We start from the raw sequence: 72089 nt of genomic DNA, 5'->3' as shown, positions 1-72089 counted from the left end.
TAAATCTTATGTTTTCTGCTTAACTCAGTGATATTAAAAATGCGGTTGATTTGATGCCTTGATTTGAGCTATTTTCATAGCGCTGGATTTAACACTTGTTGTATTATTATTATTATTACATTTACCCGGTACACTGCAAGTAGCACACCTTCCAATCGGTAAACAAAACGACTGTACACTCACTTTTACATGGTAATTTCCGTCTTACTCAGTGCACATTATTACAGTGACAAGGTCTGACAGGTAAAGTCGTGGTTTCCTCTAGTTCACCTCTCTTTTTATAAGCCCTCAGTTCTTTTCACCCCTTTGAAACGTCAAGTTGGAGGCGTTTTCAGGAAATGCTGCACTTTAGAGCCGGAGGGTTGTTGGTAAGGTGCAGTCTTGAGGTGCAATCTTGAGTTACAGTTCTGCTTGCAATTTAGTGTCAGTTTCTCTTTTTTGCAAATTTATGTATAGTTAATTTTGCTTGTAGCTGTAATGCTCAGATTAAAGGAAAGTTGTGCACGATTGCAATACCCTCGTTACCAATATTAAACTACCTCAATTGTTAATGACCGGGAGTGACGGGACAATATCTCTCTCTATTTGTCACATGACTGCTTAGTTAGACATATTGTTTGTCAGCAGGCTGGATATCTGTCCCATTGTCACTCCAAAACAAGGCAGGCACTGTCTCTTTAACCTCACTTTTCACTGCCGCCTCTTCCGCCCTCTGTCTACCAGGGTGAGAAATATCTCTGCTTGAGGGAGTCTCTTTTGTTGTAGATCTCTCTTTAACTTGTGTTAATGATCGTAATTGAACTTTGCCCGAGATTTGTTACTATTTAATATAAATATTTTATTATTGTCTTATTTTAATTTAAACTTTTCGTCACATTTGCATTATACGAAGCTTTCTTTGACTGTCTTGTTACTAGTGACTGTAATTATTATTTGAAAGTGTCCATACCCGACATCCGATCCCATGTGGCGAATGAAATTGGAAGTACAGTGTGCATCATCTAATTTAGATTCCATGAGGGCAATTAATCAGAGTAACAATCATGAGTTTGTATCTGTATTAGTCTAATTTACTTGATTACTTGATGCGAATACTAATATATTCATTATTCATCGTATTAAAAGATTAATGTACGCATCTTTTGATTACACTGAGCTATATGTTCTTCGATAATATTTATTTCTTGTATCCACCCCTTCCTGATTATTTTGTAATTATGAATATTGAAGGTGGCAGACCATGCAACATATTCCCACTCTTGAACTCTGAAATAGCTGCAATAATATGCCTAATTTGACCTCAATTACTTGGTCTGACATGTTTCCAAATTGCCAACTTTATTGCTAGACTTTTATCTTCATTTCTTTGCTCTTGCTCTCTTTGACTGTTGTTGTATCTTTGTGTGTGGCAGCTTTCATGCACTCAAATGACTGCTTTTAATGCTCTCAAATCGTTTGAAGTGGCGCCTAATGTCGGGCCACAATTTTAAAGTTGTCACAATTTGATGATTTCTACTTTTGATCAATCTGATAATTCTATGTTCGATACTTTGATGCTAAGTCAGTAAGTCTAGACAGAAATTGGTTATCACGTGGTTCGCAATATTTAACTTTCAGTGAAATTTCACACTTCTATAATCACGTGACACAACAACAAGTTGCCAAGACCACGTGATATTTCCAAACGTTACTTAGCAACCCAGCGTTGTCAAGGTAACAGCTGGGTGCACACCAACATAGTTGTTGACAAAGTGGAGGTTGTCACGTGACACTTTGTACCCAATCATAGCACAGAATATCCGCTCTCCAAACCAGTGTGAATTGCGGAGGAAATTTGCTGGGTAAATTAAAGGACTGTTCCTGATATAACCGCAGTTGTGAATCGACACCAGTAACAGCCGAGCGGAAATGGTTGAAATTCTCTTCAATTAACAGAACAAAGTCGCACTATAGTACCCCTTTCGTCACATGACCCACTCCCGTGATATCACTGGTCGAGTCCGGTCACGTGAGGAATCAATATCCTCTGATTGGACAAATAGTTGTTAAAAGACTGAGGTGATTGGGTGGGTGCAGATAATTTGAGAAAATCCCGGATTGTCATAGTAACTACCCGAACTGCCAAATTAACGGTCGATTTCTTTAATTAAAAGCCCGACTTTATCGGTCCTTAGCTCATTAAATTCGTGGTTTTTATGAGTGGTTTAGGTTGATGTTTGGTTATCCTGTCTGGTGTTTTCAGGAATGTCTCTTTAGACTGTAGTATTGGATTGATGATCCCTCTATATATATGTTCAAATATTTGAACTTTCTATTCTGACAAATGACTATTGACAGATGCTTAAGTTTCTAACCCGCGAATATTTCTCTTAACTACAGTTGTCCTTCTAAATTTTCGTAATCAACTGACAACTCATTAATCGTGCCTGTTTCACATTTTGGTTCAGATAATTAGCGTCTGCCGCGAAAGCTTCACGTTCGATTCGCACAGTAATATCGAATGACAGATAATATAGTTCTATTCGTTTTAATTAGACGTGTTCAACTCTAATAAATGCTCTAGTTTTAGGGCAATTCGTACGTTCGCTCACTGCGAGCGTCCTTGCAGACTTATTTCAATTTTAGGATAAGCACCTTAAAAGTCCTGAGTATGCAGTAATCTAAGTGCCTCTGCGATCTGTCGTTATTTGACTTTTGCTTCCACAATTTGACACTGCATTAAAAGCATTCTATTAGCAGCATAAGTATAATTTTTGAAATAATAATCACTAATTAACCACGGCGTAATCACTTGATAAGCGCTTGATTGGCCCTAGTTCGGGTGAAGCTCAATATTTAACAAAAGTTAGACCCAATCAAGAGGCAGGTTATACCCTGTTCAGGTTAATTACTTGTAAGATTTAATATTATTCATGATTATGTGCAGTTATGCACACTTGGCATGCGGTAATCACAGTAATTGAGCTGTTGTTAGCGTAACCACTTAGTAACTACTTACCAACTGATTATTGATTAGGTGACACTTTGATCCTATTCAAGAGTAATCAAATTGTTTAAATAGATTCCTCAACTTTCAAATCTTTGCTTAGCTAGTTTCCTTCATTTGTATGAATTTAGACTTTAGATTTAGACTTTAGATTTAGACTTTAGATCCATCATTTTCACAATTTGCAGCCGTAACCAATTTCGTTGACGCTAAAAGCGTTATTTAAAAAAATCTTGCGTATAATAATGAACACTCCGGAACACCAGCCACCTTAATATAAGCATTGCTCGGTGCTCGCTGGTACTGAATTCTCATAATGTTTACGATTTCACCATATGCTGGTATTATTTTGCTGGGGCACACCTTGCCATAAAACAACTAAACCTTTTAAATTATTCTATAATAGGAATGCTCTCTTAATACGATCGTTTGATCCTCCTCACCTTTTACCACAGCTCGCGTTCTAGTATATTAGTATAGGGCCATTGGAGCAAGCTGTCAATTAGTATTATAACATTCTCCATACTCCCGTGTTTATTAGCACATTCCTGCCCACATATTAGTTCCCAGCTATATTAGGGATGTCCTCCCTTCAGGCTTTCTAACTGATTGCTGCCAACCTTTTACTTAGGAGTTTTTCTTGTACTTAAGTTTTTACAAATCTCACTTAATATGTTTTGATTTGCTGTTAGCATGCTAAATATTAATTATAGAGAGAAGATCCAGAGGTTGGTAAATAGGGACAATATTTAGTTTTCGCTTTCAGATTTAGTTTTTATTGCCGGAATCATTCAGATAGTGGGATCTACCTACGTAGCAGTACAAAATGTTATGATATAGATTTTGTAGTGCTAGCTACTACTGCAGTTTATATTTTAAAGATCTAGTCTGATATTAAAATTTACTGGTATTAAAACTATTTTATACTTCCGAAATCCGAAACCAGGCAATATCTAGATCAATCTGCAGTTGCTTGTATAGTTTATACCAGGCGTATCCAACTTAATTCCTCGGCTTCTAGCCTAATTCCTCCTACTTAACCCGCAACTTCTACCCTCATCCCGCCCGAACCCTGCCACAAAGTTACCAAACCCTCTCTCCAACCTCCCAAATACCACCAGACATTTGACAGAGGACACTCCCGGAATAGGACTCTAGATTTAGTGTACTTAATTTCACGGGGACGCTATTTATCGTGCTCATTGTTTGGATTTGTACGAAGCGCCAGGTCTAGCCTGATTTCAGCCACTTTGAACTGGATTAATGTACTCTCTTTCTACAACATGATTATCATCTGTATCAGAAAGCTACGGTTGGAGGCTGGTCAGACCTCAGGGTAAGACCAGTGATCTTTGGTTTAGTGTCGTTACTGGTTTGAGCGAATTGCCCCCCCCCCCCCCCCGGCCCACCTCTCCTGTCTTGGATTACCAAATGATTAGTCGCATCTCGATATCCGAGGTGCTGGCGACGTGTTGGAATGGTTTAGTCATGGTCGGATAATTATTAATTATGCATCCAGTTATTAATTATGCATACAGTTGGCTGTTGATGATAAGCCCCTTATTTCCCACCTGGATCGTTTAGATTGTTTGTGGACCGACTATATTCATTATACTAGTGCTAATGCTCTGATATTCTGTACTGCATATTAGAATTCTTCTGATAACTATAACTACACGCTCAGTAAGTCAGTAGATCTCCTGGGTCCAGACAACAGGGCTTGTTTTGATTATAACTAGATCCTGATTTGTTGGTTGCAACTTGCCAGTTGGTCGGTCATGTTCCTCACCACCTGACCTAGTGTGACGATGTAGACTGATCGGTCACATGAGCCGTAACCCCCATTAATGAGGTTGTAATGAGTTTTCTCAGAAGGTGGCTTCGGTAATTATGAATATAATACCCTGCATTCTTCTGTTGATTAGTTGGTTTGACCCTGCCAGAGGTGTAGCCCCCCCCCCACCCCCCCGCTTCCTACACCTCTGAACCCTGCAGTGTTTGGTCAGCATTGAGACACGCCCAAAGGGTCGACCATGCTACAAGCTCCCAGTCCCCCTGTTTACTGTTTACACACTGTTGCACCAAAGGAGGCTTTATCAATTATAGATCCCACGCGATGGTACAAGATCTCCTTTCTCTGTGTACCTCTCCTTGTGTAAAAGTGTAAACGCCCCTCTACGAATAACATGGTTTTTAATGCGAGCTTTTAATCGATTCCAATCTTAAGACAGACCCTCAACTAAACGCTGTGCAAGGCAAACCAAGATACGTCTCAGATAAATTGACCGCAACAATGGAGCGCAACCAGCGTGTAATTACAAGCGACTGATACTATCAATAATGTTCTGCCCTGAGAACATCTCTGAACAACATTGAGTCTAGGCAACATGCCCTGAAATGCAGCCGAACTTTAATAACTACCCCATAATACCAAACACTCGCTATCTCATTACCTGCACCCCGCAATGTCTCGCTCTGTTTATGTTGGTTGTGCCCAATGTCTAGTGTGTCTGGTAGTGAGGGTAAATACAGTAACTCCAAACAAACTCTGTTGTTTTAGCAACTCACCGGTCGTGTTGCCTCTTTGATACGCAGTAATAGCTTTCTTTGAGCTTGTTTACTGGATAATCTTCTGATGTGTTACTGTTTGAATCACCATACGTATAGTATGGATTATAGTATAGTAGGGATTATGCGTATTTTTATTGTTCTTAATGTTGGATTATCGGAATGTTAGTTTCTTGGTTTAGCCCTTCTTCTGCAATATTTCCTCAGGACTTTAAACGAAACTGATCGTTATAGATTGGTAACAAGTTCCCTTCATCTAACTAAACGAGCGTCTGTGATTTCTCATACTATTTTTACCACTTGTTACTAACCAGACTATATCAAGCAAGTAAGGGTAATTAAGGAAGCCTGATAAATAACCAATTAGCGGATACAATTACATGTCACCTAAACCCGGTTAATTAGTCCGGAAAATCAGTCAGTAAGTCTAACAAACTGCTAATCGGAGCATCTGAACGGTGCCGTCTGTAAATACATCGAGCCTGCACTTTGTGATTATTATAGGTTTTAGCGTGCTAATTTTATATTGGCATTTTCCTGATTTGTTATCAATGCAATTGTCAGCCGTGGGAACATATGTCCCACCACAACGTCAATTTTATTATATGTCAACGTTATTACCCTGGTTGGTTTTTGTCAATACACGCAAAATATTTCGCCAAAAGTCTTATTTTTATGTTTTATAGCTAGGATGTCCCTCCACTGTTTACAGTCTACATGCTACATGTACATAATATACACATTATCATTGATCATTTACTTTTGTTTCGTTATCTTATCAGTCGAATTATTTTGTATCTCTGCAGCAGTCTTATTTTAATGAATCTGTTTTACATTTGCCAGCGAGAACGTAATATTTTCTGTCTGATTACATTGCATCTACCAATCATTGATTAATCTTTGTGGGATGGAGATGGAGATGGTCGATATTTCGATTAATCAGTCAGTTGTAACAAAATTGTTTTGTTTTTCACCCTGCAGCCGTCATTGCAGTATCATTTTGGCATTCCAGAGGCTGTCCTTTGTTTTTTTTCGAGGTTGTGGGAGACGTTATTCGTGTCTCATATTATGCCGCAAAAGTGCTTAAAGACCACTCAAAAACCAGAGGTTTTTAAGCACTCATTTCGCATTTTTTAACCAATTTCGCCATATAAGGAGATCTTTAAAGGAGGTTTCTGAGGGCCGGCGATCGGTTCTAATGGTTTTTAATGGTTTTCAGGGATGGCTCCTGGCCTAAAAAAGATATTTGGACAAAATAATCTAAATCTCCAAAAATTATTTTAAAGTTTAAGCACATTTTATTTGTCAGAATATGGCAGTATTATACCCCATAGTAAATATTATAGTGGATTAAGTTTACTCTGTATAAGTACATATCACGATTTAATAGTTGCTCATACTATCGAGCATTAAACCTCAACCCTCTAAAATCTTCATTATAAGTCGTAAAATAACCCAAGAAGATTTGATGCGGGCGAGAATATTTTGTAATATATCAGAAATCGTTGCTACATTGCATCTTTTGATTATGAGGTTGAGTTGTCTAGACGCTGTTTTATGAGCCGTTAAATAAGAGATATATTGCGATTACCGAGCTAAATCGTCAGTAATCAACTTCTGAAGGGAAGCACAATCGGGAAATATACAACACTTTTTCGATTTACTTTTATACAGATGATCACTAATAAAAATATTATCTGCGATTTACACTTCCGTTAACTGATGAAATTGAGTGGGTCTAAATTTTTTATTTCACTTGATGTTTACGAAATCTTGAAAGGAGCTGCTTCCTTGTCATTATTATTCAATCATATTAATAATAATATGGTCACAAGTAAGTAGAATATTATTATTCAATCGTATCGTGATATAAATAGGTTTCATGAGACATGATAATACTGATGTAATGAATGGTTATTAAATCTAAGAAGTGATTATGATATCGTCGCGTCGTCTAGTAACTACTTTCAAACTGTTAAGTAGTTGTACTACAGTATGGTTATATCAGAGTAACTCTGTACTCATCACGCGTACTCATCACGCGTTACTTGTTGGACATAATATTATGATTTGTGAAGCTTCTGAAAAACGTTATAACTTTCCGTATGTAATTTTTCATTGACATGGAATTTTTACCCAGGTTAAAAAACATTCTTTACTCTGCGCCCTTGTTTTATTCGAGTTCACTTGTTTAACAGAAAGAAGAAATCTTTAAGGCTCGCTCAGAGGTCCATTACATAGGGCAGTGGTTACTGGATTCTTTATTAGATCGTCACTGATTAAGATTTCCTTGTTACAGCCAGGAAGGGTGGGATGAGTAACGTTACAGTGTTCCTTAATGTCTGATTACCCTAATTGACACGTAGCTTTCTCAGGACTCTAGACACTTATAACGGCTACTACAACACCTGATATTTAAATTAAATTTCCTGTTACTGAGGTAAAATCACGGTGCAGCACTAGGAGGGTTGCTACTGAACTTGTTCAGTTGTTCTAAGGGGGAGGCGCAAACTTTACATTCAAGAGTTAGGAATATACAAAGTGTACTGGAGCTTGTTTTTATAAGATCATCCATTTTATTTATTTGAATCGATTTTAAGACTGAGAAATATGGATCTTTGAAACTTGACGAGAGGATTCCAAATATCTTTATTTGCCGTGAAGAGCGGTTTACGTTATTTTAAACATAATGATGGACATTACAAACAATGATAATTTTGGTAGCCGTTAAAAAGTTTTAAAACCTGTGCAGTTCCAGTTTTATTAACAAAAATCCGATGATCACATCTTTTAAGGAATCTAGGTGATCATTTAGGTGCATACTGAAGTATTCAGATCACGACATACCTAAACTTAATGTCATGAATTAAAAACAATAAATTGATTAAATTAATCAAATAACCTATGAATTGGTTCAGTTTACCAGACAATATCACTGTTATTAACTGTCGCTCAATCTCTAAGGATTAAAAGTTTTATCACAATCCTTTTTAGTCCAACAATTCTTCTGTAATAAAAAGGTTCAACACCTTGTTAAGGTCCCTCTTGGTGGAGTTCTGAGCGCCATCAGACAGCTACATCATGATACTAACCCCACATGTCCTGATTACCTAGTCCCCAATACCTAGTACCTACTCTATACCCCTATTGTCTGTAAGTAAAAAGGAATTGTCCTGCTAATTCGCCCAATTTGGTCGGAATTACCCGGTATAAGTCAGGTCAGACTGCAGTCCTACATTTTATTACCACCCTATCATAGAACCCTACAGAACTCTAATTATTGAAACTGAGTGAAGCTGGTCCCTTATTTGCCTATGTCTTTCGGAGGCGGTTCCACCTTGTTTTGTCACGTGACAGCGATTAGAAAATCAGTTTACACCATCAACCAATCAGATGCAATTATTCATTCAAAGTGCTACCGCCTTCAAGAAACACATGAATGAGGGGCTGACTGACAGCACTCTAATTGGAACGGACGGTCTGTATGTGCAGTTACATAGCTGCACTGATTGTGCAGCTATGTAGTACTCACTTGTGCTGCTCCTAGCCTCCTTAGTTCTGCAGTTTTATCCTCTTCGCTAGCTGGTGTTGCATTCTTCGCATTGTTGGGATTGCTATTATCGGTTATTCTTGTAATCTATAATTGGTATTTTTGGTTGCTAGTATTGCCGTTCTGCCATAGCATCTATATTCTATGCTTTCAACCGATTATCATGTGCGGATGGAGTTGGCTGAGCTGTGTATTTTGAAATTAAAACCTCGTGATTCGCAATTACGGTTCTCACTTCTCATGACCCAATTAAACTCTTAATTCGAACAAGGAAGCTCAAATTCTCATATCTGTCTCAGTTCTGACGATTTTCACGTTCCATTCCGCTAAGTGGAACCGGGAAATCCGCCTAATTGAGCCACATTATCACATGTATCTGGTTTAAGTATTTCGGGGGAGTGGTGAAAATTAGATGATCGGTTCTGGATTGGCAGGTCTGTTCTGATATATTGAAGTCTGATTGTTCGTGTAGTTCTGTAATTCCCTATCCCCGATTTCAGTTTAGACTTTAGTGATCTCACCATAAAAGAGTGGTTGCTTTCTCTTGTTCTGGTGTTTTGTTTAAACTGACTTGGCCGAATCGTTTAAATTTTTGAGCTCGTGGCTATGAATACGATCTCTGTGGGCCTGTTTTAATATAAATGATGTCTTTGACATTTCTAATTTGTATGACGTTTGCTTCTAATAACTAATAGTATTAACCCTTCGAATATTGTGAAAATATTTTAACCTTTTGAACAATATAGTTGGTGACCAGTCTGTTTTGGTGTAAACTTTCCACAACATGACCGTTGTATGGCCCCTAATCCTCTAAGCAGGTTTCCCTGCATGCCTTCCATGGGAATACAACCCTGATCATATGTCCCAGGAGTTTATAATTTCAATCAGCTAAACAATCACAGAGGTAAATGAAATGCTGATATCAATTTAACCAACACGTTAACATCATTAAACATTAATAATTCCATCATTAAGGATCAGTAATAACATCATTAATCATAATTAAAATTACCCTGGAGCTGGTTTATTACCGTTGGGTACTCATGACCATGTCAATTATTCCGTGGATCACATTGTGACGTCCTACACACTGCAATCTGACTGTTACTTAACAGTTAATGGTGTTCCTGTCATATGATTGGGCAGCTGTATTGAAGTGATCAGTCTAGGTTATGCAATCTTTACGAAGCTGTCTTGGTAGTACAGTAGTAGTAGTAGTACTTTACCGACTCTCATTTCGAAGACTTGTAGTTTTCATTTTTATCAGATCAAAGAGTTCGTAATCGAACAGTCTCAGTCACGTTAATTCTAATAATTCTAAGTGTTTTTTTTTTGATTCCCACGATTTATTGCGCAGCTTCTCAGTACCATGGCGACAGAAAATAAACTACAAGCTTTAGTAAGAATCAGTTTCACTAGAAACCAGCTCACAAGAAATGTATCTTACTTCCCCCGATCTCACTCCCCCCGCCCTCACTCCCTCCCTCACTCCACTAGACATATTGTCTCGCTGCTTGTGTTTAGTCAAGCAGTTACCTGGCTATTCCGTTCTCATTATACCACATTGAGAGAGTAACATTTCTTGAGTGATCCTCAAAGGAGGGGGTTTTAAATGAGAACGTTAACACTGTGATTAGTCAGTTGTAACTTTGTAAGCAAGTTGAGATTTACAAGGTTTCTGTTGGAGAATTAGTATCGCATACATGACGCAGCAAATGGACTTTTCCCCGACTAACGATTGACAAAACTTTTCCCCTTTTTAAAAAACTCTGTTCTTCAAAGTTTCGATTAGTTGAGATTGGCCTCAGTAAAGGTTTTTGTTTGTCTTTTTTCGTGAGTGTATCTCGACAGTTTACGTGCACTGGCCTCAGTCAGCGATGAATAGGATCAGTTCAACAATAATTGTAATTTAGCACATATGTCATCTAAGATGCGTCTGATCTAGGTTCAATGATCAGTGGATCAAAAGCATTTATGACCTAGATTTCATGTCATAATAAGTGGTTTTACCCATTTACCGAATAAAGTGCTGCTTTAGCACAGATATCCGATACCAGGACATATTGATGTACTAAAATAACAGATAATGATCGTGGATAATTATTATAATTCCCCAACTAAATATTCTTTGTACTCATCTCTTTAAAATCTCATAAAGATCATAATTTTGTTTGTGAAGTTTGATCCTTTCTTAACTACTTTTACTTCCATTTGCAGACATCAGTTGCTTGTAATTCATTCAATGATAGGTACGATTATATTATCTCGAATATTGAGGTCTGACAAAGTCTGACTCTTTGTTTTATGTTACAATCTTGTCTCAGCTGTTCTCAAACCCACTTTGTCAGTAATTTGCAAGACTAATTTGACAATTGTCACTTCTAAACAGCCCTATATTTACTAGTTAAGTTTAATCTTAAGTTAATTAGTTAAGTTTAATGATCTTACTAACCAACCTCACACCACCAGCCATGTCTGAAACCCACCACTTGTAACGATTCACAATGCTGCTTCTTCTCCTTCTACCCATTATCAGCTCCTCTGTGGACCAGATAGAGTTCAGAGTACAGGAGAACTCTCCTCCCCGCACTCTCGTCGGTAAGTTTTGGGAAAAGTGGGCTAAACTAAACAGTCATTTTAGTCTTCAGAATGAGCCAGTAACTCTTCAGTAACTCGCCAGTATACTAAACCAAACTTACTTAATGTAAAGTTTGGTGTAGTGGAGACATTAATTCTTAAAATCACGTTTCAATCAGGAACACTGCGCCGAGCAGGAGCTGCTATGTTTACCCCAACTTCTAATATCGAAGAGTTTAGTGTGGATAAGAAGTTCGGAGACATTAGGGTCGTCATCAGCCCTGATAGAGAGGTAAACCAAGTTTCTTTTTTCTTTTCTTTTTTCTTCTTGTTTTACCTTTAATATCAAAGTGATACCGCCAATCTATCGGATCAAGAGTCAGAATTAATAAATTATCCATTAATTTATCATCCTCCAACTTACTCCTTTCTTTCCTCCCAGTCACGTGACAGGTACGAGATGACCGTGGTAATAGTGTTCGACAGTTCTGACGAAATCTCCCGGACCCCGCTAGCTCTATCTGTCGTCATCATAATCACTGATCAAAACGATAACTCTCCTCAGTTCCCTAGGAAAATTATACCCATGGTAGGTTGATATATTTTTTTTGAAGGTACCGCTCCCAACGGTCAAGGTGTAAAATTATTATATACAATACAATTTGAAAATATAAACATAATATCAACACATATTACTAGTCCATCCTGGTATGAGGTTGATGTCGCTGTTCGTGTAGGTTGATATATCATATGTAATATAACCATGTAAATTAACAAATTGATTAGCAAAATTATGAGTTGTCTTAGATCATAATGCAAGCAGAGAACGAGTGCCCTGATATCTGTTTTGTAATTTTACTTCTTCCCCATTTCATGACTGTATTTTCTCAGACGATAACAGAGTCGCAGCCAGTAGGGTTCAAAATACCACTAGACCCTGCAGAGGACCCGGACCTTGGCACTAACAGTACCCAAACTTACCAGATTATCAACGAGTAAGTTATCTTATTGCTTATCTTTCGAAATAGCTCAAATTAGATCTTCATTGATTTATTTCACTGTCAATTTCCGTCACGATAAATCGGAAATTGCCGATTTTACAAACGACTTTTTAAACCCTCCAACTTGTGCACTACAGCTGTATCACTCAGTATTAACAACTCAAGTATTAACCATGGCAGTTATAGTACTTATTATGAAGTTATAATTATTATATTAAGTTATTATTATTATATTACTATAAAGTTCCTTTTTTCCTGTCCTAACTTCTATAGTTATAGTACTTATTATGAAGTTATAATTATTATATTAAGTTATTATTATTATATTACTATAAAGTTCCTTTTTTCCTGTCCTAACTTCTATAGTTATAGTACTTATTATGAAGTTATAATTATTATATCAAGTTATTATTATTATATTACTATAAAGTTATAATTATTATATTAAGTTATTATTATTATATTAAGTTATTATTATTATATTAAGTTATTATTATTATATTACTATAAAGTTCCTTTTTTCCTAACTTCTCTCCACCTCAGAGGCTCCCCGTTTCGTCTGGAGCAGCAGAAGCTGGGATTTGACGACCAGTACTCTTGTAACCTGGAACTAGAACGGTCACTGGACAGGGAGTACAAGGACTACTATGTGATCGAGATTGTAGCGAGTGATGGAGGTAATCCTAGGAGATCTGATAAAATGACACTTCAGATTAAGGTAGGGTTACAGCTGTTGTTTGTGTGACTAATGATGACTTAGTTGTGACTTGGTGTTGTTTGTTTTGCCTGCCAGGTTGATCTGCCCAGTTGATCTGTCAGTCCACGTTAACTCGTGACTTTATTTCTTTATTAGGTCACTTTATTTAGAGTTTAAAATTTCTGATAATTCCTTATATGCGACCAAGGGAAACTGCTCTTTTCAGGTTTAGTAAAGGAAACTATTAGATCATTTTATCACGTGACTTAATTTCCTTATTAGGTAACCATATCACGTGACTTAATTTCCTTATTAGGTAACCATATCACGTGACTTAATTTCCTTATTAGGTAACCATATCACGTGACATGACGTCACTTGCCTCCCATCAGGTAGCTGACGTTAACGACAACACGCCCCAGTTCAACCAGTCCATATACCGGCCCTCAATCTTAGAGAACGCTCCTGTTGGAAGTGTGGTGTGTACGGTGCTGGCTTCTGACAATGATAAGGGAGATAACGCTAAGATTACCTATCTTATCGAGCCGAGGTAGGAATTCTTACCTGTACGATTATAATGTTATCAGTAAATAACGGCGCCTATCTTATTGTATTGTAGTAAAATGAGGAAAGGCGTGGACTTAAAAATTACATAATAATAATGTATGTTATCAATGTGTGGACTGTGGATTAATGGTATCTGTTTAATAACCTTATTATATGTATTATATTAGTATATTACTTATAATTAATTAACTTTTATCTCTGTACCAGGTTCAACAAGGACGGTCTCTTCTCAATAGACCCTGACACTGGTATAATATCACTATCCGGTTCCCTTGACAGAGAGACTTCTTCCTCTCATGAGCTGGTTGTACGAGCTACTGATAATGGTACGTTTATTTGTTTAGTTGCATTCGTGTGTTATACTTCACGACATAATAATGAATAATTTGGTCGACCGCAGTCGGGGAGCCGATTTCCCTGTCTAATTGCATTTCGGCCACGGTCCTTTCGGTACAGATTTCCCTGCAGTATAGTCGGGACGCAACCCCAGGCGACATAAACTGAGTGATAAACTCATTCTCAATCTTTACAAACTTATTAGGTACTAATGTTTTGAGGTTATTATTGATTACCAGAAGACAAACAAATAACTTTATCCGAATATCTCATAGGAGAGTTCCCGGAGAGAACAACAGTTCGAGTTTCAGTGACAGTACAAGATGTTAACGATAACACCCCTCAGATAAATCCAACATTCCTTTCACAGGTACCATTTTTTATTTCTCTCGTGATTAAATACTGATACTCTGGAAATCAGGCCTGCAAACCGATAAAATTTGTAGAATAATTTAGTTGTTGACTTTTGACTCTTTAAGTATTGAACTTGAGAATTCTCGGAAGAATTTGGGGCCCTACATGAAAATGCCACCAGTCGTGAATTTATCGCAAGCAAAACGTTACAAAGTCATTTGTGGTAATTTAACATCAATTACATCGCATGAACATGTGGGAAGATTTAAACGTGACCAAGTAATCGTTCTGCTACTCAACCCTCAAAATAACAGCAACAGCATTTGGGGAGGATGATATTGATAAATAGTACCATTAGATAATTGATTAATTAACTAGCTAATTAAATAATTACCTTTACAGGAGGACGAGGTTGGTATGGTGTCTGAGGCTAGTAAAGTAGGGGACTATGTAGCGCACGTTAATGTAGATGACCTGGATACTGGTGACAATGGAAAAGTAGAACTCACGGTTAGTGATAGAACTTAGACAATTACCTTTGAAAGCTTTCTTCAAATCAATTTGAAATTGTATTTAATTTTATAGACTTAAACTTGAAAACATCGTATCCTGATGAATCATGTTGTAAGTAATTGAACATGATTGTCCCCCTCTACTCTCTAGTTACACGGAGAAGGAGCCCCATTTGAGATAGTTAAAGTAGGAGCAGGGTACGCTATACAAGTGTCAGGCCCCCTGGACCGTGAGTCGCGCGACACGTGGCACGTGTGGTTAGAGGCGCGTGACGGTGGTGTCCCCAGCAGGGTCGCTCACAAGAACATAACTATCAAAGTGGTTGATGTGAACGATTGTGAACCTGTTTTTCAAGAGGCAATGTACAGATGTGAGTAACTTTCTAACATTATACCCTCCTTGTTTATCGAAATCCCCTTTTAGTCTTCAGGTTTCGATTTAAGACTTTTTTAGACTTTGAATATCTGGGTTTTCAATTAGTTTATAATATTTTAAAGCTTTATCTGTAACTACCAAGCTGACAATAGTATCATTATTTTAGGTAACGTTAGTGAGATTGCAGAGAAGGGTACTGATATCGTTCAAGTGACTGCCACTGATGAAGACTTAGGTCAGTTTTGTTCATCCACTTATTGCTCCACTTATTGCTTCAAGAAAAAAACTATACATTATATTAACAGATTTTCGAATAGAAAGATGTTTTACTGATGAAATCACAAAAGAGGAATTTCGTACTTAATTAGTGATATCGATATGTCAATACGTAATAATTTAGATACTATCGATATGACATAATATTCTATTTTCTGCTGCTTACATAGACTATCGTAAGTCAAATTGCCAATGACACTCGACTATTATTAATCTAACCGATAAAATTACAACAGTTGTTTAATACGATATTAAAATTACGTATTTTTCCGAATTCCTCGTTTTCCGTCATCTCAACTTCCGGACTTAAACTAATTTTCTGCTATGTTCCAGGAGTCAACGCTGAAATATCCTACAAGATAGTGACAATAACAACCATTGGACAAAATAACGGGGACCTCAATACACCGATCAGGTACGTTGGTTTGGTTATTAATTACGTGACTGGAGATAGGAGATACCTTAATTCCCAAAAATTTGGGCGACAAAAAATTTGAGCGGGCCTCTCGCCCAAATTTTTTGCAGACCAAATAAATTGCATAAATCTTTTCCGTCTGCTAAATTTTTTGCTAACCAAACTTTTGGCATTTAGCCTGTGGCCCTGAGATCTATAGAAAGATGGCTTTTTCTTCATATCCAAGTGAAATAATATTTGAAATTTTAGTTTTCTAATCTGTCATTCATGGCTTAACCAAGTGAAATGACAGATTTCACTAAAAATGAACGATTTTTAGTGGAAAATCGTTCATTTTTCGAAGAATTTGTGCCCAAATTTTTGGTCGCCCAAATGAGTTCAAATTTTCTGCCCAAATTTTTCGGGCTCAAATAAATTGTGCTCAATATAATGGCACACAAATTTTTGGGAACTAAGGTAGTAACGTTTCCATATAATATGGTCGTCATAACTTATGAAGCTTGTTAAGTGCACCATGTTTCTCTTTCTCTTTCTTTAATGTCATATAATTAAAATATTTGGGTGTGCACTGTGCATGACCCAAAACTTCCTTTTAATGACCATATTTTGTTACAATATTTGGTGGAGTGCGCCAATTCCTAGCGGACCTGCGGACTGCGGGACAAGCTGAACGTCCGAACAAGCATATTGCACGGAATATTGTCGTTAATTTGTCTACTTTCCTAAACGATATTCTCCATTCTTTAAACTGCTTAACCTTTTCACGTAAGCAGTGTATTTAAACCTCTTGTCAACGCGCTATTATATTTACACGGCGTGTCAAACCACAGGTTATTATTATCGTGTGCCAGGGAACATTCTTTGTGAAATTCAACATTCACTGTGATAAATCGATTGGGCCTTATATGGCAGTGCATTTTCAATAATCATCAATGGCTATTGGCTATTCACAAAGACCTGTCCTCTTGGAATTGTGACAAAACTCTTCGTAATTACCAATGTTATTGAGACTTTTCGTAAATCGCAATAATTGATAAAGATTTCACACAGTATAATGAATTCAGTGTGATTTCACCGACTATAATTTCAGTTTCTCCATCAACTCAAAGACTGGTGTGATCAGTACAGGCTCTCAGATAGATCGTGAAGCTAGAGAGTCTGTAAAACTCACTGTCGAGGCACAAGATGGAGGCAATCCTACCCTAAGGTCGAGATGTACTGTCATTGTCGATATTATCGATTACAACGACAACGATCCCAGGGTAAGTTTTGGTAGTTGCTTTTTTAAAGTTGCAGTTGAACTTGAATTATTAGTTTTCGAGCGCGATTAAAGTTATCAAAACACGTTCCCACGCCGGGAATCGAACCCGGGTCTTGTGGGTGAAAGCCACAGATGCTAGCCCCTACACCACGTGGGAGATATTGTTGGAGGGTTTAGTTGGAAGAATTTCTAAATTGAAAAGCATCGGATATATGTAGCTTCATCGATGAAATAATGACCATGGACTTGTCAGTTGTCATCTAGGTGTCCGAACTATTATTGGAAAGAGAAAATAACACTTATTTAGCTTCAGATTTTAACATTCACGCGATTAGTTATTACATTCTCTTCAAAATACGTTATCTACACATCAGCTTCAGGGTTACATAACTCCACAGTCCACATTATTCGCTGCTATTAGCTATATGATAAGTATCGAGGATTAAATAATTTATGCTGTACTCTTCTGAAATTGAAAGTCATTATCCACTGATAGATAATTGGTGTCATCAATTGTACATTACATCATTTCTCTGAAAAATCATTGTAAAATAAATTGTGGGATTGGCAAAACACGTTCCCACGCCGGGAATCGAACCCGGGTCTTGTGGGTGAAAGCCACAGATGCTAGCCCCTACACCACGTGGGAGATAACAATATAAAGTTTAGCTGAAAGAATTCATAAACTCAAAATCATCGAAAATAGCTTTAATAATGAAATAACGCGATATGATATCTAGTTGTGCTTAATATTTGACAGATAAAATACCATTACTTTTGGCTCAGATTTATGTATTCACGTGATAATTTATTAAAGTTCTAAACCTACACAGTGCTATGTAGTTTCGGAGCTACATACCTAGTATATAGTAACTACACAGTTTTTGTCACTTTACCCAGAATGCCACCAAAGATTGGTCGATACGTTTATGTATGCTCTCCTCTTTTGAAAGTCATTATCTATTGATATGTATGTATAATTTATTTCATAGATTGTACGTTGTAGTCATTCTCTGAAAAACTTTATGATTTTGAAAATTATCAAAACACGTTCCCACGCCGGGAATCGAACCCGGGTCTTGTGGGTGAAAGCCACAGATGCTAGCCCCTACACCACGTGGGAGATTTGGAGAAAAGGTTTGGCTGGAAGAATTTCTAAAAATCATCGGACAAAGGCTGAAGCTATATCGATGACATAACGCTTTAACGGCTGTAGACTTGTCATCTAGGTGTCCATTGTTACTTAATTTAGGCTTTCCCTTTTGAAGTCATCATCCACTGATATGTAATAAGTGTTCATTCTATTCTTTCTCTGGAAAATCATGTAATTGTAAAATAAATTGTGGGATTGACAAAACACGTTCCCACGCCGGGAATCGAACCCGGGTCTTGTGGGTGAAAGCCACAGATGCTAGCCCCTACACCACGTGGGAGATATAAAGTTCTAGAATAGAGCAAATTTAAATTCAATAGCATTAATTATAACAGATCGATGACATAACCGGCAAGGTTCTCCAAAAGAGTACGACTATTGTGCTTCAGATTACTACACTAATGCTACACCCACTTATGCTATGAAGTGTTTGTTCTCATCGCAATATGTAGCCTCGTTAGTGCAATGCTCTCTCAAAAAGACATCACTAGAAAGTGTTTGTCGCTGTTCTCAGTATGCTACCAATTATTACGCAATACTTGCTCTCTTTTTGAAAACTCATTGGCCACTGTATTTAATGAGAGTCATTAGATTGTAATTGAACTCTCACTCCATAAAGTCAAATATCTATTTGGTCACAAAATAAATTGCAAGAAATATCAAAACACGTTCCCACGCCGGGAATCGAACCCGGGTCTTGTGGGTGAAAGCCACAGATGCTAGCCCCTACACCACGTGGGAGATGATTTCAATGGAAATAGAACAACTATATATATATTGTATTGACACATGGCGGATGTACAAATTAGCGCGCCACCATATGATTATATTTGAAGAAAATGCGACTGTAATGTAGCCGAAATAGCTCAGTTAACAAATTAGCGCGCCACCACATGAATAAATAAAATGCAAGTTTAATGTAGCCGAAATAGCTCAGTTAACAAATTAGCGCGCCACCATATGAATATAATTGAAGAAAATGCGAACATAATGTAGCCGAAATAGCTCAGTTAACAAATTAGCGCGCCACCATATGAATATAATCAAAGAAAATGCAAGTACAATGTAGCCGAAATAGCGCCACCATATGAATATAATCAAAGAAAATGCAAGTACAATGTAGCCGAAATAGCGCCACCATATGAATATAATCAAAGAAAATGCAAGTACAATGTAGCCGAAATAGCTCAGTTAACAAATTAGCGCGCCACCATATGAATATAATTGAAGAAAATGCAAGTACAATGTAGCCGAAATAGCGCCACCATATGAATATAGTTGAAGAAAATGCAATTGTAATGTAGCCGAAATAGCTCAGTTAACAAATTAGCGCGCCACCATATGAATATAATTGAAGAAAATGCAAGTACAATGTAGCCGAAATAGCGCCACCATATGAATATAATTGAAGAAAATGCAAGTACAATGTAGCCGAAATAGCTCAGTTGGGAGAGCGTTAGACTGAAGATCTAAATGTCCCTGGTTCGATCCCGGGTTTCGGCAAGCTTTTATCTCCCACAGTTATATTATGTTAAATTCATTCTAATTTTATTCAACGGTCAATTACTGCTTCCAAGTTAACGCAGCTCTATGATACGTGATCAATGGATCATCGAGCATTCGAAAGGGTCTTACTGCTTAGGTAGTTTAGAGTTTATTGGTAAACCCACAATACAAGAGAATTCAGAATTCCCAACTTTTATTAATCAAATATGGTTTTTTTTGTTACTCTTTCGATTACTCTTTTGTTGCTGGTATCATATATGAGGTACACTAATTACAGCACTGAGCACTACAAATCTATTACATTTATTGAGTATTATGACGTAATGGGATGGAAAAGTTTTAACCAGGTGTACCTAGTCCACACCCTAGCTCTATAATATGAAGAGTTTGTTTCCCTTCTAGATGAAATGAAAAGCTATATTGTACACTTCTGTTGTAAATTGCTTTCTGAAATCGACGTCACGCCGGCCCCTTTTATACCATAGCCGAAATAGCTCAGCTGGGAGAGCGTTAGACTGAAGATCTAAATGTCCCTGGTTCGATCCCGGGTTTCGGCAAGCTTTTGCCCGAAAGTGTTATTGATAAGAGTAAGCAATGTAATGATTATACCGAATTAATTGGATAATTTTTCATTACCAAGTCCACTCGGATGTTGGTACCAGATCAATGGAATCCTACCTTTGTATCGGTGTGTACACTATTAATATTTAATGAGGTTGAAACTTCTTTCTATGTCCACTTGTTTCTGAAATCGACTTCAAGCCGGCCTCATATATCTCGTAGCCGAAATAGCTCAGCTGGGAGAGCGTTAGACTGAAGTTCTAAATGTCCCTGGTTCGATCCCGGGTTTCGGCAGTCTTTTGTCTAAATTATTCATGATATTAATTAGGGATCCCGGGAAATTTGTCGTTATATTCTCCTCTCATTCAATTGATCGGCTACTTCTTATCTCAAAGCTTCTGCGATACTGTTACATATTGTGATCAATGAGATAATGCCTTTTCCTGGGCGCGGTTCATTTTAGAGTCTACAAATTTGTATCTAGAATTCTAGAACACACATATTTTTACTTGACCATTTTCCTTATCAGTTTGCACAGCGACACTACACGACCCTGGTGAGAGAGGACGCTATGATTGGTTCGGAGGTTCTGACAGTTCATGCTACTGACGCTGACGCTGGCGGTCTAGCCCCCCTCACTTACTCCATCAAGGATTACTACAGTGCAGCTAGGAGCGTCTTCGCTATTGATCCGTTAGTTTGAAAATAATTTGTCAAACATTTTTAGTCTCTTCCTCAATACTGATGAGTATTTACCGGTGCATTGCCCGATACCCTAATCTAGCTAATTTTGATACTTTAAATTTTAAAACGACCTCTAAACAGTGTTAATGTTTCAGGAGTACGGGTGTTATTACAACCTCAGCTGATCTGGATTACGAGCAGCAGAAGAGTTATAACCTGGTGGTTGAGGCTCACGACCATGGTGGACGACGGGGCGTTACTTCTGTCGAGGTCAGCTTCACTCTTGTGTGACCCGATTATTCCGATTAGCTGTTCAAAACACTATGAAGATATTCAATTTTCATTGTAACTCCAACTTTCAAGTAGTTTATTTTCGGTTCTACCCTCTAATCTGACCCCAGGTATTGATAAGAGATCTGAACGACAACAGTCCCCAGTTCTCTCAAGCCACCTATAGAGCTAGTCTCCTCCACACTGTCCTCCCCGGCACCCTCGTCACTAGGTCAGTCTAATCATATTTTCTGCTTCTTTCACTTTTACTTTCTAGTTTCTCTCTCTTAATCTTATTTTATTCCCGCTTTACAATTACCTTCTTGTTATAGTGTTATTAACCCCCGTATTTTTATCAGAGTATCAGCGTTTGATGTAGATGCCGGTCTAAACGGAGTGGTTTCCTACAGTATTCTCCAGGGAGCCGAGATGTTTGCCATTGAGCCCAAAACTGGTTTTATCAGAACTGCTGTGTCACTACGAGGTAATTATCTACTAATTGTATTGGAATCTATTAATTAATACGAAAAGTATCACTGAATGAGCTTGAAAAGAGTTTGTATTGTGATTTTGATCTCCTGTCGAACACAGTACTTGATGACAATATCAAGGTACAGTGAGACTAAGTGGTATTTTCAGGTCAAAGCTGGCACCCCCAACTTTATATCTCAGAGGGTACATCATTGAGCAAATTTTGCACAAAATCTAAAAATCTCGCATGAATTTTAACGGTACCACTACCAGATCGTCAAAAAATTACATTTCAGGACAACTTATTTTGACTGTTAGAGCAACTTTCAAATGCAACCAAGCCTATGTTGGATGCTCGTTATACCTATTCTAACAGACAATTTATAACTCTTATGTACTTCTAAATGTACTCTGATGTACTCTCAAGTGTACTCCTAGATGTTGCTCGAACCTCTATTAGTAATGACAGTCGGATATTTAAACAAAAGTATGTTGCCCCCAATATATATTAGAAATGTTACTGTACCCGCTCTGACTCTAACCCTCTCTACAGGTCTTACAAACGTAACAGAGCGGCTAATAGTACAAGCAGTAGACGGAGGCAGTCCTCAACAGAGCAGTGTCTGCAATATACTGGTGCTTATCGGCAGTCTCAGCACTATCGACCTCAAACCTATATTTACCAGCCAGGTTTGTAAGAGATTAATTTGGAATTTTAGGAATGTTGAAACTTCAAGAATCTTGAGCATCGGACGAGCTTTTGAGCTGTTTATTAAATAATAATCCTACTGAGGATTGACGTTGTTTAATGTTACGAGAAGTAAAACCCTTTGTTCCTCCAGGAGTACAGTATAGATGTAGCTGAGTCTCTAGAAGTTGGACACGTGATAACCACCGTATTCGCCAGATCTCCTGATCCCGACTACTCAGGTACGACTCCTCTTGATTTTAAACAACATTTAAACAACATTGTCCGTACACCCGGGGATCTGCCTTAAACGATGTTACCTGATACCCTCAAATACACCCGAACTAAAAGTGATAATCTCAATGTCTACTCAGGTTCAATAAAGTACACGATCAGTAAGTTAACACAGCAAGTACACGACAGCTTTACTATCGGCGAGGACTCTGGCCGAATTACCAGCAAGTCTACTCTGGACAGAGAAACTGAGGATTTCTACAACTTTGTGGTGGAAGCTACTGATGAGTTGGGGAGACAGGGGATGGCTGCTATTCAGGTTAGTTCCGCAGAGGATATGAAAATTATTTTTTGTTTTATTCATGTGGCACCAAATTTTCAGATTTATATAACTAATGAAACTAAAACAAACTCAAACTTCATGGTGTTCATTCTGCAGGTTACAGTAACTGATGTTAACGACAATAAGGCCCAGTTTTCTGCTACTAGCTACCATTTCTCTGTCAACGAGAATCTTGATGAAGGAGTAGTTGTGGCGCAGATCACTGCTAGTGATCTCGATTACGGAATAAATGGTACGTTTAGAAAAATTCTCCTGATGAAACTTGAAATATATTTCGACGTGAAGAATACAAATTTCGAATTTAAGGAAGAACACAAGGAAGAACACAACGTGACCTTACATTTATGTTATATTCAGTTATTTATTTATTTAAGCGAGTCACTAAATAAACCTCCTCCTCCCTAGGTTTAGTACAGTACCTGATAGTACACGGAGAATCAGACCTGCCCTTCAACCTGGACTCCTACACAGGGACCATATATCTAACGGAAGAATTAGATTTCGAGACAAGAACCAGTTACCAGTTCACTGTCCGAGCGTTCAATAAAGTGACTCCTAACTTCTATCAGGAGACTCCTGTTAGAATCAGTGTTTTGGATGTTAATGATAATTCACCACTCTTTGTCCAGTCTCACTTCCACTTCAACCTTCTAGACTCTTCTCTTGATAATGCAGCTGTGGGGGTTGCCATGGCTACTGATGCAGACAGCGGGAGAAATGGAGATGTTTACTACACATTACAACCCACAGTCAACAGCCATCTGTTCGAGTAAGACAACTTTTAGTGCAATTGAGAAACTGATTGAATTCGACAGTATTTTGAGCTAAATTAGGGAGCTAAATTTGAGCCAAATTTAAAATATATTGTGTGATATTTTGTGATAATATGAAATTATCATGTGATAATATGAAATTATTACAGGGTGGACTTGAAGACAGGAGAGATCAGAACTGCTGTGGTGTTTGCAAACAGAGCAGATCTTCAGGAGCAGTATAATCTTAAGGTATACACTCGCCCTTCAGCTAGTCCTACAGCCAATAATCAATTACACTGGCATGAATAACAACTGTATTAGATAACAACTGTGGCCTGTAGTAACCATATAAGTTAACAATCGTCCCCAATAACAACTATGGTTAGCTAACAACTCCTGTTCTTCAGGTGCTGTGTCGAGACCGCGGTGTGCCCTCACTAAACTCCTCTGCTCTTGTTACTGTCGAGGTTTTGAGTACTGGTCAGGTGGTCGACATTCTTCAGCAGGTAACTCTTCACTTTTATTCATTATTTATTTATCTGCAGATCCTTGATATACTACGGTTGAAAAGTGTGTAAACGTTGGTTCTAATAACTGAACTAATAACTTGTAAATATGGGTGATAGTTATGAGTTAGTTATCCATGTTCATATTCAGGTTTTATCGAATGATGCCATCTCCCGCAAAGCCAAGTATCTGATCGTATTCTTCGCTGCTGCTTTCCTCTTCTCAACAGTTGTCCTAGTGTGTTTCATCAAATACCACAGAGACAGGAAATCTAAGTACAGGAATTTAACGCAAATAGACAGGTTAGCTTAATCTCTACGTTTGTAACTATCTACTTCAATTATCAAAACTTAAGACTATTCATCAAAACAAAATTACAGACTGCACGAATTTGTCACATACACCATTACTGTTACATACAATGTATAGTGTATACAATGTACACAATGTACACACAATGTATGTCCACTAATGGAATGTCCCTCCCCAGGAAGTACGACCCACCACCCGCACCCGGTCCTGCTCCCATGAAATCCTCTGAGAACCTAATGAGTCTAGGGGGAGGTGAAATGATGGGACTCTCCTCCGATACGCTCCTCTCCAGACCCCCCAAATCCACGTGCAGCAACAACTACAAATATGTGGAATGCGGCAGTTACTGTCCTTCTATACCTGAACGAGAGTACAGCCAAGAAATCATATCTACCAGTTTCTTTGCTGATAACAACCATAAGACGAAGTTGTCCAGGGAGTCCCTCCCTCCGCCTCCTCCCCCAAACATTCCCACCTTCAGCTCCAAAGAGTGTTTGAATTTTAATCCTTCCATCAGTTCTAGAATACCCGAGACTTTGCTACCTGATTCACAGCAAGTCACTTCTCGGTCAGATTTGGGGAGTAGTTATGATTTGTCGCCCGCTTGTTCCAATAAACAATGTCACGATAACCGTTGCCATAGCAACGAGTCGGGTGTAGCTAGTGGACTTGGTTCCACGCCGCCCACCAGTGAAATTAACTTTCTTAAAAAAGAGCTGGAACTGAGAAAGGACTCTTGGATGTCGAGCGACGATAGCTTGTTTAAAGTTAAAAACCCTGCTAGCTCCTTACAGAGTCTTCCAGGACAAAAAGTAAATTTAAATGATAAAAGACAAGTTCGGTTCCAGAAACTCAATGATAGCTATGTGTAGTCTGGTATTTTTAGATTTTGTTTTTTTGGTACAATTTTAGGTTATGGCTCACTTTAAAATGAGGTCCTATGACTGATACTGGTATATAGTGTTGTTTTAGGTTATTTAACAGTATGTATACAACTTTTATTACCAAGCACTGCTTTGAATCAATTGTATCTACCATTTGAATTGGGCAAAGTTAGTGAATTGGAAACTGTTCTGAAAACAGGTAGATATGAGTCAAAGCATCTTCTAGAGTGTACCTATTTCATTGTTTATTGTTAATTATTTGTAACTTTTTTCAAATTGGTAACAGGATTGTGATTGTATTTGTTTAACTTAACTTAATTATGAGTTGCCACAGGGATATTTCCAACTTTAGGTTCGTAAGAAATAGCACATTTCTTTATCTAGGAATAGAAAGAAAACAATTGTTGCAAGTTTTATTACTATGAGTTTTTTAAATATTCTTAAGTCGGGATTATACCGTCTTTAAGCCTTTGCCTGAACGATGAACTTACTAAGGTTTCCAACTAGAATTATCTCCTTAAAATAATAGTATTTGCAAAAAACTGAATTGATTGCAATTTTCCCTGGGAAAATTTTTCCCAAGACGCCCATGACCTGGTGTACTGTTTACACTTCCTTAATTTGTCGGGTTCAATATAATTTAATGGGTCGTTCCCCCCCCCCCCCCCCTCCCCCCTCCGTAATCAGTTTTACACATAGCTATTGTGTCCAAATTACACTAGCGTCATCATTTAGAAATCCCCTCCCTTGGCTGATTACGTAAAATGTGAACGACCCCATATAATGTAATGGCTTGTTCTAGAGTCAAACTTATTTTTTGTAAATTTTGATACATTTATTCGTAACGTTTTAGACCGAAAAATCAGATTTCCGATTTAAACTGCTTATTGTGAGTTAGAAAGGAGCTTTAGAAAAATTAAGTTAAAATTCTTGAAAAATGTTTTTAATTATTTACGTTTAACACAAAAAAGAAAGGCCAAATTAAAGTTAAATTTAAACGCGTTGTTTATGTCGTGAAACTGTCCATAGGTATGAAAGTTCTAACTAATTAGTTATACAGATCAAACACTCGTATGGAAGTACCCATTTATCATTAATGTTTATAATCATAATATTATTGATCTTTCATTGTCAAAAGTATAGGCTCTCCTTATATATGTACTTTCCATTTCAAAGATCCTCAATCAATTTTTATATAATTTTTACCTAAAATTAGTGTATTTCTTTTTGTCTCCGCCAGACTAAATAAAAATAGAGATATGTACTTATTCGATCTTCAAAAATATCGTACTTTCAATTAAAATAAACATCCAAAAATGAGACCCTGGCGATGGTACGCTCTTCCCAATTTTGGGTTTCGGTACAACTACAAATATATTTATAATTATATGTTACTTATGGGTCCGGCCAGTCCGGGACTCTACGGCGTAAGACTCCAACCCTAACCCATATTCTTCCACGGTACTTTTAAAAGTACGGTTCATAAACAGTGACCTAACTTGTCTCGTGACAAATATTTTTTGATACAGTTTTTTGCATTAGGTTAGAAAAGGTCTGCTGATGATTTTAACACCCTGGCCAGATGGTTAAAAAAAGCAAGAAATTTATAGGATGTTGGCAAAGGTGGTCAAAAATGGTACTTTGAAAAATGGTAAATTCTCGGTACCACCAGCCAATTCTCCAACTTTGATGGATCCCAAATTTGTTTTTTTAATATTGCCTAAACGATTGTGCAATAAATAGGCATTAATGTGGGGCGACATAAAAATCATAAATTGCCTCTAATTGAGATGTTAATTGGGTGTACTTTCAAAAGTACATCATTCTAGACAATGATGTACTTTTAAAAGTACGTACTTTTAAAAGTGCATTATCTTCGAATATTGTACTTTTAAAAAGACAGGTTTCACGAAAAATGTACTTTTAAAAGTACAGGTTTATAATATATATAGACTACACAATGTGTGCTGGCATGATTAACGTCGGTAAGACGGTAATGGCAGGTAAATTGTTCTGAATCAGAACGGAAGACACAACAGAAACTTTCTGTTGTGACTTCTGGGATTTAGTCGATCTTGAAGGATCCACGTTTCCACCCGGTTATTCCACGTCTTCCAGAGCGGCCTTCAATATACTTTTACTTAATGCGGGGGGTGGGTCATATTTTCTTCCAAAACACAGTTAGTACTTTTGTACTAAGTGGTGGGTCTGCTGCTCATTTCCCAGAAAATCAGTTAGTACAAGGTACTAAGGGGGTGTCCAACCCCAAAAAATCCATTTTACCTCAAATTTCAATTTTGGGAATGGGTTTTTTTTGGGATTTGAGGTTTTTTTCCTTTTTTTTTGGGTTTTTTATTTTGTTTCCTTTTTTTGTAACTTTTTATTTAATTCGACTGCATTGAAAACAAAACCCCTATTAAATAGTGGGTAGACTTTGTCCATTTCCCAATGTTTAAAATTAATGAGCTGTTTAAAGCAATTTATGGGTGGGTATCTTATTTTATATACCAAAACACAGTCAGTACCGTGATTTCTCAACAGTTAGTACCGCAAAAGGGGTGGGTGTCCTAAATATTATCCGAAAAAAAAAAGTTAGTACCGCGAAGGGGGTGGGTGGGTCTTTTTTGTAAATTCCAAAGTTGCACTTAGTCGACGTCACGTACGGCACTTGGTACCTGATCCCCCCCCCCCCCCCCCCCCCCCCCCGCTTAATGTTCACAATCTTAGATCTTGTAACTGGTCTCCGAATTCCGATGTATGTTAACTATTAAATACTGACATGATTGTGTGCCATCAGCATTCAGCAATCTGCTGTTCCAACATAAGATTCCTTTCCTTGTTGTCTATGCATTTCCTCAGCTGAGTTGTTCTGTTCCTCTAGAACTCTCTCCACCTCTGCTACTCTCTTCTGCTCCTCTAGAACTCTCTCAGCTTCTGCTACTCTCTCCTGTTCCTCTAGAACTCTCTCAGCTTCTGCTACTCTCTTCTGCTCCTCTAGAACTCTCTCAGCTTCTGCTACTCTCGTCTGTTTCTCTAGAATTCTCTCCACCTCTGCTACTCTCTTCTGTTCCTCTAGAATACGCTCAGCTTCTGCTACTCTCTTCTGTTCCTCTAGAACTCTCTCAGCTTCTGCTACTTTCGTCTGTTTCTCTAGAATTCTCTCCACCTCTGCTACTCTCTTCTGTTCCTCTAGAATACAATCAGCTTCTGCTACTCTCTTCTGCTCCTCTGGAACTCTCTCAGCTTCTGCTACTCTCGTCTGTTTCTCTAGAATTCTCTCCACCTCTGCTACTCTCTTCTGTTCCTCTAGAATACGCTCAGCTTCTGCTACTCACTTCTGCTCCTCTAGAACTCTCTCAGCTTCTGCTACTCTCGTCTGTTCCTCTAGAATTCTCTCCACCTCTGCTACTCTCTTCTGTTCCTCTAGAACTCTCTCAGCTTCTGCTACTCTCTTCTGCTCCTCTAGAACTCTCTCAGCTTCTGCTACTCTCTTCTGTTCCTCTAGAACTCTCTCAGCTTCTGCTACTCTCTTCTGTTCCTCTACAACTCTCTCAGCTTCTGCTACTCTCTTCTGTTCCTCTAGAACTCTCTCAGCTTCTGCTACTCTCTTCTGTTCCTCTAGAATACGCTCAGCTTCTGCTACCTTCTTCTGTTCCTCTAGAATACGCTCAGCTTATGCTACTCTCTTCTGTTCCTCTAGAGTCTAGAACTCTCTCAGCTTCTGCTACTCTCTTCTGTTCCTCTATAACTCTCTCAGCTTCTGCTACTCTCTTCTGTTCCTCTAGAACTCTCTCAGCTTCTGCTACTCTCTTCTGTTCCTCTAGAATACGCTCAGCTTCTGCTACTCTCTTCTGCTCCTCTAGAACTCTCTCAGCTTCTGCTACTCTCTTCTGTTCCTCTAGAACTCTCTCAGCTTCTGCTACTCTCTTCTGTTCCTCTAGAATACGCTCAGCTTCTGCTACTCTCTTCTGTTCCTCTAGAACTCTCTCAGCTTCTGCTACTCTCTTCTGTTCCTCTAGAATACGCTCAGCTTCTGCTACTCTCTTCTGCTCCTCTAGAACTCTCTCAGCTTCTGCTACTCTCTTCTGCTCCTCTAGAACTCTCTCAGCTTCTGCTACTCTCTTCTGTTCCTCTAGAATACGCTCAGCTTCTGCTACTCTCTTCTGCTCCTCTAGAACTCTCTCAGCTTCTGCTACTCTCTTCTGCTCCTCTAGAACTCTCTCAGCTTCTGCTACTCTCTTCTGTTCCTCTAGAATACGCTCAGCTTCTGCTACTCTCTTCTGTTCCTCTAGAACTCTCTCAGCTTCTGCTACTCTCTTCTGTTCCTCTAAAATACGCTCAGCTTCTGCTACTCTCTTCTGTTCCTCTAAAATACGCTCAGCTTCTGCTACTCTCTTCTGTTCCTCTAGAATTGTCTCAGCCTCCTCTAGAATTGTCTCAGCCTCTGTTTAATTAAGTAACGTACCTCCAGAAGTACACTATTCATTAAACCCGTACTTTTAAAAGTACATTATTTATTAAACCCGTACTTTTAAAAGTACATCATTCAAATATGATGTACTTTTAAAAGTACGATGCAATGTTCCAAAAAAGCAAGCTCCAACAATGAACTTTTAAAAGTACGGGTCGAAAAAGCTATAAAAAATATAAATTTTTTCAAAATAATTATTGCACCGTCGGAGTTGGTACCTCAGTGCTTAGGAAACAAAATTTCATCAAAAAATTCGAACGTTTAGAGTTGTTGGTATTATATGGTATTTCTTTTTTGTCTCCGCCAGACTAAATAAAAATAGAGATATGTACTTATTCGATCTTCAAAAATATCGTACTTTCAATTAAAATAAACATCCAAAAATGAGACCGGCGATGGTACGCTCTTCCCAATTTTGGGTTTCGGTACAACTACAAATATATTTATAATTATATGTTACTTATGGGTCCGGCCAGTCCGGGACTCTACGGCGTAAGACTCCAACCCTAACCCGCCGTAGAGTCCGGACCCCGTTATTTATAATTATACCGATTTATATGACTCAAGTTCGAGAATTATTCACCGCCTTTTCCATTTCAAATTAGATCCTCAATCAATTTTTATATAATTTTTACCTAAAATTAGTGTATTTCTTTTTTGTCTCCGCCAGACTAAATAAAAATAGAGATATGTACTTATTCGATCTTCAAAAATATCGTACTTTCAATTAAAATAAACATCCAAAAATGAGACTCTGGCGATGGTATACACTGATCTTCCCAATTTTGGGTTTCGGTACAACTACAAATTGAAATATATTTATAATTATATGTTACTTATAGTTATGGGTCCGGCCAGTCTGGGACTCTACGGCGTAAGCTAGACTCCAACCCTCACCCGCCGTATACGTAGAGTCTTACGCCGTAGAGTCCGGACCCCGTTATTTATACCGATTTATATGAGTATGACTCAAGTTCGAGAATTATTCACCGCCTTTTCCATTTCAAAGATCCTCAATCAATTTTTATATAATGTTTACCTAAAATTAGTGTATTTCTTTTTTGTCTCCGCCAGACTAAATAAAAATAGAGATATGTACTTATTCGATCTTCAAAAATATCGTACTTTCAATTAAAATAAACATCCAAAAATGAGACTCTGGCGATGGTACGCTGATCTTCCCAATTTTGGGTTTCGGTACAACTACAAATATATTTATAATTATATGTTACTTATAGTTATGGGTCCGGCCAGTCCGGGACTCTACGGCGTAAGACTTCAACCCTAACCCGCCGTAGAGTCTTACGCCGTAGAGTCGGCCGGACCCCGTTATTTAATTATACGGATACCGATTTATATGACTCAAGTTCGAGAATTATTCACCGCCTTTAAAGCTAAGTACAACTTTTACTTCGCAGTTATTTGCCTCGGGTCATTTAGACTAGAAGAAATTATTAAGAAATTTAGAATACATTAATATTATCCTTCAAGCATGCAATCGATGCTTGCATTATCAATTAAATCAAGTTTTACAGTAGGTAGTGCGCCATCGACAGTGAGCCGCGTGTGCCGACTGTAGGATGGTTTTTTAGCGCTAATTTCGGCCAGCACAATTTTCTTCAAACAAATAGATATTAAGTATTCTTCCCGACCTCTGATTGCAACAAAAATTAGTAAGCTTACTCATAGACTTACAAGGAAATTGTCCGAAAAGTTTAAAGCATATCCAACCATCAAACATTATGTTACAGCTAAAATCAGCGTATTTCGCCCCATTTTTATCACTATATCAACTCCGATATCCACCAAATTTTTCGGACAGTTGTGAAAGCCTTATTGGAAGGTCGTTGCCAATTTTCAGAATGATCTCATTCAAGGAACTGAAGATACATCCAAATAATACGACAAAAATCAACGAATTTGGTCAAATTAGGTCAAATTACGCGACTTTTACAGCTAATTTTGCTCCAAAAGCCGCGCACCATCAAATATGGCATCTAGGCGAAACTCACTGATCTTTCCAAAAAGGTATGACAAATTTGGTATTGTGAAAATTCTCACAGTCTCTAGAAAACAATGGTACAGAAATTTTAAAAATCCGAGCAAGTTTATTTTTATGGTGCACCCCCTATTTACAGATTGCCACGCTTTTGTTTATACGCTCAAGTCACTTCGAGAGAATTGGGGGCACTATATTCTTATCTATCTTTAGTTCTGGTGTTCTTTTTTCATTTTGCTTCATTAAATTTAATGTAGAATACTTTGCTACGTGGTTTTTCGTTGTCATACGTTGTATGACCCGCCGCGCACGAAGTGCGCGGCTCCCCCTGTATCGTCAAGACCATAGTGAAACGACCGTGGGGGTCGCAACGTGATACAAGTTTTTCGATGGAATCCTAGCAATACTTTCACCGTGATTTTTCCTTAACCATATCTGTCTGATCCAACCCAGAAAACCTTACCGCCTGCTGGGCTTGCTAGAGGTGATAGATTTTCAACAGCACGTTTGGCGTCGCGCGTCACATCAAGTTTACCTTTCGCACGCTGCATTGAGCCTAGTAGTCATGACAACGACATTACTTCGCAAAGTTTAAAAGCTGTGATATTTTATTTAGCCCAAAATCAAACTTTTTGGTTTAATTCAAAATTTAAGTTGTCCCAAATTGTGCTCCTGGGGAGCCAACTTTAAATTTACGAGACGGACATTTTGTTGACAACCGGAAGGTTCTATTTATTTTACTTTTGGAGATATACCCCAGCCGGTAGGGTTTCCTGGGCCGAACCTACGCGCGTTTAAAATAATTTGCGCTTTCATTTTAAAACGTTCACTTTGACAAACCATAACTCTCCACCAATCAAGTCAAATTTCAATTTTAAAATATCAAAAGAAAGTAGAGAATTTCGCCAACATGAAAGGGGACTCCTGATCCATGATGGGCAGGTAAAAACGCGATCTTCAGCCTCAAAATCTACTTTTAAAACTTCATACATTTTCCGCCGAAATTATAATTCTTATATCGCAAAACATCCCCCTACCTCCCTGCACCTCCCCCCCTTCTCACCCCCCTTCCTGCTGCTTTCTTCTGCAGCTGAACTATAAACTCTCAGCTCTATCACACACCCAGAAAACCTTACCGCCTGCTGGGCTTGCTAGAGGTGATAGATTTTCAACAGCACGTTTGGCGTCGCGCGTCACATCAAGTTTACCTTTCGCACGCTGCATTGAGCCTAGTAGTCATGACAACGACATTACTTCGCAAAGTTTAAAAGCTGTGATATTTTATTTAGCCCAAAATCAAACTTTTTGGTTTAATTCAAAATTTAAGTTGTCCCAAATTGTGCTCCTGGGGAGCCAACTTTAAATTTACGAGACGGACATTTTGTTGACAACCGGAAGGTTCTATTTATTTTACTTTTGGAGATATACCCCAGCCGGTAGGGTTTCCTGGGCCGAACCTACGCGCGTTTAAAATAATTTGCGCTTTCATTTTAAAACGTTCACTTTGACAAACCATAACTCTCCACCAATCAAGTCAAATTTCAATTTTAAAATATCAAAAGAAAGTAGAGAATTTCGCCAACATGAAAGGGGACTCCTGATCCATGATGGGCAGGTAAAAACGCGATCTTCAGCCTCAAAATCTACTTTTAAAACTTCATACATTTTCCGCCGAAATTATAATTCTTATATCGCAAAACATCCCCCTACCTCCCTGCACCTCCCCCCCTTCTCACCCCCCTTCCTGCTGCTTTCTTCTGCAGCTGAACTATAAACTCTCAGCTAGCTCTATCACACACCCAGAAAACCTTACCGCCTGCTGGGCTTGCTAGAGGTGATAGATTTTCAACAGCACGTTTGGCGTCGCGCGTCACATCAAGTTTACCTTTCGCACGCTGCATTGAGCCTAGTAGTCATGACAACGACCGATTTTATTCTCGGTATCATTTTGCATTTGCGGACGGTTATTCAAATTAATATCATTTCCTTTTGTTTGGGAAAAAGTTGTAGGTTTACAACCTACCAGGACGCGCGCCGAGTTGGACTCGTCGACGGTCCCAATATATCAATATGGAACATATATTTTACGAGTATCACCCGTTAAGGAAAAAGAGACACTGGCAGCGGTCCAAGCTCTAGTAGTAGTATTTCGCAATACCGAACAAAATCAAATACTCGATCTTTATTGTTTATGTTGCAACAATGGCAGCCAATCTGGTGCAGAAAAAATAAGGTAAGAATTTGAAGGTACCGTCGATTACCCAATGCTCCGCGTCCACCATGTCCATTGTCCATATGATTTGCGTTCTTAGGAGTCCCCCAAAGGAATGATCGTCGAGTCCGTTCTACTTCTGACCTTACCTGGGGACCTCAGGCTATTATGTTCACAAACAAAATATTGAATATATTCAATATAAATATTGAAATAATAAAATGGAGATTCGGCGGAATGACAGGCTGAGCGCGGCCCAGTAACTTCTGACCAAACTCAAAGATTTGAGGTGGAACGAATAATACGCCCTAGTCCGAGTGCATCATTGGTACTTCGTCGGTTGAACTTGATCTCATTCTCAAGATTACTGGGCGGCATTCAGCCAGTCATTCCGCCGAATCTCTCTTTATCAACATTATAGCGTAGGGTCCCAAGGTAATCTCAAGACTCTAACCAGAAGCCTTTCTTTTCAAGTTTTGTTTTCGACGTGGACGGTTGTTTCAGCTAGACGAGGGAGACACCCTCTTGATGGAGAAAATATTGAAGTGCGTGTCCAATAGCAATCTTTCGGTTTCTAATTTTTAATTACAGATGGGCTAAAACAAACTGTAAAATTCAGTGTACATACCTTGGCCTTTATAGCTCAGTCACTGAGTGCCTGATTGAAATAATTCTTTTACTAATGGTATTACCACTCATTCGAGGAATATATCAAATCATCTAGCTCCGTACTGTATAAATGTATCAGTATGGATTTTTCTTTGACGGCTCCTTTACTTATGCAATATAGGTTATACTTATACCAACAGAGGAATTTAATTCTCCCTTTGAATCAATCAAGCTAGATGATTTGTTGTAAATACTGAGATCAAACTATCAATTTACAGGCTATCGTCAAACATGTTGCAAGGCGTCATCTTCAGTGACATAAGCCTAAAAATTGTAAAAAGTTAGTAAAACCCAAAATTCCTTTAAAAATCTGAACACTCTTAAAACGGTTATATGATTAAAATTAAGATGTTAGGAATAGGAGTAAGGGAAGACCAAAAGCATTTATAGTGTTTATTCCCAAAGGTTTTAAAGTCTTGAGTTGTTGAATATATTTATGTTCACGAAACTTCTAAAGTTTTAGGACTAGAATTATCAATAATTGACACATTACAAATTTTGTTAAAATCCTCCCTTTGTCTAAAACCATGATCCAACAAATGTAAGCCAAAACTATATTCATCACTTGTTTCATCTTATCATCTACCTTATCACCATTTAAAAGTTTACGATATTTGACCCTATGTTCTCCAGTCATAACCCGTAGAGAGCGAGTAGTGCGACCGACGTAAGCCTTTCCACAGAAACTACATTGGAACAGATATATGATGTTGTAACTCAGGCAGTTTCCAGGGGAAGCTTTAACCTTCTTGCCGTTCACTTTGAATTCATGGCTGCATTTGACAAGTTCGCAGCATTTGCATCTTGGCATATGGCATTTGCTTGTTGGACCATGTTTAGCTCCTAAAGCAAGTTCTTTCAATTTGACGAGGCGAGATTTTAGGCTTGGCCCTGTCTTCTTGGTGTAACTGAATATTTTCTTCCTAGGCGTGGAAGCTGTTGAGGAGGTCTCTTGGGATGTTTCAACAGTGTCACTTTCACTGAAACTCCTTGTTCTTGAGAGGTGTTCTTCATACTTCTTAGTCACAGACACCAGATCATCATCACTACCATAAGTAGATATGACCCTGATTGGAAGGTGTAAAGATGTCTGGTCATCAGGAGTCTGAACTTTGCGTAACAGTGATCTTATAGTTATCGAATTGAGAACCTTATTACTAATGTTCTCAACCATTTTCCTAGGGTAACACGCAGCAAGGAAGGCTTTTTTGAGGTTGGCGAGGTGTTCTTTGAGGCGTTCTTGGCAGTTGATGATCCTTCTGAGTCTAAGGCATTGAGAGTACACGATACCGGAATAGTTATGGTTTGGGTGGGAGCTTTTAAAGTGTAGGTATGAACGAGAGTCCGTTTTCTTTATAAACAAATCCGTTTGGAAGGAGCCCAAGGAATCGAAAGTGAACATTATGTCAAGGAAAGATACGTATTTACGAGGATCTTCTATTTGGTACTCATTAATGATAAGTCCATGGGGAAGGAGTGCTTTGTTGACATCTGCAATCCAAATTTTGAACTCATCTGTAGTTCCCTCAAACAAACCTGTTCCGTCGTCAATGTAACGCCTGGCTGATACGATCTTCTTCATGAGCTCTGGGTTACTATAAACACATTTGTTCATTAGGTAGTAGACTGCTATGTTTGCGATTTGGACACATATTGATCCACCCGTAGGGATACCAATGAGCTGTATGAACAAATTTTGATCGAACACCCCAACAGAGGATCGGAGGCTTAATTCCACCAGTTGTGTGAGCCATTGGCAGAAGTTTTCAGACCAATCCTCTCTACATGATGACATAGCGGACCTCAAGGCCTCTATAACGAGGGGTGGTGTTACAGAGTCATAGAGCGCCTTAAAGTCGTAGGTAAACGATCTGAAGCCTTTCTTCTGTACTGGGGAATGTTCACTATCCACGAATTCCAACCATTGAAGGGCATCGGTGTTGTCAGTCAAAAGGTCAGAGCAGAAATCCTTTTCAAGATCCTTCAGGTATTGGCTAGCGAGGAAAACATCACTGCGTTTTGTGATTCCATCTTGAAGTGCCGTGATTAGCCTGAAGGGGGCTCGACTCCTGGTTTAAGGTCTTCCTTTTGAAGCTTGTGGATCTTTAGAGTGTGGTAGAAATAAGCTTTATCAGGTTTGAAGTGGGAAGAGGTACTCTTATTGTTAGTAACTGTACCATCACTGTTCAAATTGTTGGTTATACCCATGATGTTTTGGGCTTCTTTTGGTGTAACAAAGTTTTTCTTTTTTCCCTCGATCCATAAATCAAATAGTTCCTGGTGTAGATCTTGTGTTGGGTCTTTAGCGAGCTTTTTGTACAATAGGGGGTTGTCGAGCTTTTCCTGTGTTTTTCGCTTTAGCATAGCTGGGTCCACTAGTAACACGGCTCCACCTTTGTCAGCTGCAACTATTGCAAGTTTTTCATGTTTGATCATTCTTTCTAACCATTTGAGGCCACGGGACTCCATCTTGTTGAGATTTCCAGGCTGTAGATTAGTTTTAGATCCTCTAATGAGTTTCTGATCTAATTCCGCTGCCATGGTGTTTATAATCTCATTGATGGGTTGGTCCTCACTTGGGGGCTTTCTTCCGTAGTACTTCCTTGATAGTTGTGGAGGTAGTCCAGCTGGGCCGGTCTGTTCCAAAACAAGCGTTGATAGGTCCTCACATGATGTTGTAGGTGAGCTGTTGAGGCTTCTTGTTGAGGCAGTTATGATTCTGTTCACTGTTAAGCGCATTTCCAGACGAGACTCCTCAGTGTCAACCTTTAGGGTTGGTACAAATCCTAGCCCTTTGTTCAGTACTGCTATCGCTTCAAGTGGAACTTCTTCTCCCACATCCACTAGTATCACGACACTGCCTTCGTCTAAGGCCTTTCGAGCTTCCTTTTCTGTTTTTCGCTGTCTTTGGTTCTCACGTCTTTTATAGTTTTTATCTTTTCGGTCACTCAAAACTCTAAGTATGTCTGGAGTCTTTCTTGGAGTTTATAGAAACTGATTTTTTTGTAAAAATGCTTTCTTAGGGTGGTCCGTTCTTTTGGTGGCATGGGGGTTAGGTCCAATTCTTCTGAATTAACTTTCTTGCTAAGGGATGTGATCTCATTGAGCTTGTTTTTGATAGCATAACCAAGTAATCTAGTCTCTAGTTGAGAAAAATGGAACAATTTGAGGTCATCTTTAATAGCGTTAGCACCACTGATCCGTAGTGTGGAGGGGCGCCGTCTAAGAGTAGTACAAGATCGTAGGAAATTGAGTTTTTCTCTCAGTATATACAACTGCTGATATGGTGAGTAGCTCTCGTAGGGTAATGGCAATATCCTATTCAACTGGGGCACGTTGGACTGGGAGGGTCCAACGTCTGAAAGCTTCTCGTCATTCAGTATCATGCAGTGATATGTTAATGTAGTACCCGAAGATTGAGCAACAGAGGAATTTAATTCTCCCTTTGAATCAATCAAGCTAGATGATTTGTTGTAAAAACTGAGATCAAACTATCAATTTACAGGCTATCGTCAAACATGTTGCAAGGCGTCATCTTCAGTGACATAAGCCTAAAAATTGTAAAAATGTTAGGAGTAAGGGAAGGCCAAAAGCATTTATAGTGTTTATTCCCAAAGGTTTTAAAGTCTTGAGTTGTTGAATATATTTATGTTCACGAACTTCTAAAGTTTTAGGACTAGAATTATCAATAATTGACACATTACAAATTTTGTTAAAATCCTCCCTTTGTCTAAAACCAAGATCCAACAAATGTAAGCCCAAACTATATTCATCACTTGTTTCATCTACCTTATCACCATTTAAAAGTTTACGATATTTGACCCTATGTTCTCCAGTCCTAACCCGTAGAGAGCGAGTAGTGCGACCGACGTAAGCCTTTCCACAGAAACTACATTGGAACACCAATGTATGGCATAAGAAGCCACGAGTTTTCAGTATTACTATTTTGTTAACGCTAAAAAACGCTTCTGTCTAATTTCTCCGCGAAAAAGCACAATTGCGTAAGTAGCTTTTATAGAAAATAATCTTAAACGATTTCCCGTTCGATTTTGGTCAGTTTACGTCAACTTAATGCAGAATCAAGCAAGTTATAGACATAATTCATATGTATCAAATTAGATGTGCTCTTGTGACTGTGTTTTGGTGGAGATATAATACGCGCCAACCTATAAAATCCACTTAAAAATGATGAATTATGAAACTATTAAGTCCACTTAAAATCCATTCAAAAATCTCGGAGTTGAGACACAGTTAATAAACTGCGGAGTGACTAAAATGCTATACAGCAAAACAGAAGGCTCCAACCAAACACTATATGATGTTTTCAAGGGTCACTTGGCGGAAAAAGTCAACGAAATTATAGCACTCAACAACATAGTTCATGAGCTAGTCCCCGCTAATACGGTAAATCGTGTTGCCAATGACATTGTCCGACATTGTTATAGTTCATATTACTCAGGGGAGATAATGAAACAGTGCTAGGAAAGCTCCACGTGATGTTAATTGTTAAGGTTAACCTAAAGTTGTCTAAGATAAAAACCACTTCACGCCGAAATTCGAATGGCTTGTAAAAGTAAAACTGTAAAAGTTAACACTGAAATGCAGGACCGGGGTAGTTTGATAATAAAAAGGTTTCCATAAAGCTAGAAATCACTGATGCTTTAAGCAGCATAGACTATTAGATGTTAAGTGAACTCTCAAGCTCCAACCTTCCTGAACTCCCACTCCCTCTTCCTTGATAACAAGTAGATCCATCTGTAACAGTGAGCTGCTTCTTTCCCACTATCCCGTACCAGCTTCTTCAGCTCTCTTCCTTTAAAACCAATCCTCCTCGCAGCTCTCTCCAAACTCTGCGCAACCACTCCCCTAGCTCCAACTTCGTCTGCAGCATTATAACACCAACCTTTCGCTTGAATCTCAGTCTGAAGGCTACTGTACCGGTCGAGTTTGTACTCATGCGTTTCAACGATCCGTTCTTCAGATGGTACTGTTAGCTCCCACCAAATAACCGTCTTTGCCGACCCTGAGAATATCACAAGGTCCGGCCTCAGCCGTGTTTCCACAATCTCACTGTGAAACTTAAGCTGACCCTCAATGTCTGACAGCACTATCCAATCCCGAGACCCACCCAGGATCCCAAAACCACGACTCTCCTTCCGCCTTCCGGTCGTCTGTACCTGCTTTTCTCCTCCTAGCAGGAACAAATTCAATGAACTGTCTTCCGTCGCCGGCCTTGTTCTTATAACTATAAGTGTTAACTCGGCGATCACAATGGAAGACAACCTGTTCAGAGATCTGCTTCAGAACCTTGTCGTGCCGCCATCTATACCTTCCTTGACTAAGGGCCATCTTACACCCAGCCAAAATGTGCTCTCCTCACATAACTTGCACTTCCCATCCTCATCTTCACTCCACTTGGAGACCATAGAGGGGGTTAAGAGGGTGCCGTACACAGCACTTAGCATGAACCCAATATTCAATAAGTGAGTCACCATACTTAAAAAGTGTATGCCAGCTCAAATCCGTCTTCATTACGAGTTCTCTCCACTCACCCCACCTGCTCTGCATCTCCAGAGAACCTACTTGCACCTCTCTCTCTTTCAATGTTCTCCTTCACTCTCAGAATAATATCCCTCTCTCTTTCCCGCTCATCCATCCTCTCTCTCCCAAGGTTTTTTCCAGTCACCAAAACCGATGCCAACTCTTTTTTGCAGTTTTATTGATTCTTTACTACTGACAGACTGGGTCCATTTAAGAATGCAGAGAATTATAACATTCTTGAAAACACTCCTATTTTTCTCCATTTTTCTCTCTATAGCCACCATAGACGAAGGACGGAGAATGATTGAAGCTGTTCGTCAACTATCAGGCAAACAGAAAACCGGTGCAGGCTCTGTGTCTGTTTTCAACACTGACAACCAACTGGTAGATAATGAACGAGACAAGGCTGAAATCATTCGCCAGTACTTCGAAGAACACTACACTGGACCTGACAGTGAACCACCACTAGAACCGTTCACAGGTAACCCTAGGCCCCTTCAAAACCCCATTGCAGCGTTTGAAGTTGAGCTTGCGGCCAAGAAACTCAAGAACGGTAAAGCTGTTGGACCAGATGGGATCCCAAACGAATTCCTCAAACACTCTCCTGAAATCTTTTTTTCCACATTTGCACAACTTACTAATCGATCCTTTGAGCTCCATGAACATGTACCTTCTTTCACAGAGGGATACCTTACTCCGCTCCAAAAACCTGGAAAGCCACTAGGTCCCCCTAAGAGTTTGCGCCCACTTTGCCTACTAAACGGTTCTAGAAAGATATTGTCCATGATAGTCTTAAAGCGCATCCAAAGGCAAGTATCTCAGTACACTGGTCCTTGGCAGAATGCCTATAAACCTGGCCATAGTTGTGCAAATATCGTTTAGACCCAGCGAATACTAGTGTCAGTTGTCAAGGAAAAACGCTGGTCTCTTCATAAGATGTGCATTGACATGTCCTCTGCTTTTGATACCATAAAGAGGTCGGTATTACTTGATATTTTAGCTGATGCTGGTTGTAGTGAGGATGACATTAGACTGGTAAGGTATTTGCTCGCAAATACTAAACTGAAGATCAAAGTGAACTCAACAATATCGGGAGAGTTTATTGTCACGATTGGAGCTTTTCAAGGCGACAGTATGTCTGGAAACTTGTTCACTCTATATCTGACAGCAGCACTTTACCACCTGCGTGCTGTTATGTCCTATTTAAGACCTAACCCTCCCATAGCTGAGAATCTGTTACCCCTCGAGTGGAAGTACGCAGATGATGTTGATTTTACTGATGAGGATAAAAGCAATTTGGAGTCTTTGTTGCCAATATGTAAAGAGATATTGGAAGAGTGGAATCTTTTTGTCAATGAGTCAAAAACCGAGTTCACCCACTTCTATCTGGCCGGCAAGAACGAGGTTGATGACAAAGGAGAGACACTCAGAGGTAGAGAACCTTGGAGGTCATCTATCTCTTTAGGCTCTAAGTTGTGTAGCATCGAAGATGTCAAGAGACGATGTATACTTGCTAACATTGCTTTTCAGAACTACAAAAAAGCTGGGAACAAGGTAGACGTATACCCCTGAAGATTCGACTCAAGATATATGAAGCACAAGTTGTTTCAATACTGATGTATAATTGCAACAGTTGGGCAACATCTAAACAAATCCTTCAAAAACTTGATGTCTGCCACAGGAATCATCTCCGTACGATCATCGGCATGACCTACCCTAATGTCATACGAAATGTGACTCTATACAAACGCTGCGAAGTTGTTCCACTAAGTGAGCGTGTTGCTCGTGCACGGTGGAGAATTCTCGGTCACATCCTCCGCAGTGATAATAACTCACCTGCCCAGCTTGCCTTACATTTTGCTGTAGAGAGTCAGAGTTTGATGAGAGGTAGAGTCGGACGACACCAGTCAAACTTGTTAAAAACTATTTTGAACGATTTAAGTGACAGAAACTTTAGACTTGTAAATACAGACGATTTATACCATTTAAGACTTTTTGCAACAGATAGAAAAGCATGGAGAGAGTTAAGCATGATTTAGTTTATTCTGTGTTATTTTTCTCTTGGTGACTTATCAGGTCATCAAGATGTTCTTTATGTTTCATTTTTGATTTGAATAAAGTTATATAATAATAAACTACAAAGAAAATTTAAATTAGTGGCCAAACATATTGGGGGATGATCCCCCAATCCCCCCGGGAATTACGACCCTAAGGCTATATCGAAGTCTAATAGTTTACCCCAGTTTATACATTTTTGTCGCATAGTATCAATTTATTTTGCAATTTTCTTCCATTTATTCGATAAGATCTAAACTTAAATTTAAATTTCAACAGCTATTTTTTATTTTTTAACTCCTATAATTATTCAATAGACAGATGAGGAGATGTTCAGACTATTGATACTTCTGATCACGTTCATCTTATTTTGTCTCATCAACCCTGGTATCCCTCCCCCTCCTACCAAACCTTCTCCTGACAAACCCCCCATGGCTGACACACTAAGTGTTCCCAATATCGTCAACTTAGATGAAATGCAACAATTTGTTACAGGTAAAAGATACACCTGCCAAGAAGCTCGAACAGATGTATTGGGTAACAAATATTATGAAAACTCCTTTCATTCAGTCAATGTTATCAATATTAGTCATAATGCAAATAAAACGAGAGGTGTGTGTCAAATTTCAGTTAGCGCTGTGGATCTTGTGCTTAAAAAACAAATTGCTCCTTCATGGGTAGCATCAATCTCTGAAGTACCCTGGTTCTGCAAGATCAATGACAACCAATACTGCGACACGATTTCTGATTGCCTGACAGACGAATGTGGCTGTACCAACAGCAGTATGGATGTCTTCTTCTGTCCAAAACACACTGGATGTGTCACCTTTCCACAATTGTGTGATGGTAAGAAAGATTGTCTTGATGGCGCTGATGAGTGTTTATGTGAGAGTTTCGTGGAAGTACAATGTCCTATCCTAAACTCCTCTACTATTTGCTTGTCACAAAGAGAATATTGTGAAAAAAAGGACGCAATTTCACAGTTAAATTATTCATGCACCTTTCGTAATATTGAGTCTGTCGACTGCTCTGCAATTTTGGATAATGGAAACCCTATCAACCAATGCCTCAACTATACTATCATACACGCGCTCATTGATAATAACCATGGAGATATTACTAGCTACTGTAAAACAAACTGCTCTGACACTCCTGACTTTGCTGAAGGCAAATGGGATAAGTTTTGCGAAAGAATTGTGTTAGTATATATGGGTATATTTGCACAGGCTCATTTCAGCTGTGCCCCCAAAAGCTATGAAACCTGCCCATTATCTAAACTGTGTGACGGAGAATTAGATTGTTCTAACGGTGAGGATGAGGCAGAATGTCCAGGTCGTTTCTATTGCTCCCTCAATACCTCTGAGAGTACAGAGTGGGTGACTCCTGATAAAACTTGTGATAATATCAAACACTGCTCCAACGGACGTGACGAATGTGATCCCTGTAACTCAGATGGTTCAGCCAACCTACTCCTCAGTTCTTACTTTCTGCTTTCTTTCACAGCTTTTTCAGGAGTTTCAATGATCATACTGAACTTGAGAGGAGGAATCAGATGCTACAACAACACCCCCTCCACATCAGCTGGCAAAGTTGACAGATTGTTTTGTCTCCAGGTTCTTTTCTTTGATGGTAGTATGGGTGTGTATAACTGTGGTGTTGTGGTCGCAGCCCTGATTCTTCGTGCAAATGGTAACTACTGTCTTCAAGATGAAAGTTGGAGATCAAGCATCTTCTGCCAGTTACTTGGACTGACATTCTCAATAGCTTCACATGGGTCCCTCAGTGCAATAGCCCTCATGAGTGTATTCAGGTGTATTAATTGTGTCAGAGTACATCATCAAACCAAACTTAAAACAGTATTTATAACATCTGCAATACTTATTGCCATAAATGTGATCAACGCATTCATTCCCATCCTTCCTTTGGTTGCCATACAAAACATCTTCCGCACAGATGTATTCTTTAAAAACTTTCTAGATAATCCTTTCATCAGCTCTAGCTATGTAAACATGACTTGGTTAAACTACCTACATGAAACATATTACTATAACAAAACTGATCTGTACACAACAGTCAGAGAACTCAACATCATCACCAGTAAAGACAACATATTCGATGTCATAGATATAGGGTATTATGGAAACACCCGTCTGTGTGTTCACAACGTCTTTAAAGAACAACAATCCTACCTCATCTATAAACTCTCCTACCTTATCACAGTGTCCCTACTTCTGGTCATAGTTACTCTCACTTACCTCATCATAGTAAGACAGCAGTTAGAATCTCGACGTAAGGTGGGAGACATTGGAGGTGGGATGAACAGACAAAACGCTGCAGCCCCCTCACTAGCTCTGAAGATTTCCCTGATGATAGGAACACAGCTAGCAAGTTGGTTGTCTTTCATCGGGGCTGCCGTGTACTTCCAAATTGTTAGTGATAGTCCTCCTCCCGTACTGTTTGAAGTGCTAGCTCTGGTGGTTCTACCCATCAACAGCATTCTGAACCCTATTTTCTACAGTGAACTTTACAAGAATATAAACTCTTGTTTCTGGAGAAACTGGAGAGGATTTGTTTCAAGAATGCACTAGCGCAGTTGATCCTTATCAAAAAAGACCACAAACCTTCCAACAAACATATCATGCACAACAGTAAAATTTGTAGAACATGCGTCAAGACAGCAGGAACTTTTAAACAGGAACGTTTAAACAGGGAAATCAAGGAAGCTCGTTTTTAAGTTAGTAAAAAACTAACACTCGATGAAATGACAATGTTGAACATATCAGCTGCACCATTCCTAATTCCCTCCATGCACATTCGTTTCACTTTTATGTCCCAGAGAGAAGCGAGCCATGGAATAGCAAGCTTGTTAATGTTGGATAATTTAGTTGTAAATAAGATCGTACGATCCTAACTGTTGATCTCTCAACCAATGACACTTTGATAAATTATTTATTTTTTATCTCGTGTAGTTAGCATTTCATAAATACCTAGGGTTTCCAAATCTTCCAACCAGGGAAAATCTTTGAATCACTTACTCACTTCTATCGATTGAAATTGAACAATTCAGGGCCTGGTTAACCGGGGAAACGTTTAATCGGTAGTATTTCCATTTGGAGCCAGTTTTGTTTCAGAAGGCACCAAAATAATAGTAAGATACAGTATAATGACATTATTTATAATGTCATAATAAATTAAGCTACCCAAGAAAGATTCATTAAAAACATTCAGTGTTCAAGTGTTTTTGTAATCTCTTAGTCTCTTCAGCAACCGATTTTATGATTTAGGATGATTTTGCATACTAAACAACAACTACATGGTGAACCTAGCAAGCTAGGACCGAATGGCCGATCTCCTTTCTTTTACTGGGTGGCGCTCAGCCTGTCGTTCCGCCGAATCTCTATTCGGCGAGACCCCAGGCAACCACGGTCCTTTCGGTACAGATTTTCCTGCAGCAACCCCAGGCATATGCACACGTGTTATTTTTGCAGCTCTAATGAGAGCCACTACCATTGACCATGTACCAGTAACATTCACACCATGGTTTGGTAAGTGACGGCTGCCCTTCAGGTTTGAGATCTTTGTTGAGATCAGTTCGAACTGGGATTCGAACACCAGTAATACTGCATATGGACTAGGCAGTGCGTCATCGAAAATGAACCGCGCATACTGACTGTAGGATGGTTTTTTAGCGCTGATTTTTGCCAGCAAAATAGTGAATAGAATTACATATTTGGCAAACTTCCCTCAATCCAATCCTAACAAAATGTTAACCGAACCTCCAGACACGGTTCTAATTAGAATAAGACCTCTCCAGGGAATCCCAGTATTCAGTTCTTGATGTCAATTAATTCCAGTATATTTAATTCTAGTTCCTGGCATCCAACAATTTAATTTAATTCCCCTAGATGGTTCTAATTCGAATAAGACCTCTCCAGGGAATCCCAGTATTCAGTTCTTGATGTCAATTAATTACAGTATATTTAATTCTAGTTCCTGGCATCCAATAATTTAATTTAATTCCCCTAGATGGTTAGGAATTTGTGGGGCCAATGATTTTCATTTCACCTATTTCTTCCGTTGCATGCTCTACCGTTTTTACTAAATCTGATTCTGCAGGATCATTTGCGGAGCCAATGATTCTCATTTCAACTATTTCTTCCGCTGCATGCTCTGCCGTTTTTACTAAATCAGTTGGTGCAGGATCATTTGCGTGGCCAATGTTTCTCATTCCAACTATTTCTTCCGCTGCATGCTCTGCCGTTATTACTGAATCAGTTGGTTCAGCATCATTTGCGGGGCCAATGTTTCTCATTCCAACTATTTCTTCCGCTGCATGCTCTGCCGTTATTACTGAATCAGTTGGTTCAGCATCATTTGCGGGGCCAATGTTTCTCATTCCAACTATTTCTTCCGCTGCATGCTCTGCTGTTATTACTAAATCAGTTTGTGCAGGATCATTTGCGTGGCCAATGTTTGTCATTTCAATTACATCTCTTCCGAAGTGCACAAGATTGTCTCTCCCACGCCTCCAGAGGTTCACCACTATTGATGTTCCAGAAACAAAAAACAATTTAAATGTTTGGAGTGTAAGGTATTTGGCGATGGTATCATCATAAAGGAGAGGGTTAATCATTGAGTTTATAGGTAAAATACCAATGGAGAACATTGAGTATGAAAATGTTGCATCCAGCACTTCACACGAATGTAGGACACAGATCACAATGAAAGGTACCCAGCAGAAAAAATCCGTACAGATGATAATTGCGATTTTTTTATTAGTTCTCCTCCTCCTTTTGGATGCTGCATCATTTTTGTGGACGTTAACAGCATGGGATGAACGTGTTGTTATGACTCCTATACAGATGTAGCAGACTGCTATCATCAAGAAGCACAGCAGGTCTATTCCTAAGATTGTCCAGACAAAATGTCTCTGAGGGTCCGTGTTTTTGACGAAGTATTTAAAGAGACACACTCCATCGTTTCCATAAAAAGTGACTTTCCTTCTGGTTTCAGTGATGTTTGTGTAGTCATAGTCATGTGAAAACATACCATCCACCATTTTATTTATCATATGCCAAGACAGTTTCTGGTGTTTCATTCTTCCGTAAAAGCCTTGTAAGCCCGCAAAGTGAGTCTCCTTGTTGACTCGTCCTATGAATATTCTCATCTCAGCGTCGTACGTCAACCCATTGACGAAGTAGTCCTCAAATCTATTAATCAGTGGAAATACCGATATGAAAGTAGCTACTGAGCAAAGAAGGACCCCTGTCAAGACCATTTTAAGTTTTAGTTTGGAGGTAACATCACCTTGGGGTTTCATGCCAGAGTAAACTCCTTTAACTCGAGTCATGCTCAGCCCCGTCATGGCAAATAAGGAAATTTGTGATCCCATGGAACTTATCACCCCTAGTACCTGGCAAAATGTACTAGTGAGCCAAATGTTCTGCTGGGAGCAGTAGTTGTCTTTGTGGATTATAGTGTCAAACGTAGCGATGAAGAGTAGATATACGCCTACTAGAAAGTCCGCAAATGATATCATTACGATTAGACATTTTTCCACAAATAACATTGATTTGTTACAAGTTTTGAAAAATACAATGCTCTTTACGATGACCCAAAAATTTGCAGGGACGGCTATCACCCCCAAAGTCCACGACAACACAGCCAGCATCCAGTTCTTAAGGATTTTAACTGAGCAATCTTCATTACACTCATCTGATAGATTAGAACAGTTGATAATGCCATCACATTTGCCTGTCATTGGAATGTAGAAGCCTGTGTCGGTGCACTGGAAATGGTTTTTGCACATGATTTCGTCAGAATCGTCACCACAGTCGTCCACAAGGTCACACACTTGTTTAAATTCCAAACATTTGTGATTGTTCTTACAAGCAAAGTAATCCATTACATAAGCAGCTCGACGTTTTCCTTAGGAACGTTAAGTGTTTGTTGTTTGCAGTGGTAAAGACCTTGGAATTTAATTGTTCGGAACACTGTTCCGGACTCCCGAAGCTCTGTATGGGACATGAAGAGTTAATGCATTTTTTACTACAACTTGTCAGAACGTAATTCTCCCCAAATAGGCTGTCGCACTCTCGGGCTTTTGATGGAATGTGGATATGAATGGCAGTCTGGCCAAAGACGTCAAGAGTTTTATTAGCATGAAAATAATCGCTTACACATTTGTCTTTGAGGTATTCCATGTTGTTAAGTCCTCGAACACAGTATGAAAGATGTCTATTCAGTCCGTCTGGAGAAGTCAGTGAAATTAAAGAGGGTATCTCAATTGACAAACGAGCAAGTTTGCAGACTTGTAGTTCATTGCCACATGTCTCTATACCATCACACAGCTGTGCGAATTCGATGAAGTCCGCATGTCCGGATGAACAGAGGTATACATTTCCACAGGATGTAGTGTCTCCAACATATCGAAATGTTTGTCCTTGTCCACAACTTGGCCAATCTTTTTTTTCATCCTTTCCATCTGTGCAATCTATTTCACCGTCTTTTAACCAAGCTAACCGGATCGGAAGATTTCCCGCTGTTTTTAGAAGTCTACGTGTGCACGTTTCCACAGTGAGACTAGAATTGCTGCAACGAAAGGTTGTTTCATCGCTTTTGTCTGTGCAATCTTCCTTAAAGTCACACAGGCTGTGTTTATGCACGAAACACGCTGAAGAAGTTCGGACGCAATGCGTATCAATATGGTCATCGCACAAAGGGTCCCCTATGCATATTTTTTGTGTTGATATGCTCGAATTATGCCCTTCGATCTCACAGAAAAGTCCGACTTTTAAAGGATCTGAGCAGTTTGTCTGGTCTAAGAAGTTGTAACAGTAAGAGTCAAAGTGTCTCATAGTTGCACATCTGAAGTGATCTGGAAGTAGGACCTTGTGGAGGTTAGTACCAAATGCTGAAGACGATATGCAAGAAGATTGCGTATCATTCGAGACTACACAGTTGCTATCATAAGTACTTGGACAATTCTTGATGGAGTTGCAGGTAAGTATTGGTCTTAAGTATACACTCCTTTTAATATTCGTGTACTGTTCATGACAGTAGGTTCCGTATTGATATCCGTTACACTTAGCCTCATCCTCACAGCTTTGCATGTCACATCTATCATTGCACAAGTCAAACGCATAGATCTGTTTCCCGCTTGGGAGATACACCATTTCACTCCCTTCTTTTTCACACCCAATTTCTTCAGCAATGTTAGTGTTGAAACAGTCCTGGATGTCCTCACAAACGTACCCGGATTGATATATGTTGTCTATGTGAGTCTCCTTGTGACCGATAAGTGAGGGTACAATCTCAGAGCAAATAAAGACCCCGCAAACCGTCTTCCCGTCTCCCTTTATAACCCCATCGATCGCATCCAATTTGCAGGCTTGGTAAAAGTATGGGTCGTTTGAGCATGTGCCGTTGTACTCAGTGACAGAAAAGAGTTCGTTTATCGTGTATGAAGCCAAATCATAAACATCGTCAGAATGCGTGCATTTGTAGACAAGTTTTAGATTTACACATTTCACGTTTCTTAGAAACCCGTCCACTATGGCTATCTGCCAAGAGTCGTCTTCGTTGGAATTTGGAAGTGATTGACACACTGAAATGTTTAATGCTAGTGTTGGGCAATTCCACGTAAAGGTCGCGTTTAAATTGTAAAGGCAAATGTTTTAGACAGTAAGTTCTTTAGACTTTTACTAGGGAACCAAAGTTGTTTGTTTGTTATTGCTTTAATGTGCGATTTTGCTTATTCAAAGATACAAGGCTCAAAACTTAACAAAACTATTTAGATTTTAAGATTTTTGAACATAACACCTATAAACCGTGACATATTTGTTTTGACGGCTTGGATGTGGCTGGCCCATTTTAGTTTGTCGTCGACGATAACTCCTTAAAACCTGGACTATGTTTTGCGTTCAATAGGAGAGTTGTCGATTCTTACCTGTAGATTGTAGAGACGATAGATCTACCGTCTTTTTGAAAATACCATATAGCGAGTCTTCTTCAGATTAAGAGCTAGGCCGTTCGAGTTAACCCATTTTATCCGCTCCTACTATTACTAAATCGCGCGCTCACCAAAATTTTACGAAAATTCTTGTAAAAAGGCCCTTTGGGTGTGAAATTGATATATATCGGTGTATTTTTGGACGCTGATTCCGAATCACCCCACATGACGTAAGGTAAAAATGCCTCCACGGAGAGTTATGGGCAAAAAACCGTTTTGGTCGGCCATAACACCTATCTAATATCAAACAAAGAACAGTAAATCTGCTCCAAAGGTACTAAGGTCTTGGCGTGGACCACTTAATAATAATATCACGAAAATTTTTCACCTCAAAGAAACAAAATTAATTCACTTCTTATCTAAATCCAGTTGATTTATTTTTGTCGGGCTATTATAATTTTTATATGAACAACCACAACACACAAATTTATTAAAAATAAGCAGTATGCCTCAATTGTTTAGTTTTGAGCAGTAAGATCAAGATTATTACACAATTGCAATGTATCAAAAGTTTTGTGAAGGACGCACGGTTTTTTATTTTACGTATGTCAATATGTACAGTGTTTTCGAGATAAGTAGTTTTGAGTGAAATGACTAATATAAAAGTGGGAAATTTGCTTGCCTCTATAATAAGTATAATAACATACAGTGTGATTTGTTAAAATAATGATAATTATGCAATAGTTATCATAATTATATTTATTAGGTACAACGATGACTGACATATATGATATACCTAATTGCATGTGCAATACTGCCGTTTTCCCAGAAATAAGGAAATATAAAGTCCATATTTGCCATTTCGAGATATTGGGACTTTTGCGTTTTGGTCTTTTCTTTGCTTTTTTTGCGTAAAATCGAAAGTGAACACGTTGAGTTATCAATAATTAATAAAATTTTAATTTTTCAGAAAAATTATATATAATACAAATTTCACCAAAACCCATAATAATAACAGACTGAATATGGCACTTTTTACTCATTCAAGTTGGCATTAAATTCATATATAATGCAATTTAAATATCGTGGGAAAGCAGAATATATTCGAAATCAGTATCACGAATGAGCAAAATTCTCACCTTTCGCACGTGCAAACGTTGCGTGCGCATACAATATTGAATCACCGTAAATTTTTGCATGTCAGTGTATTATATATTATTTGATAAGCATGCAAAGTTTCAAAAGATTTCATAAAAGACTGAGATCACAACGGGACTACAAAGTTGACAGAAAATGGTGAAAATAGCAATTTTCAGTGATTTCAGCAATTTTCTATCAATTTGGGCGTGTCCTCACGTGTGCAACTTTTTGATTTGCAACTTTAAAACTAGCCTATTACACAATTTAGACCTTTAAAAAGCAAAATTGAGCTCCACAACCCAACGGATGATCCAACAACAGAGAATACTAATTCACAACTTTTGTGTTTTTATAAAATTATTCTTCAAAAAAGCACTAACTTCAATAGCAAATATCTTTATGAAGGAGTAAGGTAGGAAACTTTTCCGGTAGATTTTCAGAATGCTTGAACAATTATCTAAGGTAAAAATTTCCTCAGATTTTTTTCAATAAAATTACTTTTTAATGGTGTAAAATCGATTTGAAAAGTTGTTATTTTGTATATATATGCTTCACGACAATCTGTTGAAAAACAGGGGTTCCAGAAAACCCACTTCTCTAACTCAATTTAAACATGGTTTTTAAGGCACCTGGATATGGCGATTTTGGGTTTTTTACCTAATTTCGTATAACATGCTGGCGCGTATTTTGCGCAAATTTCTTAAAAACCTCCACATAACTATTTCTTATTCCATTTCCTGTCATCTTTAACATTGAATTAGAATGTTTTGAACTTAAATATACCTGCTGAACTACTTTCGATGAGTCTTAATGCCTGGAAAACAATAAAGGGGATATAATAGTATAGGGGGTAAATAGTGTTGTGAATATAAGGGCAACGGTTATGCTTGTCAGCATTGTGATCTGTAAGTCTGTGAAGGTATAGTGAGCGTCTGCCGTCTTGCACGCAGATTATCGTCATGTCTCCATGCAATGAATGGGAAAAGCGAGCGACCGATTTCATTGGATGATAATTAATCACTCTACACTCAACTGTCACGTGACTTTTTCAACCCGTTCTCTAGCTGGTCCTGAACGATTTTTCGAAACCCTAACCCTCTAATCTGATCCCAACCCTAACCGGAACCCTAACCCAATCCTTAACAAAAGCATATGCTGAAACCCTAACCCTAAAGAGAAATTAGACTAACTTCCTTATACGATCATATCACGTGATCGAGACAGTTTTTCGCCAATATTTCGTCAGGGGAGCATTTTAACCCTATGTCATGGGGGTGGGTTGATTCGGAATCAGCGTCCAAAAATACATTTATTGAAGTTGGTTTCAACTGTCGGGGGCCCTTTTAGAACAATCTCAAAATTCGACTGTAGAAGTGATTTAGCACGCTGGGATTTCATTCTCGGTATCATTTTGCATTTGCGGACGGTTATTCAAATTGATATCATTTCATTTTGTTAGGGAAAGAGAAGTACTGACAGCGGTCCACTCTACCCATGATTATGGGTTTTGGTCAAATACTCACTTATATAATAAATAAAAAAGTGAAGGGTCGGAGAGGCCCTCTCCCCTTCACTTTTTTTTCTTCTGACCCCACTGAGGTGATCCCTCTCCCGGAGAGGGATCACCTCAGTGGGTTCAGAAGTCTCGTGATACTCTGATGGTGTCCTGTACTGTGGCGGTGTTGATGTCGGGGAGACATTGATCGTATACAAAGCGGCCTGATTTTTTGACATGTGCTACAAAGAATTCGCTGTAAATTATGAAAAATGTTTTATAATATTACAAAATCTAATGATGATCGAATTATACAGTTGAATTACGCAACGTGAGAACAATGATTAGGAGGACTGGGGTCCTCAAATTGTTCGTAGTCACACACCATCCAGAAAAACAGATCCGGAAAAATACTACTATAGCAAGATTTGTTTATACTTTCCTTGGAGTGCCTGGACTGATGAGGCACAAATATTGGGGATCATTACACTACACTTGAGGAGTCGTTTGTTGCAAAATATGACGTTATAAAATTGAACATAAAAAGATTTGAAGAAATTGATGAGGCGACTCTTGATTCAATGATAAGTAAAATTACCGAAGATATTTTAAATTCGCACGTGCCCGTCAATGTTCAGTACGACGACAAATTTCATCCGCGTGGTCTCGCAAGCCATCCACCAAACAATTTGAAACGTGAAGAGGATATTGACAACTTCAAATTCATTTACGAGAAGCCACTAATTACAGAACAAGAATACAACAGTATGGTCAGCTCTATCAATGAAAAGCAACATATTTTGTATGATTCAGACTTATGCTCAGAACGCAAACGATGGTAAGAAAGTAAACCAAATTATACACTTCATATAGTCTAAACGTGATGGTTAGCGCTAACTTGAACTAGCGCTCACTAGCGTTTCCTATCGATATCGATAGCTAGCGCTATCTAGCGCCAAAAATATTTTGTTACCTTCATCATCGCTTGAGGTAGCCATCCACTTCCAGGAGATTTCACTGGAGGGACTGTTCCTGAGGTTGACTCCTCTTCGCAGAGTGAACATTTCGGATATGGTCTCGTATGTGATACCTCCACAGTCTAGTGGAAGAAAGTGGTATTTAGGATGAATTGATATATTTTACCAGAGACTGACTCGGTATATCTTTTGTGTATTAAATTTCGCAAGATTACCAATTAATCTTCTAATTTATCATCAAATTAACTGCAAGTTTGAACTGACCGGATCGTTTGAGACATTCGCTCTGAGCCGTCAGAAGACTTTCGTATTTGGCGGTTCCTGCGCTGTAGCCGATCAAATATTTACCAGCGTTCTTGCTCCAAATTCCTGGAAGTAAATATTTCCATTACCTGGCACACCGATTCCTAGGATTATTAGTATTTTTTATGTCCAATTTCAATAATTCTATCATCGGACTTGATTATATAAATATTTTTACTGCTTAACGACTGCTTTTCTTGCTCACTGTATTAAAAACGAATGAAAATTTATTTACTGAAATTGAAAAAAAAAATGCCCAAAAAGATGCACAAATGTCGGATCGTTAATCTTATAATAATAAAAATCAAAATATAATATATTACATATTTGACCAAAACCCATAATCATGGGTAGAGTGGACTGCTGCCAGTGTCTCTCTTTCCCAAACAAAAGGAAATGATATTAATTTGAATAACCGTCCGCAAATGCAAAATGATACCGAGAATTAAATCGGTCGCTCGCTTTTCCCATTCATTCAACGCTTACGAATTTAAATAAGTTTCGATTAATTGCATCAATCACATGCTGTAAAAATCTTTTTGGGTTGATTTCCGGATTTCGGGTCGATACTCGATACTTATAGTATTTAGGGATAAGGGTGGTAGTGAGTGCCTAATTAGCTGATGTTTATTGAATCTTTATTGCCGAGTACAGCTGCCTTCGGGTAGTTCTTCTTAATCTATTACAATTGTAAATAATAAGGAGGTTATTTCAACGATTTCGAAATTTTCTGGAATGTTCCGATTGTTTCCATACAATTATAAATATATATAAATCATAAATATCTTAACATGAATGGAATGAGAGTAAAAGTTTACCACATTGAGTATTGGCTTCATTGGCATGAGATCCGTGAGGACATGTTCTACAGAATCGCGAATCCTCTTCACTGTATGTGTTTGTAGGACACTGTCGACATTCTTTCATATAACTGTCTTTGTAGGTGCCAGCTGGGCAGGGGTCTAAATTGGATATAGGATTAACAGGAGAACAGTAAGGTTATATAATAGGCCATTAAAAGGCTATTGAATCTCAGAAGTTTAAGCCATACAGAAACTGTCTAAAGTCTTAAAGTAGTATCAGGCTTCATTATGATATATTTGAAATCATTTACAAGACCATGGACATAGAGGCTATAGAATATCTTTGCAGAGACATCAAGAAAGGTACATCTTGATCCACACATGGACAATTCTCAATGGCCTGGCCCCAATTGATATTGGCATGCTATTCAAAAACAACCCCCGACATGGAATAAAAGCTACTGTACCGCCACTGGCACTGAACATCAAACTATAGCACTCTATGGCAACACACTATGAAAACTCATTTGGAGTGAAAGCGGCACAGCTGTGGAATCTTCTTCCCGCCAAAGAAAAAAATTATATTTCTACTTTGGACCTGTTAAAATCGTCACGTTCCTTAAAAATAAAGAATTCCCCCACACATCCCCTCACAGGGAGACTAAAGTGCAAAGAAACTGCTGCTAACTGCTTCTAACTGCTGCTGACTGCTGCTAATTGCTGCTAACTGCTGCTGTCGCTCGCGCGCCATTCGCAGCAGTCAGCAGCAGTTAGCAGCAGTTAGTAGCAGTCAGCAGCAATAATCAAAGCTGATTGGTCGGTTTTTCATTTTTGTCACGTGTCAAAAAAATGTATTAGTCCTACCTTGACAGACGAGGTTAGCGCTGACACATCCGACTTTTGGGGCGGGGTTCTGACCGTACTTGAGGTTCTTCAACCAGCAGTCGGTGCCACAGTACGTCATCGACAGACATCCTGCTTGTTTTCCGCACTGAAAGTATGCGATTTTGTTTTTAAAATCATAATTTTGAGAAAAAGTGAAAATAGTGAGGGAAGATTATGGATATTTTCTGTATAAGTATAACTATAAGCTTTTATGACTCTTTTCAGATTTACTTTTAAAATTGAGACTTATTTTTTTTATCTAGACACTTATTTTACTTCGGTGTATTCCAACAGCCACAATGTTACACAAGTGCAACCAGCCAATTACAGGAAGCCGAAGGATCTTTTTGGCCAGTGACGGTTAAGGTAGTGTGTACCATACTTTCTTCGTCCGAGACTTTGCTGCAATGTGCAGCTCCTCATTTAACCCTCACACCCGATTTCTCGAGTATTCGGCTGAGTAGACCGGGGGGCTGCATAGACCACTCATGATCCTTAGCTGAACGTCGACGACGCTCACCCCACGACCAGGCAGTCAGTGGGTTTCGAACTCGCAACCTAACGATTGTAAGACAGGCGTTCTAACCAACTGCGCTACCTGGCCGTTGAAATCGATTTTAATTTAAATCGAAAAAAGTTTAAAGATTGTACAAACCATAGCAAGACAGGATTCAGCAGAGTCGACGTTTGTTATGTTCTTGATATCAGCTCCTTGGTAGTCGAAATCCTGGACAAAATCCTGACTCACAAGGTTGGCTGGGGAAACAGGATTATCAATTACGTAATTGAATAAACATGGTATTGAAAAATACAACAACAAGATCGAGTTGTAATTGAGAACGATGAGCAAGGTTCAAAATATTGAGCATCTTAAATCAACAATGTTATGGCTTCAGCTGGCTGCTCGATTCTTTTGATTTAAATAACCTGAATAAGTGAATAGCGCACGCCACGTGCAACTGCTGCTAACTGCTGCTGACTGTTGCTAACTGCTGCTAACTGTTGCTAACTGCTGCTAACTGCTGCTAACTGTTGCTAACTGCTGCTAACTGCTGCAAATGGCCCGCACGCGACAGCAGCAGTTAGCAGCAGTTAGCAGTATTTAGCAGCAGTTAGTAGCAGTAAGCAGCAGTTATAAGCAGCAGTCAGCAACAGTTAACAGCAGTTTCTTTGCACTTTAGTTTCCCTGTGCCCTACTAGTACTAAAGGATACACTGCTACTAACAACAACTCACTCTTGGAATGGTACTTACAAAAAGACCCCAGTGGAGTGATAGGATGGCGTACCTGATATTGTTGTCCTGGAGCGATCCCAGCCAAACCTACTCGAAGTACTCTCAGTAAGTGCATAGAGATACATCGGTTGGGCCAGGATAACAGTCAATAAATTAAAATACTCAATGGTTAACATCCTGAGTAGTCAACAGTTATAATTGGTGTCTTGCAAATAAATATTTGTAATAATTTTTAACAAAAGCTTCGTTTTCAAACGATTTGTTGAATATCAGAAAAAGAAAATAGTCTTGATGGTGCAAAAATGGTGCAGAAATAAATGACTTCGAGCACTCCGTTTCTAACTGAGTGTCGACTGCTATCTCAGGGGATTGGGGTCGACTTTTATAGTCACCATCTTCCTGCTGGGGAAACAAAGAATACGTCATTTCGCTTTGTTTGAAATTCTAGCTCTTTCTGAGAGAAAAATTAATTCAGCCGATCGATAGATCGGATTGCAAAGGAACACAATAGAGACTCAATGGTCATATGAAAATAGATCTTTCAGTAATCTCCGTTAAATCAAAAAGCGATGCACACCATGACGCTGGTCGCTGACCAACATTATGAAATCTACTCAAAGGTTTTGCAAACCAACAAAGAACAGTAAATCAGCTCCAAAGGTACTAAGCCAGGTCTTGGCGTGGACCACTTAACCCAGGAAAAGTTACCGGCTGGTGGTGGTACTAGAGTTGGTTTAATTTAAACAGACGGCTCACCTCGCGCGCGACAACAAGCATGATTTGCACGCGTGGCGTATTCCAATGTTCAAGCAGCTACCACGTGACACAATTCAGCCAACCAGAGTACAGGAATCCGCAAAGTTAAAGTTGCAAACTTTTGATCGGCCCGAAAGGGGACTTTTCATTCTGGAGATTTTGAGATAACTCAACAATTACGTTGTCTTGAATTTTCCTCCTGGAGAGGTAACGTTACTTTTAAAAGAGGAACATCTTACAAAAAACCGGAAGTCTCCAACTCTTTTACTTTCAAAGTTAAGCCCCATCCGGTCAGGGTTCCTGGGGACGCCGAGTAGGGTGTTTTGGCCGTTCTAACTTAAGACTTTTAAGAATTAAAGCAGCCGTATTGATCTTCCAAACCTACAACTTTCAAGGGCTAGAATTCGCTGTATTTTGCCGTTAAAAACAACTTGTACTGTTTCACTTCATGATTGGGCCGTAATTCAAAAGCAAATTGGCAAGAAGTGGTGCTCACGGTCTCACTTAACGTCACTTATCGCTCAGTTAAGAGCGACCATGGTCTTAAGCGACAGACAGCCTGCAGGCATATGATCCGAATACGAAATATCCTTGTGTTCGGCATTTAGTAGCCCTAATTGGTTACTTCGTACCCAGGAAAAGTTACCGGCTGGTGGTGGTACTAGAGTTGGTTTAATTTAAACAGACGGCTCGACCTCGCGCGCAACAACAAGCATGATTTGCACGCGTGGCGTATTCCAATGTTCAAGCAGCTACCACGTGACACAATTCAGCCAACCAGAGTACAGGAATCCGCAAAGTTAAAGTTGCAAACTTTTGATCGGCCCGAAAGGGGACTTTTCTGGAGATTTTAAGATAACTCAACAATTACGTTGTCTTGAATTTTCCTCCTGGAGAGGTAACGTTACTTTTAAAAGAGGAACATGTTACAAAAAACCGGAAGTCTCCAACTCTTTTACTTTCAAAGTTAAGCCCCATCCGGTCAGGGTTCCACTTCCTGGGAATATCACGAGCAGGAAATTAATGGTGTCAAGGTACGAAATAAAGGAATTAATATTATGGTAAGCTTCCGCTTCCACCTGATCGAAATTTACGTTTTAGCTTTAGCAGCAAACACTGAAAGTGAAGACGCATTAAAACATTTTATTTTACAATTTTATTGTTTATATTACTCCCAACTTTGCGTTGCAAAATGGCGAAAATAACTCGATCAGACGGGATGACATTCGACTTGGCTTGAAGGAGTATTTTGACAGTAATTATGGAAGCTGTTAGTGTAGCCGTTGGGTTGTTACCAGAAAACTCTTTTGACTTTGTAGCTTTCAAAATTATAATTATCAATCACAGTATCCCAATTTTGTCAAATATGAAGGGATGATAATGATATGCACCTTGGTCCTGAGGATCAGAATCAAATGAATATTTGGACCACACCTGTTTGATGACGAAAATAATTAAGCAGAGACGCGGTGCCTAGTTTAAATTTGTCACACGTTGCTTGTAGACCTGAGTGCAGAGTGCGCGGCTGTATCCGCAATGGTGCAGTTTATATCTCCGCCAAAAGCAAATTTGTAAGCACTCACGCGCATTATATCCAAATGTGATTTTAAATTTTCGCATTGGATCGTTGCACATTGGATGGTTGCTATGCCCTGCAGCATTACAATTTATTCCTTCAATTGAGACTTTTCGTCTGTTACCTTTCAGGCCAAGTAAATTTGTTGCTTATTATACTTCTTTTAAATCAGCTTATTGTTTAACATTTGATCAATTATTCTGTCTTATTTTGTTCCATTTTAAAGTGTACGATCAGTTGTGAGTATCACTGTATGTTTTATACATTCGAGTTCACAGTTGCAGTGCACTTTATCAGATTAGAATTTCAGTTGACTAATATTTGCTTCTCCTAAATCAGCTTATTTTTAAACATTTGATCAATTATTCTGTCTTATTTTGTTCCATTATAAACTGTACGATCAGTTGTGAGTGTGTTTTATACATTTGAGTTCACAGTTGCAGTGCACTTTATCAGATTAGAATTTCAGTTGACTAATATTTGCCACCAATATAGGATCATACGTGTCGCCAGTCACAACTGACTCATCAGATTATGATTATTTTGACAATTAAAATTTTGGTCCCCTTTTTTCAAATTTGTTATTATAACTGGGTTGATGTCTGAGTGATAACGCTGCTTATCTATTAACAGCAACACATTTTCTGGATTAATGACCGATAAGAAGTTTGTTAAGTAGATGCATACAACGGTTTTAATATTATTACATGGCACATTACAGGATTGAATTAATATTGTTATTAAAATGCTCATTGTAGCCATATATTTTTGATATCGATCATCATCATATGTGACAGAGATTAGTATAACTAGTATTTGCTTCTCTTAAATCAGCTTATTTTTAATTAACATTTGATCAATCATTCTGTCTTATTTTGTTCAATTTTAAACTGTACGATCACTGATCAGTTGTGTATGAAAATTATAATGATTGTCACGAGATGTTTGATCTAGTTATTAAAGTTGAGCTATTTCTAGTCCTTGTTACGACAGTATTAAAACTATAATAATTGTCACGAGATGTTTGATCTAGTTGTTAGAGTTGAGCTATTTCTAGTCCTTGTTATGACAGTATTAAAACTAAAATGATTGTCATGATCAGATGACTATAAAGTTTAGTTATTAAAGTTGAGCTACTTTTTAAATTCTATTTGTTGTTATGACAATAATATAACTCAGAATGTTAACAAGTTTTTAAAAAGACTGTAAAAAGAAGATGTCATGCCTCATTCGTTGGAGTTCTCAGACCCGTCGACACTCTACTGCACAATTTCTAAGAAGAGGGAATTGACTTCCTCAAAATGGGAAACAGGAGAAAAAGCTACAGACCATCAAGGCAGAATTAAAAGAATCACTTACCTAATATTTTTAACAGTCACAGAGTTTTTCTGACAAAAACTTTTTCAGAATTTTGATCGTTCTTTAAAGTTGTGTTTTGTTAACATCATATTTTGTATTCCTCGACTCAAAAAAAGCATGATTATGTAACAAACGAATCTTTTATCATTAAAGCATTTCGTGCTTTTCTGCCGGTTTACTATACGACTGAAGTGCACAATTGTATGGAAAAGTAAATTTATTCTCAATAATACGGGAGGAGGTGTTCTAACAAAATTGTACTAATGTCGCCCCCGTAGGTATACCGGTATGTTATAAGGAAGCAAAAGAGGAGTTGGACTTTCCTTTCCGTTTGTTCCGCGGAACGATATTTGACGAAAGTTGATTATCTCGAGATCTGAATGATAGAATTTCTTTAAACTTTCCAGATAGTTACATGGCTATACGACGGATAATCTGAGCGATTTTGTGTGAATTTCTATGTGCCAAACTTGGGATATGACTTCAAACACAAGAAAATATCTCAAATTGGCGTGTTCTACACAGGAGGAGCAAAGTGCAAAGAAACTGCTACTAACTGCTACTAACTGCATTGCGTGTGCCACAATATATGCCTTTGTTCCGCCAGAAACCGCCAATTTGGAGATATTTTCTTGTGTTTGAAGTCATATCTTCATTTTGGCATATAGAAATTCTCCCAAACTCGCACACATTATCTCTCATATAGCCATCTAACTATCTGGAAAGTTTAAAGAAAATCTATCGGTCAGATCTTGAGAAAATCAAAAATATATTCTACGTTATTCACTAAAACACTCGATTTTCGAACTTTTTATTTGGAACAGATTTGTCGAAAGTCCTTCTGCAAAAGAGGCTGTTTAATATAACTTCAGGAAGGCGCGACTGTGAAAATAGTTGAGAAATAGTTGAGAAAACTACGCGCATTAATGCTAAAATATGATGCTTTTGGCGGAGATATTAGGGGGTGCACGATAAAAATAAACTTGCTCGGATTTTAAAAATTTTTGTACCACTGTTTTCTAGAAACTGTGAGAATTTTCACAATACCAAATTTGTTATACCTTTTTGGAAAGATCAGTGAGTTTCGCCTAGGTGCCATATTTGATGGTGCGCGGCTTTCGAAGCAAAAGTAGCTGTAAAAGTCGCATAATTTGACCAAATTTGACCAAATTTGACCATTTTTGTCGTGTTATTCGGGTTTATCTTCAGTTCCTTAAATAAGATCATTCTGGAAATTGGCGACGACCTTCCAATAGGGCTTTCACAACTGTCCGAAAAATGTGGTGGATATCGGAGTTGATATAGTGATCAAAATGGGGCAAAATACGCTGCTTTTAGCTGTAACATAATGTCTGAAGGTTGGATATGCTTTAAATTTTTCGGACACTTTCCTTGTAAGTCTTGACATACGTTGCATGCCACTTTTCGCGCGCTAAAAGTGGCATGCAACGAATGTTAATTAAGATGCTAGCTTGGGAAATCCAATCAGCTCCGACAACTAAGAACCAATCATAATATATACCCGACAACTAAGAACCTCTGGAGATATTTTAAAGTTGTTTACAAATTTTTTGAGAAAATCGGGTCTGATCACACCGCCACTCAGGTGAGTGGCTGATCACATTTTTAAATTACCACAGCTGGTGAAAGGACCCAAGCGCTATTAAGCTTTTATGAGCCCTGGTTGGCTGCTGAGAGTGGCGACGGGTCCGGGGTCTGAAATTAATTTTATTTTCCTTATATTCCAGTAAAATTAAGTTATATGATTGTCATGCAATATTGGCAAAGCTGCTCGTAAGACATAATTGGTTATAAAATTGTTAAATATGCTCGCTATACACTTTAAGATACCGAATGTATAAGTTCATATTAGCTCATAACGTTGTTACCTACCTTAGCATGGAGCTTTAGCTGACTCTTAATCACAAAGGTGAGAGTACATCTGTTTCATAGGTGACTGAAGTGACTACGATCTACACACCAGAAGAGTAAAGAGTGGAGACGGCTATGGAAGAACAAATGAAATCAGCGCAGGCCAATTTGGTTTTGTTGTTGAAGCACAACAAAGAAATGTCTCAGAAGATCACAGCCCTAGAAGTAGAGAACCGAGAGATCAAGAAGAATGCTGGCAATGTTCAGGAGCGGATCCAGGAGAATAAAGCAAAGTAGGAGGAGATGAACAAGGAAGCAGCAGAGTTGTTCCAGCGGATGACAATATATCCAATGGATTATTTAAATTCACTTTATGAAATCTGTCAAATAAGATGTACTTATGGCTTACTGGGCGGCGCTCAGCCTGCACTGTCATTCCGCCGAATCTATATCTATGATTATGGACATAAATATGATAGCCTGAGGTCCCCAGGTAACTTATGGCTTGACTTGGTTACAGGATGGTCTCTAGGTTTGAATTTCACAGTTTTAACTTTGTGGTTCCACAGCTCATCGAAGCTTATGAAGCCGCCGGATTTGATGGATTGCGGGATCTCCGGTTTTGAAGAGTCTGCCAGCTTTCCTCCGTATGGTGGCAGCATACCAGGGAACTGCTTCTCGGCATGGCGGGCCACTTGGGGAGCAAAGTCCACAATAGATATTGACGGAATATGCTGCCATGATCTAAGGAACTGAACGTAATCCGATGCCCCTTCATGCAGGTAGAGGACCTTAAACCCTACACATATTCCATGTGGACACGTCATGACTGTGAGAAGTCCACCACTCTTCTCAGCAATCTGTACAAACTTTTTAGTGAAAGAATAGTGATCTGTGTTCTGTTCTACATCCGCTTTTCTGCTTGGGGATGTTCCACAAGGCATCAAATTGTATGGGGTAAACATCAGGTTTGCCGTTAGAGCCTTTATCTATTGCTTTCACGTCAAAGAGGATGGCAGGGGGATGCCTCCCACACTCTCTACAGGACAGGAGGTCTAGAGGTGTCTCCTTCATGCCCATATAGAGGAGGAAGGCATTCCTTAGGATGTTGGTGGTAAGGTGGGGACTGTCAGACTCCATTCGGAAAGTTTCGACTGTCTCGGATATGGAGTGTCCAAACAATGTCAGTCTGGCGAAGATGGTTTCCAGAAGCTGACAGTCTACAATTGTATGTATTTTTCTTAGTGCTTATCTCTGTTGATTGTAACGTGCAGCTACAGTGGTTTGTGTATCACCGTGTTACACGACCATGACCATCCCGCCCAGCGAGTATGGTGAAAAGGAGATCAACATGTTAAGGGGTGACTCAGTTGAACTTCTCAGCAAGGCTTTGAACGAGATGGAGATCACAGCAATAAGGCAACTATCCCCTTCGTGCGTGAAGAAGATGAACAAGGGTACTGCGTGTGACTTGTTGTACGATGCATTAAAATATTTGGAGGAGTTCACTGGTGTCGTATCCACGGACTACAAGATGGCCTCCAACTCAGTTAAACATCAGATGTTCGAGACACAGGAGACCATCATTAAGCTGCAGTCAGAACTTCTAGCCTGCAAAAATGAACAGTTGGAATCGTTGCAGACGTCAGTTAAATCGTCAGTCGGAGAGTCTGTCAAGGCTGAATTCCAATCCTTCAGCTCGGTATTACAGGCGAATTGTCCAGAATCTCAGAAGCCAGTCAGTTCTGAAATGATCAAGAGAGCTGTGAAAACTGTGGTACAGGAGGAAGACCGAAACAAAAATCTGATGATTTTTGGTTTATCGGAGCAGGACAATGAGGAGCTCAGCACCGTGGTCAGTGAAGTGTTCTTAGCAATCGGAGAGAAACCCAGAATGGAAGCTAGTAGAGTCGGAAAGCTCAAACCTGGCAAGGCTGTGAGACCAGTTAAAGTGACTGCGACAAGTGCAACAATTGTTAATCAGATTCTTGCTAAATCGAGAAACCTGCGAGCAACGGAAAAGTTTAAAACTGTTTTTATCAGCCCAGATCGATCTCCAGAACAGAGAGCCAAGCAAAGAGAACTCGTCAGGGACATGAAACGACTGGTAACTGAGCAGCCTGATAAGCTACACTTTATCAGAAACGGTGCTATAAAGAGTACTGATAAGACTAATAAGACTGCAGAATGAGCTTGTGTGTTTTTGATAATTGATTATTATTAGTGTATTCAAGTTTTTTTTGTGTGGAGGATGTTTTAACTCACTCTTGTGTGCCCAGTCTTGCACTGTCAGTATTTCTCGACACTTTGAGCACACAAAACTGTCAGTTTTCGCGACAATTGTCAGATTTCGTTTTCAGTTCTGTCAATTTCAAGCGCTACTAGCTCTACTACTAGTAGTCTACTTCAGCTCACATTAAAGGGAGTTTTCGTCGTGCGTGTAGCGCCCTTCAAGTTTAACTTGGACGGATAGGATTTATAAAACTTCTGATTATAATATTTATACTATATTGTATTTTGTATTTATGTATTTTAGTGAATGCTTAAATGGTCATTAGAACCACCGGCACCGTCCGGGCCCAAACAAACAAACATGGTCGTTGTTATTGAACAGTGAACACCCCTTCCGAGACATCGGTGTATCCATATGGAGTCTGACAGGTGAAACAGAACTTAACATGTATGTCAACAATCGTCACTGCCTCCTTCTGTAACCACCTCCCCTGGTTACAGTGGGTGCAGACTTTGCTCGGAGGGAATAAGTTTTGACAGGAATTTGACTGGTTCCGTCTTACACACGAGTGGAATGCGTTTGTTTTCCATCGCATGTTTTAGCATACGCTCTACAGTTGAATCACCTCTCGGTGGATATTACATAGGCAGCCCCGAGGCAGATAACTCAAATTCATCGAACAGCTGGTGGACACGGACGGGTACATCTAGTACTCCAGAAAGAAAGCTAAAGATACAGCCATCTACTCCGCTTGGCGATGCCGGAAGCACAACCCCCCTACCAAGTGTCCCAATCATGCCTACCTCAACCTGTCAGATAACTCTTTATCCCTTGGCTCCAAACTCCACAACCACCCTGCTGACAACGCTGCTCCACAGAAGCGTGAAGTCCTCTCCTCACTGAAGCGGAAAGCTGCTGAACAGCCCTTGTCGGTGACCCAGAACCTCCTCTCTGAAGTTCTAGCAGATCCAACCTCAGAAGCTAATCAGACGCTACCGAACATAGAATCCCTCGCTCGGGTGGTACAACGCAGTAGAGCCAAGGCGTCCGGATCTGCACAGCACTCTGAAGCGAAGACCTCATAAGAATTCCTCCTTCCCTCTACCTGCACCTCCACGAGACGGGACGATTCCTTTGTTCTCTTCGACGGGAAGACAGTGAGGAAAGGGTTCCTCACAAGTTTCCTTTGACGTTCTTGAATCACTATATCAAGACGTTGGAGGATCCGGAGTTTCCCCGGACATCTAACATGGTCGAGGGTTTTCATCGTGGATTTAAATCCAGGGTGAATCGACGGGAGCAGCAGGTAATCACTGATTACCATATCGATCGACTGGGTGTTGCAAAAACTCCTTCTAAGAAAAGGATTAAAAGGAAAACTTCCAATGACCAGTTGTTCCATATCTGTTCCAAATACTCGGATTGCTCTAGCAAGGTTGACTATCTGTTTGAGATTGCCAAATACTTTGGCCATGAGATTGATATTGAGTAATGTATTTTGTATGTAATTATTATGTTGAGTTTGAACTATCATTATCTTGAAAAATATCTTTGTCTCAATTAATTAGTGTAGAAATATATACAGCACAGCTGTGAAATCAGTGGACACCTGAATGTTTAAAGTATCTCCAGAGGTTCCTAGTTGTCGGGGATATGTAATGATTGGTCCCTAGTTGTCGGAGCTGATTGGATTTCCCAAGCCTGCATGTTAATTAGTTAATTAGTTAACTAGGTAAAATTTACAGGTTCCTAGTTGTCCGTCAGCCTCTCAACCTGATTCAGGGTAGCATCATGAACAGTAGATGGATTCTTGCTGTCTTTCAATTCTGGTTTTACATTAATAAAGAGCTGGGGCGCAATTTGCGTGACATACTGATTTGTAATCAGTTCATGAATGCAGCAACCTTCGATGCTCTTACCAACAAACAGCTTTGTTAAGACTCTACCCAATTTTGAGTAATAGGAGCACCTTTCCGAAGCAGCTAGGGCAACCGAAAATAAATGATCTTCCGGTCTGATCTGTTCAGGTCTTCTACAATTCCATTGAAAAACACCACTATGGGATACTGGGAAGCCTGACATAATTTCCTTATGCTGTCTCCTCGATCGTTCGAGAGCGTGGAGAGGAACAATTCGTCTACCTTAAAGGTAGGTAAGCCGGATATTTTGGCCTTCTTACTTCTTAGCCCCGTCCACGTTTGTTTGCAAAACCTCGGTAAAACTCGGCTTGGTAAAGTTTTTATCGTACATTTTGAACGTTAAGATCCGACGGTTTCGATTTGAATCAGTAAAATGTACTACTATGATATGCCTTCAAACTAGCGATTTGACTTTACATACTGGTGATTTAAGTTCTGTTAGAGTCTAGACGACACTGCAATTCAAACATCAAGCATTTGTGAGATCAATAACCGTTGCATAGAACAAATTATTTAGATGGATTTGAGCATGACGAGTGACGACATATGTAACTCGAGATCATCCAATCATAAACTGTGAACTGAACCCATAAAACCGGCAATATCCAAGTATCCCGATGGCCGACAGGCGACACGTGTTCACAAACAGTTTTTGCACTTGTACTAACCGATTTGACAGTGCTGCATGTCTTGATATCAGGTTTTTGATATCAGGCTTCTTGATAACAGCTTTCTTGATAGCAGGAATGCTCTCAATCTTCGGATTACTCTTTGGCTGAAAAACAATAGTTATTTCAATGAAGGTATATACCGAATGAAAACGAATGTAGGATAGTACACATTGCTGCGATAAGTTATGAAGCGTGTAACAACTTACAACATACTATGTTACATCGATTCTTTGACATTTGACAAGATATACTTACAGGAAGAAAATCATCCGAGATCGAACTGTGTGCTGTCGGGTAGCCTCTTCTTTATAAATTTCTTCTTGTTCTGCAGAACAGTTATTATTATTATTTAGATAATGGATGCATGAATAAGAAAGTGTTCCTGTTTAGAAAGTGTTAGAATAATCACGTGAAAGCTAAAGAAGATCAGACCAGCACCAGAAAGTCGTTGTTTATGTTCATTGTTCATAGTAAATAGTAACTCATACGATACATGGTTCTAGTGACCGAGATCACTAGGATAGATCATATTATTATGGTTGTTTTGAACAAGGTCTTGGAGCAATTCGTTCATTTGTGATGAAATATTGTTCCTGGGCAGGTAACAGTTAAATTGAATAAGTTTTGGGATGTAAGTCAAAACCGTGTAAATCTATTAAGTAGATTAACCAAATAATGGCATAGGTGGTGTCCAACCGTGTTCATGTCACGGCGCAAAGGCTCAGGTCGTTGCACTTTTAAGAATAACAATTTTAATGATTGTGAACCACTTACAACTGGTGCAGCTGGCAACCTCTTAGGTATGGATTTCGTCCACTCGTTTTTGTTTTAAACAAACAAAATTAAGTGGTTGAATAATGAATATGTGGGACATCCCAATGATTTCATGGAACTTTGGATTGAAGAAATTGACATTAAGAATAGAAAAACTGGAAGGTTATTTTTAAAATGCATGTTATCATGAAGTAGTAAGAATGTTGAGCAAGTTGACCTTGTATTACAGATATTGAAATCAGTTCCAAATCAGGTTATAAAAAGGTGCGGTGCACTTTCCGCTGGATAATTAAAATAACAGGATTAATTTTACGGTTTCAAAAAAATATAAATTGATTGAGATAAAACATTTTTACATGTAACTTGAAGTTGCTGTCAAAAATTGTTTCACCGTTTTGTAGGATTCAGTTTTAGCATGTACATTAGTTTATGTAAATTTTAAGTTGTTTTTATCTCAAAGAAGTGTCAAAGTGATCTTTGTAAATTATTTTTTGTATCGTCAAGATGAGGTGATGAATCCAACTTTACAAATGTGGTTTTAAAATTCTGAAGTTGCAAAATCGGTAACCAAAAGCGGAACTAATTTCGATATATAACTTGTACTACATTTCCATGCGAGAGAATGACATTAAACTCAAAGTATAAAATATAACACAAAGCAAAAATCCTTTTAAAAGTTGTACTCTTACATCTTTAAGTTTAACGAGGTGAGAATTATCGCCCACCACCGCGATCGTCTACTGATATTACCTGGGGACCCCATATTATTACTGATAGCGATCGTCTACTGATATTACCTGGGGATCCCATATTATTACTGATAGCGTTTTAAATCTGATCGGGCTCCTTTCAAGTCCCTCAGTTCCTCGGCCCACAAATGGGCGAAAATTATGATCTGAGTGTAACTCCTTGAGCCAGGCTAGTTTGCCGGATAATCCGAGTGTAACTCCTTGAGCCAGGCTAGTTTGCCGGATAATCCGAGTGTAACTCCTTGAGCCAGGCTAGTTTGCCGAATAAGCCGAGTGTAACTCCTTGAGCCAGGCTAGTTTGCCGGATAATCCGAGTGTAACTCCTTGAGCCAGGCTAGTTTGCCGGATAATCCGAGTGTAACTCCTTGAGCCAGGCTAGTTTGCCGGATAATCCGAGTGTAACTCCTTGAGCCAGGCTAGTTTGCCGGATAATCCGAGTGTAACTCCTTGAGCCAGGCTAGTTTGCCAGATAATCCGAGTGTAACTCCTTGAGCCAGGCTAGTTTGCCGGATAATCCGAGTGTAACTCCTTGAGCCAGGCTAGTTTGCCGGATAATCCGAGTGTAACTCCTTGAGCCAGGCTAGTTTGCCGGATAATCCGAGTGTAACTCCTTGAGCCAGGCTAGGTTGCCGGATTTTAAATCGGGTCTCCCAATTCTCACATCTTCCCAGTGGCGTTACGTTAGTGGCTGATTTAACTTGGCGCCCCCCGGCGGCTCGAAAAAGTCGCCCAAATTTTTTGTGTCCCTAAAAAAAAAAGAAAAGAAAAAAAAGGACCCCAAAAATTTTTTTCACACCGACTGAGCGCAAAATTGGACAGGGGAATACACCAATAAGGCGTTATTTTCAGTGAGAGGTCATAGAATTCAAGAAAAATTCAAGAAAAATTCAAGAAAAATTCAAGAAAAATTCAAGAAAAAACCTAGGGGCGACTTTTCGTTGAGAAAGGGCGCCTTTTTGGCGCCCCCGGCGTAGCAGGGGTGGCCGGGGCACTGCATCTTCCACTCTCTCCGTTTCCCAACGATTGACGAGCTGCCAAACTTAACCACACAATCGCGTCCATTCCTTCAAAACGTAAATATTGGAAATTGACATAAATTAACTATGACAGAAATCCTAACAGTCAGATACAAGATTTGGGGTAACCAACTATACTTTCTTCTCTCAGTCCCAGCGGACAAGGAGGGCTGGACAATCGAGACGGTGTGCTGAGTGCTCGAGGACGTATTTCCCGCTACATGCAATAACAACTGTATTAGATTATCGATGATGCTGGGAGTAAACCAGTTGTAAAGAGGGGCACTAAACCAAGTCAACGAAACGCAAGTTTTTAAAGCTATCAATAGAGAGTGACTAAAAGTAAAGAATATAAATAGTTATATACCTTATCGGACCTTATTTGGACGGAAATTAAATGAACGGACATAATTATGAACGGACATTAATATCTTACTATCTATAAAGCGAGACGATATATATGGATGGATGGATCCGTGCCATTTTACTGACACCACGGCATCAACTTTAACTCGACTTTTCGCAAAAACCGTAAAAGATATACAACTGAAACTTTTTTGACTGGGTCAAATGCTTTAATGGCCTTCAAATCAGCATGAAAAAATAAAAAATTGGTCAAGAAATAAGAAGTTTAGTGCCAAAAATTTGGACCGCAAAGTGGTGTCAAAAACGCGAATTAAATAAGTAATAATTGCTAACCAACATGGTGAGGACCTTTGATGAAGAGACACGGTTTTGCCGCTTTCAGTCAAAAAGTGAACAAATATATTTGTTCACTTTTTGACCGAAAGCGGCAAAACCTCTTTCTCACATGGGAAAATACAATGACATTCGACACCACGTGGAATAACCTGATCTATCAACTTAGTCCGGAACTGTTAAAGTTTCATGTCAATGCCATCCATGACACTGCGTCAACACCTAGCAACCTAAAGCTTTGGAATAAAGCCGTTTCAGGAAACTGTAAACTCTGCAGCAAACAAGGGACACTCAATCATATCCTCACGTTCTGCAAGGTTGCACTAAGACAGGGACGTTTCAACTGGCGCCATGATCAGGTCCTACGTGAAATCATGAAGACTGTTTCATCACAGATTGACGAGTTTAATTCCGACATCGCCAAGGAATCGAAGAGGGCACCGTCGGTCTTTCACAAGGCAGGCAATAAGCGCGAGAAGGTTACCTTAGCTGACCCAACTCATCATAAGACCCAAAGATATTTCTTTTCAGATGCCAACGACTGGAAGATAATATTTGATGAGGATGAGAGACAGAGGAACTTCCCGCAGCACATTGCAGCTACACCACTAAGACCTGATGTAGTGATCTATCCAGATAAAGTAAAGTAGGTTTATCTAATGGAGCTGACTTGTGGAAATGAGCAGAACTTTGCTGATCAAGAGAAGCGAAAGATGAAAAGATATCAGCAGCTGACAGAAGTGATAGAAGCCAACGGATGGGCTTGCAAGCTCCAGACAGTAGAAGTGGGAGCTCGATGCATTTACAACTATAGCCTCCCAACCTTTATGAACCACCTGAACGTAAAGAACAAAGAGAAGAAGAAGATCGCTGAGATCAGCCTGA

The 72089-nt window shown here is 39.0% G+C and overlaps 2 protein-coding genes and 8 non-coding genes across 10 annotated transcripts; 5 read left to right on the top strand and 5 right to left on the bottom strand.

Annotated features, from left to right (window-relative positions):
* The first annotated feature begins 11571 nt into the window (after nt 1-11571).
* On the top strand, nt 11572-27245 carry LOC134814541 (protein dachsous-like). The gene is made up of 26 exons (XM_063822705.1): nt 11572-11702; nt 11861-11973; nt 12124-12270; nt 12573-12676; nt 13226-13400; nt 13772-13929; nt 14154-14272; nt 14558-14652; nt 15039-15146; nt 15300-15519; nt 15691-15759; nt 16134-16215; nt 17306-17477; nt 21226-21389; nt 21536-21650; nt 21782-21882; nt 22010-22134; nt 22675-22811; nt 22964-23051; nt 23184-23362; nt 23483-23618; nt 23792-24155; nt 24309-24390; nt 24549-24647; nt 24799-24950; nt 25139-27245. The coding sequence occupies exons 1-26, from the start codon at nt 11609-11611 to the stop codon at nt 25830-25832; spliced, it is 4092 nt and encodes a 1363-aa protein (XP_063678775.1). The 5' UTR covers nt 11572-11608; the 3' UTR covers nt 25833-27245.
* Nucleotides 17562-17633, bottom strand: Trnae-uuc (transfer RNA glutamic acid (anticodon UUC)). The gene has a single exon. It is a non-coding gene; the product is annotated as a tRNA-Glu (tRNA).
* Trnae-uuc (transfer RNA glutamic acid (anticodon UUC)) lies at nt 18054-18125 on the bottom strand. Its single transcript has one exon. It is a non-coding gene; the product is annotated as a tRNA-Glu (tRNA).
* On the bottom strand, nt 18528-18599 carry Trnae-uuc (transfer RNA glutamic acid (anticodon UUC)). The gene has a single exon. It is a non-coding gene; the product is annotated as a tRNA-Glu (tRNA).
* On the bottom strand, nt 18838-18909 carry Trnae-uuc (transfer RNA glutamic acid (anticodon UUC)). Its single transcript has one exon. It is a non-coding gene; the product is annotated as a tRNA-Glu (tRNA).
* Trnae-uuc (transfer RNA glutamic acid (anticodon UUC)) lies at nt 19299-19370 on the bottom strand. Its single transcript has one exon. It is a non-coding gene; the product is annotated as a tRNA-Glu (tRNA).
* Nucleotides 20060-20132, top strand: Trnaf-gaa (transfer RNA phenylalanine (anticodon GAA)). Its single transcript has one exon. It is a non-coding gene; the product is annotated as a tRNA-Phe (tRNA).
* Trnaf-gaa (transfer RNA phenylalanine (anticodon GAA)) lies at nt 20620-20692 on the top strand. The gene has a single exon. It is a non-coding gene; the product is annotated as a tRNA-Phe (tRNA).
* Trnaf-gaa (transfer RNA phenylalanine (anticodon GAA)) lies at nt 20918-20990 on the top strand. The gene has a single exon. It is a non-coding gene; the product is annotated as a tRNA-Phe (tRNA).
* A 14427-nt stretch (nt 27246-41672) lies between the features above and the next one.
* Nucleotides 41673-42308, top strand: LOC134814350 (uncharacterized). The gene has a single exon (XM_063822448.1). It carries the CDS (start codon nt 41673-41675, stop codon nt 42306-42308), a length of 636 nt encoding a protein of 211 aa, XP_063678518.1.
* The last annotated feature ends 29781 nt before the right edge of the window (nt 42309-72089 follow it).

This window comes from Bolinopsis microptera, chromosome 4 (assembly GCF_026151205.1).
Source record: "Bolinopsis microptera isolate Bmic1 chromosome 4, MBARI_Bmic_1.0, whole genome shotgun sequence".
In the NCBI taxonomy this organism is placed as follows: domain Eukaryota; kingdom Metazoa; phylum Ctenophora; class Tentaculata; order Lobata; family Bolinopsidae; genus Bolinopsis; species Bolinopsis microptera.
The sequence above is the reverse complement of the archived record's forward strand: the minus strand, read 5'-3'. Positions and strand labels throughout refer to the sequence as shown.

Coding starts and splice junctions, on each gene's coding strand:
- LOC134814541 (XM_063822705.1), top strand. CDS start 11,609: ATGCTGCTTCTTCTCCTTCTACCCATTATCAGCTCCTCTGTGGACCAG. Junction 11,974..12,123: donor TCATCAGCCCTGATAGAGAG/GTAAACCAAGTT, acceptor CTTTCCTCCCAG/TCACGTGACAGGTACGAGAT. Junction 24,648..24,798: donor TGGTCGACATTCTTCAGCAG/GTAACTCTTCAC, acceptor GTTCATATTCAG/GTTTTATCGAATGATGCCAT.
- LOC134814350 (XM_063822448.1), top strand. CDS start 41,673: ATGTGCATTGACATGTCCTCTGCTTTTGATACCATAAAGAGGTCGGTA.